General features: G+C 35.5%; 2 protein-coding genes and 1 long non-coding RNA gene across 4 annotated transcripts; all 3 read right to left on the bottom strand.

Moving 5' to 3' along the window:
• Nucleotides 1-10,245: 10,245 nt before the first annotated feature.
• On the bottom strand, nucleotides 10,246-12,019 carry LOC144998217 (uncharacterized). The gene is made up of 4 exons (XR_013660198.1): nucleotides 11,852-12,019; nucleotides 11,584-11,651; nucleotides 10,815-10,879; nucleotides 10,246-10,529 (listed from the first exon to the last, which is right to left on the bottom strand). It is a non-coding gene; the product is annotated as an uncharacterized LOC144998217 (long non-coding RNA).
• Nucleotides 12,020-44,769: 32,750 nt separating this feature from the next.
• Nucleotides 44,770-48,434, bottom strand: AT-HF (HIS HF). The gene is made up of 19 exons (XM_078957753.1): nucleotides 48,206-48,434; nucleotides 48,028-48,110; nucleotides 47,806-47,900; nucleotides 47,632-47,735; nucleotides 47,377-47,546; nucleotides 47,174-47,288; nucleotides 47,034-47,089; nucleotides 46,915-46,953; nucleotides 46,727-46,825; nucleotides 46,505-46,567; nucleotides 46,287-46,349; nucleotides 46,098-46,180; nucleotides 45,918-46,026; nucleotides 45,798-45,851; nucleotides 45,618-45,705; nucleotides 45,508-45,545; nucleotides 45,295-45,400; nucleotides 45,053-45,219; nucleotides 44,770-44,984 (listed from the first exon to the last, which is right to left on the bottom strand). Exons 1-19 carry the CDS (start codon nucleotides 48,363-48,365, stop codon nucleotides 44,925-44,927), a joined length of 1,752 nt encoding a protein of 583 aa, XP_078813879.1. The 5' UTR covers nucleotides 48,366-48,434; the 3' UTR covers nucleotides 44,770-44,924.
• An 8,954-nt stretch (nucleotides 48,435-57,388) lies between these two features.
• LOC144998016 (hydroxyproline-rich glycoprotein family protein) lies at nucleotides 57,389-60,545 on the bottom strand. 2 transcript variants are annotated; one of them, XR_013660059.1, is made up of 6 exons: nucleotides 60,388-60,545; nucleotides 58,400-59,408; nucleotides 58,165-58,314; nucleotides 57,883-58,074; nucleotides 57,616-57,752; nucleotides 57,389-57,518 (listed from the first exon to the last, which is right to left on the bottom strand). XR_013660059.1 is itself a non-coding variant. In XM_078957858.1 (5 exons), exons 2-5 carry the CDS (start codon nucleotides 59,387-59,389, stop codon nucleotides 57,672-57,674), a joined length of 1,413 nt encoding a protein of 470 aa, XP_078813984.1. In that variant the 5' UTR covers nucleotides 59,390-59,408; nucleotides 60,388-60,545; the 3' UTR covers nucleotides 57,389-57,671. The 2 variants fall into 2 exon arrangements, 1 of the variants encoding a protein (XP_078813984.1); XM_078957858.1 differs by having other exon boundaries at nucleotides 57,389-57,752.
• Nucleotides 60,546-72,089: the final 11,544 nt, after the last annotated feature.

Here is a 72,089-nt window from a genome sequence, read left to right as displayed (position 1 = left end):
AGCATAAACGATAGCATTACAAGTCTTTCAACAAATATATACATATACAGACTTGTAAACAAAACAACTTGATGTTCGCCCATCTTAAGCTCTTGCGCCACTTCCTGTAAAATAAATCAACTGAGTGGGTCAGGCTTGGGAGCCTGGTGAACATGTAGGGTTTTCAACCCACAATAAATAATTTAATTAATTATTATCAACCAACAATAACCCAGTTACCCATTCCCGTTATTCTCACTTTATGTCCCTAAAATAACTAACACAAGGGACCTAGTCTAAGAATATTTCATCGGGGCGACTACACATGCTTCGGGGGTTCCTCAGCAATATAAGTCAAATAAGGCAACCATGGGGGGGATGGAATACAGCGAATGAACACCCAAGTTCATTAACACCTACAGGTTATGAGCCTGCTAGCGTTCCACTGGACTGTCTAGAAAAGTCTGTGGTCGTCATCTAAATTCCGCTAGATGACTGGATCAAAACAACATCGAGGCCTCTCATCTGTTTATTACACACCAACTATCTACCCATATTCTACCCAACATATTAGTAGATAAAATATACATTTTTATACGTAGTTTCAAAACCTGTATAACATGCTAAATCAAAACATTTTTCACATAACAGATGAGGCATACACACATAACACGTATTTCATAGAGAATACTTCAGATCTATAAGATAGAAGAGAGTGAATATACACTCACACGTATAACAACCAAATATATACACATAACACGTATTTTATAGGAAATACTTCATAATATTGTGTTGGAATGAAAGTAACTACACACTCACATGATCAGAAGATGATCGGGCAGCACTACGGCTTGCAGAAGAGGTGTTTCTCCGTAGATCTGGAAGATCTTCACAAAACCGGGCTCCTCGCGGGAAGCGTTTCGGCTCGGGAATAACGCTCTTCGGGATTCTCGGGGCTTCGGATCTTGCTTCAGGGCTCGGGAATATTACCGGGGCTTCGGGGTATAAACGGCACGCAAAACGAGGCAAAAATTAGAGAGAGAGAAGAGTTTGAACAAGAGAAAATGGCTGAATTCGAGTTCTATTTATAGGCTGCTGGGTCTGGGATTACGCGGGGCGTACTCAAATTACGCGGGGCGTACTCGGGTTACGCGGGGCGTACTTTGACGTCACTGCATGCGTCGACTGGTGGCACTCGAGTATTGGTCAGACAAGTTGCATCCGACTGAGTACGCGGGGCGTAATTGACTTGTCAATTTTCTAAATTGCGTAACTTTCGCATACGAGCTCCGTTTTCGACGTTCTTTATATCCACGCGAAGGTCAGACCGTACTCTACAACTTTCATTTAGACTCCGTCGGCTAATTTTGACTTTTATTTTTATTATTTATTTTTAGAAGGCCGGGACAGAAAAACTTCGTTATAAATTCATAACTTCTTCGTCTGACGTCCGTTCTCGCCTAACTTTTCATTGCTTCGCTACTAACAACAAGATCTTCGATTCTCATTTAGATTGTTTCAGCTAAAAACCGCTCGATCTCAAATTGAGTATTCGGGCTGCATACTGCCACGTCGAAACTTCAGAAAATCATAACTTCCTCATACGAAGTCAGACTTGGGCGTTCCTTTTATGCACGCTCTCGGTTTAACGAAATCTACGACTTTCATTTAGATCGCTAAGGCTAAATATCGTTCTATCTTAAATTCATATTTTACGTCACTCGGCGTCGTGCCGGTTCTGTCTCGAAACTTCGACAGGTCATAACTTCTTCGTTATAACTCGGATTTTGGCATTCCTTATATCTCCGAAATCCTTGTTTCGACCACTACAACTTTATGCAAAGATATCGGGCGTATCTCACACTTTAATTTTGACGCTTATTTCATTCTTAATTCATTAAATTATAAAAATCAAGAAAATAAACACATAAATCACATAATTCACATAATTCACAAATAATACATTCTTATTATTTCAAGTTGACTTACAAAGGTTAACCTAGACTATTACATTGCTAAAAATGGCAAGCCCAGAAACACAGGCGTTACATTAGTGAACATGAAACTAGGGTTAACTAAAAAATAAGTAATTTAATGTTTGAGCATATGTGTTAACCAACCACAAATGAGTTAATTGAATTAACAAATTTAGTCAACCAATATTACAAGTCTTACTTGATACGAACTGAACACTAGGAAACCTGTTAGTTTAATCAACTGATCATTGCTTGAATTTACTTGTTTGCTAAAGGATTAGTAATAGTGAACATGAACCTAATTGTATTGGAAATCGGTGAGCATGAATAAATAAATCTATTTGTACAATTATGAATTATCCTTGATTTTCAAGATGTAATTTGTCTAAACCAAATTACCTAAAGAGATTTGTGATCTGTCAGTTTATCGAGATTTGCTATTTAGTTGTTTGTTTGAGATTTAATTCCATAAAACCATTCTTTATTGCTTTTGTGTGTTTTTTTGTATAACCTATAATAAAAAATTCTAATATTAATTCACTATTGTTCCCCTTGTGTTCGATGACTAAGGCCCGACTTGGTCCATGACTAAGGCCCAACACCAGAAAATGAAGGGCCCAACACTAGGTAAACTTCTCAAGCCCACTAGTGACCCACTAATGGCCCAATTTGCTACATTGGGTCCAATCCCTTAATGGGCCTCATCCTAAGCCCACAAGATTTTCTTTGGTCCATGTAATATGATTTCTGATGGCCCACTAAGGCCCAAATACCCAAACATGCCCCAAACCACGGCCTAAAACTTATGATTCATACAGACAGAGTACGTGGGGCATACCCCCCCCCCCCATGTATGCTAAGCGTACAGGCAGAATGGTGAGTATGCGGGGTGTACATCACTTTACGCAGGGCGTAAACTCGTTGAACTAAAAGTCCTCATAAGTCCTTAATAGCTTAAGCTCTTAAGCCCAAACTTCAGATCCATCGACCAAACATGCCTAGGATCCATAAAGTCTTAAACTTTATCACTTGGAACATCCATAAAGCTCTCAATCCAAGGTCTTAATCCATTAAGACCTATCTATATCACATATGAGACAACCAAAGCCCTTGGGACCTCATTTTTCTTACGCAAGACCACTCCTAAGGTAAAAAAGGACAGCTAATCTCAACCAACTTGAATCATACATCAAGATGAGGTTTTTGGGACAAGAATGATATCAAAAATTCATAACACCAAGATCCACACAAATTAAATGTCAAGCAAGACTCTTTATACCTCAAAAGGGCTCCAAAAGATGATGCCTTTCCAAATCTACAAGCTCCAGCCTCCCCACTCCTTCCTTGACAACTTCCTCTTTCCTCTTCTTGGCTCTCCTTTGCCAAAACAAGCTTTCCAAGGTCAAACACACCCAACAATGGAGGTGGGACGGCTATCTAGGGTTTTCTGAGGGTAAGAGAGTGTTTATGGACGCTAGGGTTGGAACCATTATGTTCATTTTATAGTTGTTGGCCCTTAAACTAGGGTTTCTGGATGACAGACGTACGTTGGGCGTAATTCTATTACGTTGAGCGTAAGTCGAGGGACTCCGCGTTCATCTGGTCACTCTATGTTGGGCGTAACCCAGCCTACGCTGGGTGTACCCACGCGTTTCCCATGAATGCATGGCCTCTCCTTGCCAACTTCTTCTAAAAAGTTCCATAAATGTCAATAACTTAAAAGTATCATAACTCCTTCATTCTATATCTATTCCCGACGAACTTTATATCCATGTGAAGGTGGCAAGAAGCCTTATGCTTCTATCAACATACACCGGTCCGAAACCTTCTCGAATAAAACCCATTGACCATAAAATACCAAAACGCCCTTACTCTTGATCCCGGGGATCCATGAATCATTATTCTTAGAACGGGGCATTACATTAAGCATGTAGGATATGAGTGAAAAAAGTGATATATAAAAAAAAAAAAAAAAAAAAAAGAGAAATTATCAAAAACTTGAAAGAATTTTGGAGCAATCAAGTATGAAATCCAAAGATCAAAATTCTATAGAAATCAAAAGGTTGAGGATACTAAAAATCAAACAAAAAGGTGGTGAATTCAAAGAAATCAAAGCAGATATCAAAGAAGAGATGAATTCCAAGAGATCCATTGTGGTATCAAAGTGTAATTATTTCTAGAGTTTATGTATGCTTGGTAGTTTAACCAAAAATACCTTGAGATTAAGAAATATTTCTGAGGATTAATTCGGAAGGTTGCAAAAATGAATGTCGTATAAGCTAAGCAGTGAGGGTTCATAAAGATTGTGAGTATTTAGGAGTAAGAAGTTCTTAGGAATTGTAGACACAAATACATGCATTGTGGTCCTGGGATAATGGTTGGGTTGAAATGGATTATTCTATGCGATATTGGTGAGATAACAAAATCAGTTTTGCTTGAGGGCAAGCAAACTGCTAGTGTGGGGTAGTTTGATAACATCTATTTATGCATATATTTATGATGTTTTATTGTTATTTTATACTATGCTTTATGTTATTTATAAGTAAAAGATACTTAATATTCTTTGAAATATTCAATTACAGTTAAAATGGGAGCTAGAATGCAAAAGGAAGAAAATGGAGCTGAAAAGATGCAAAAAAGATATTGGTGGCAGATTGACCCATCTTCAGTGTTTCGGGTATATCTGATGATTCATAAATTTGATTGACGAGATTCAAAATGTTATGAAAACTAGACAAATTTCCTACGACTTATGTGATAGGGGCTTTTTGCTAATTTGACATTTATCATATCCAAAATCGGCCTTGAAGATGAAACATAAAAGCTAGACGGAAATTCCCTCCAAGTTACTTATTCCCCAAGCATCACTTACCTTATTTTTATTTGTTAATCCCTAAGCCACCATTAGTTTCCTTATTCCTATCCAACTCTAATATTCCATATTAATTACATCTCCCCATTCAACTATAGTTACCCCATATCATTCACCCATTTTCAGAATCTATGATATTCCATTTTGACTTGTACGACAAGAAAACTTCATAGCTGCCATTTTGAGGGTCTAGAAGGCGGCCGGAAGGCCATTAAGCTGATATGGAGTGAAGATTTGAAGGATTGGAGAGATGATTCATGTTTGTAATCCTATAGTCTATTAACATGAACATGGTTAGCATTCCATTATGATTCTATATGCAATTACTTTTTGATTTGGGTGTTAGAACCCTTTGCTTTATGTTTATGATTAGATGAAACCTTGATTTATGGATTAATTGCTATTTGGATTGTTTTATTCGTTTTTAATTTATCTTGTTGAGCTTGTTAAAAGATCATTATGTGTTAATGATAATTGTTTTCTGTTAATAATCAAGTTTATTAAGTTGTATGAACATCTTCTTAATTGCTTGAATCAGATAGTTTTGTGAAAACAAGATTGTATGCCTAGTATTAGTGAACATGAAACTAGGGTTAACTAAAAAATAAGTAATTTAATGTTTGAGCATGTATGTTAACCAAACACAAATGAGTTAATTGAATTAACAAATTTAGTCAACCAATATTACAAGTCTTACTTGATACGAACTGAACACTAGGAAACCTGTTAGTTTAATCAACTGATCATTGCTTGAATTTACTTGTTTGCTAAAGGATTAGTAATAGTGAACATGAACCTAATTGTATTGGAAATCGGTGAACATGAATAAATAAATCTATTTGTACAATTATGAATTATCCTTGATTTTCAAGATGTAATTTGTCTAAACCAAAGTACCTAAAGAGATTTGTGATCTGTCAGTTTATCGAGATTTGCTATTTAGTTGTTTGTTTGAGATTTAATTCCATAAAACCATTCTTTATTGCTTTTGTGTGTTTTTTTGTATAACCTATAATAAAAAATTCTAATATTAATTCACTATTGTTCCCCTTGTGTTCGACACCCTTGCTTATCAAAACTATATTATACTCGATCGGGTTCACTGCTTGTAAGGTATGGTTTAGATGCGATAAAATAGGAATTATAACTAAAAAATTAGTGCATTAAAAATACACATCAGACATTCCAACCCGATGGTTGATTGGGCCCATAGTATGCTATTTTATATGTATGTTATTGTTGTGCGGGTATTTTAGGGGCACTCACTAAGCTTCGTGCTTACAGTTGTGGATTTTGTTTCAGGTACTTCAGATGTTTTGGCAAGGCGAAGGCATGACCGCACACATCCTTGGTTTTACAACTAATTGAATCTTAGGAGTCTCTGATTTTAAATCATGTTTTGGAAACAATGGTATGTAAACACTTTTATTAATAAATGGATTTTTTTGAAAAGTTTAAATTTATTGAAATTTTTGGGATGTTATAGTAAGGACCCGCTGGTCATAACTCAATGCATACACAAAATAATATAACATCGTAAGTCACAAAGACAGAATGCATAATAACACATATCTCAGTATAAGCAAATAAGACCCTCCAGTTAATAATACAAATAAGACCCTCCAGTCAATAATACGAATAAGACCCTCCGGTTAATAACAAAAAATAGACCCTCCGGTCACACATAAACTACCACACATGTAAGTGTAATGAGAAGACTCACCTTAGCCGATGGATTGAAAATCCTACACTCGTGTCCGCTGCACAACGACTTCACACAACGAGCCAAACAAGATCATTCTTAGATAACATTTAGGGTTATACCCAAAGCACAAGGTCTAATCTAAACAGGTCCTCTAAGGCCTAAACCCAAATAGGCCCACTCCATAACTCCCTAGGCCCAACAAGGCCCAAAACAGCAAAGCCCAATCTTAAAAACAAGTCCAATTCCAAAGCCCACAACTCCACTGATCAGACGAATACACGACGTTCATGGGCGGAACGCACGTCGTTCGTCACCAGATCGTTTGACGGGGACTCAGGTCGGAACGTCCTGCGTACCCAGGGATTATGCATGTCGTTCCCGGGGAAACTCCAATTCTTGTTCAAATGAATTATTGCATTAAGTTCAGCATCCAACACCTCAGAATAATCCAATAATAAATGAATTAATCCATAAATTCGAAGTCTTTAAGCCTTAGCATGGCTCAAAGGGGCCTAAACATGATCTCAAGCACTCTAACTCCATAAAGAGGTCAATAACTCACATTTAGTCCTTAATTCCTTAAGTCCTTTCACCCAATGCTCAGATCTGGTCCAAAAAGGCATTTTACAACATAAAGTTCTCAACTTTATGCCTTTTCATTGCTAAATGTGCTCAAACCCAAACCCTAACTTTTAACACAAAAACCCAAACTTCATAATCCTTTGCATGGATGGAAGGGATGGACCAAGATCACATTTTTATGACTTGGAAGACTCAAAAACCTCATAAAGGAGTTCTCAAATGGTCTAGAATAGCCCATACTCATAAATACCAAAGCTTTGGGACAAAAAGCACATAAAACCTAAAAATGGATTGATCACACACATGATTCATCAAGATAGAAACTTTATACCTCTAATAGCTTGGAAAGTTGATGAAGTTTCTAGATCTAGAAGCTTTACTCCATTAATAGCTTGATCACCAAGTTCCTTCTTCTTCAAGGGACAAAACATAACAAGTCATAACCCAACTAGATCCACATGAGAAAACCACAAAGATTCAAAATTTATACTTTATGGAGTTAGATCAATATGATTAGGTCTGGGATCCACAATCTCCAAGCGAAGCAATGCTTCCTCAAGAAACTCCTTCTTCCACAATAAGCACCAAAAACCCTTTAGATCACCAAAAAGCTCAAGAATAATTGAAATGGAGGCTAGGGTTTCGTCCTTATGGTTAGAGAGGACGGAGGCTGAAGAATGGAAGAGGTTTGGGTCTATAATGATGCTCATCAAGGGGCCAAACCCTAAAAACAAGTCCTTGAAAGAGCTCAACGAACGCCTAGCATTCCTTGGGGAATGACCAACGTTCCCATCTTGACCCGCGTCACTTTTCCCTTGAACGCCATGCGTTCCCATCTGGTACGCCCCGCGTACCCGGGTTGGTCTAAACCCTCCCAACTTTAAATGGTCATAACTTATTCGTTATATCTCCATTTTTGACATTCTTTATATACACAAAAGGTAAGGAGAAGCCCTACACTTCTATCAGCTTTATTTTTCCTAAAACCCACTTGATGTCAGATCCAAAATTCATGAAAGGCCCGAACCAACACCTTTACCGATACCCTTGGGCTCTAAAGCACAAAACGAACTCTTATTTCACAAAACGTACCTTACCCACATCCAAAAGGGTATAAACCTTTCTACTTTAAAGCATCAAAACAAGATGTTTCAAACAATAATTGTTCTAGAAGGGCATTCGGTAGTGTAGCATGTCGCATGAGAATTTCAACTAAAAAGACGACATTTAATATTGGTGGTTCTTCAACTTGGTCACAAAGCTATGACGCCGATTTTGATATAAACAACCTTAAATTGAAGAACTGTTAACTTATTATGTATTGTAATATTTTTATTAAATCTTATAAGATGTTTTTATGCTTTCATATTTTGATATAAAACAACCTTAAATTTGAAGATGTTTTTATTAAAACAACAAATGAAGCTTAACGGTAAACAAACCTGTTAATCTAAAAAAACACCAAACCCAACTCATGATAATGTTACAAGAATTTTTTAACTAATTATTAAACTCAGAGAACTACAATGGGTACTTCTCTTTCTCGGTTGCTATATAATCATCCCTAATTCTCATTTTATCTTCCAAATGATTTTTTTGCACCCGAAGCTGTATCATCTCCATGTCCTTGCCAACACTCCATTTTCAGTCATTTTGATTGTCTTCTTTGTCTTTTTTATCCATTCTTCATGCACTTTGTTTTTCTTTTTATTGAGGTCTATCCATTCTTGAGCTCGTTTGCATTCCGATGCAATAAGATTACGACATTCACTAAGAAGTTAGGATGACTCTTTATCCTGTTTTTGTTGTTCTTCAGCATTTTTCAATTCTTCAAAATTTTCATCCGACATATATCGTCCCGCTGAAGAGGGTGTAAAACAAGGGTCAACTGGATTACAATAGTAACAATATACTTCGTTGCATGAGCAAATTTCAAACTTTTCGGAGGAACTCATAATAAAGTCGAGATTTTATTTAGTATTTGTAATGAGAAATTGGCGGTATAAGTTGTATTTATACATACTAGTAATCTCCAAATAATAGTCCAAATGCAATCATTTCATAGTCAAAGTTGTAATTCATAGTCAAACTTTGAAATGACTACACATTAATGACAAGTCACTAGTCAAGCTTCGAAATGACAACACATAAATGACATGATAAGTCACTGCAATAACTTGCAAATCATAGTCCAAATGTTACCATTTCGTAGTCCGATTTGTTAAATCCGCTTTTTATTATTATAAATACATGTTTAAGCTCTAGGAAATGAATACCAATATCATCCAAACAAAACCAACTCCCATATTCAGAAATGTCATTGAATGCACCATCTTCTTCGAATGAACTACCTGGTTCCAATTCTGAACGAGCATGGATGTCAAACGATCTGTTGGTTCTAACACGAGTTGGCTTAGTGTTAAGGAGGGTGTAACGTTACTGGCTCCCCCGTATTGTATAGTAAGAGATGAATGGACCCGCATAACAGCTTTATTCAATAATGATATGGGAGAAGGACAAACGAGGTGTTGGTTCTAACACGATGTTGGCTTAGTGTTAAGGAGGGTGTAAATTTAATGGATCCCCCGTATTGCCTAGTAGGTGGTAAATGGACCCGCATAACAGCTTTATTCAACAATGATACGGGAGAAGGAAAACACCGAAAACAATAAGATATTGTCAGTAAATGGATTGATGTAAAGAAAGAAATCACATGGTTCAATCGAGCGTGTAATTATGCGAAAAATTCCAATTTTCTTTATGTAGAGGACGAACAGTTCATGGAAGATGTTAAAGATTTTTACATTTTGGAGCGTGAAGTCAGAGACTTTGAATATGAGGACGTTTGGAAGGTTGTAAAAAATAATCAGTATTTCAAGTAGACGGCTCGATTTCCGTTCAAAATAACCCATGGAATTGTTTTAAGTTTAATGCTTTGTTTGGCAGTAATGTTTTAAGTGTAATGTTTGGTAGTAATGTTTTAAGTTTAATGTTTGGTAGTAATGTTTTAAGTGTAATGTTTGATGGAATTGTTGTTTAATGGTTCATGGAATTGTTGTTAGTAATTTATTGTAATGTATCGTTAAAATTAATTCAACGATTATTTCTAATTAACATTAAACAGAGGAGGTACATCTAATACAGACTTAATACATGAAAATAACCTAGTACAAACATAGAAATACATATTAAATAAATGAGACATATTTCAAAATATTCCAATGGGCTTCAAACTGGAATTCCTACCCGTCACTTAATGATTTGTATTCCTCCTTAGTAGCTTCCAAGATGACCTCATCAGTAGCATTTAACCTGGCGTCGTCAATTTTGGTATACATATCATTGAATAATAGATCTTCAGCTTTCATTTCATACCATTTCGCTAAGATATCTAGTTCATCACGATGGGTTGCTGTAGTCATTCGATTTTCAGCGTTGAAGATATTGGTTAAACGAGTCCAAAACATTGGATCGTTCATGTGACATCCCCAAAAATCACGGCCAGAAAAGACCGATTTTTGTTTATGCTTTATAAAAATCAGAGTACTTATTTTCATAAAAATGTTGCGGAATTTGTTCCCAGAAAAACACGATAAATACGTTGTTAAAACATTTTTGAAGAAACGTATTTTTGTTCATCTTAAAACGTTTGGGATGTCATCGTCAATACAGGAACAAAAGCATAAACAGAACTTACATTTATTTACACTAGTGATCTACATCTCTTTGATCTCTCAGTGTAATGTGACTTCATATGAACACCTGTGATATAAATAAACTGAGTGGGTCAGGTTGGGAAACCTGGTGAGCACATAGGGTTTTCAACCCACAATAATATAATTATTATTTTTAAACATCAAACAATCAACCCAATTACCCATTCCCGTTATCCTCACATTACGTCCCTAAAACATCTAACACAAGGGACCTAGTCAAAGGACTATCATTGGGATGGAGTATATCTGGTGAGCACACAGTTCGAATAAACACACAGTTCAAACAAACACACAGTTCGGTTAAACACACAGTTCGAATAAACACACAGTTCGAACAAACACACAGTTCGGTTAAACACACAATTCGAATAAACACACAGTTCGAACAAACACACAGTTCGGTTAAACACACAGTTCGAATAAACACTTACAGGTTGCGAGCCTGCTAGTGTTCCACTGGACTGTCTAGAATAGTCTGTGGTCGTCATCTATACTCCGCTAGATGACTAGATCATCAAGAACATCTATAACGAGGCATCTCATTATTTCATTTTATCACACAGCAACTATTACATCTACCCAACACATTTTGTAGATATAAAATACATATACAGTTTAAATCATTGAACACATGTATAAAACGTTCATCCAGCATAGATAGCAAGTATACAGATAATATACACACACAGCACGTAATTTATATAAAATACTTCATATCTATGTGTAAGCTGAAAGTAACTATGCACTCACTTGAAAAGGTGGTGATTCCGAACTCAGACAGCGCTTCGCTTCTTAAATAGAATTTTCTTCGACGAAACCTAGTATTATTACCACTAGAGTTTAGTTTATTATTCGCCGAGACTAATTAATAGTCTAGCTATTATTATTATTATATAAGCGTAAAAAAAATACTTATATAACCCATAATAATAGCCCAAGTATTTATTATAAGTTCATAATAACAATACTAATTTTAAATATAAGCTATATTAAAATAAGGTAAGCATAACTTACTTACAAGGGGGTTTTAGCTAGGAGTCGGGCTCTGCAGGGGCAGAACTTCGTCGCTGAATCTTTCTAAGAAAGATTCGTGCAGCGCTTCAGCGCTCACCTTACTATACTAAACTACAGAAAGAGAAGTCGAATCACGAGGGACCGAAATGCTCGGGGGATAAGGAGAGAAAGACTCTTGAATCAAGAGAATGGTGCAAGAAATATGAGAGCCCAAGCCTCTTATTTATAGTAATTGAATTTACAAAAACTACCCTCCATAATTACTTAATAACCTTATAGTTATATAAACAACTAAACACCCCTCTATAATACTATTTTAAATGGATTTAATGATATTTGTACTAAACTAATGTCGAAAGAACTCAACATTAGTCTTATAATGACCGCATTGTCGATACCTTTCTAATGATATATACATATGTATATATATGTGTACGTATACATGTTTTATACTTTATTTTAATACGTAAATATGCTATTATAATTTGTAACTCGTTCATACGAACTCCGTTTTTGACGTTCTTTATATCCGCGCGTAGGTGGAGATGTACTCTACAACTTTCGTTTAGACTCCGTCGGCTAATTTTGACTTTATTTTTAAAGTTATATTTTTAACAGGCCGGGACAGGATTGGTCCGTTAAAATCTCATAACTTCTTTATCCGATGTCCATTTTCGTCTGTCTTTTTATCGTTACGCTACTAATAATGAGATATTCGATTCTTGTTTAGGTTGTGTCGGCTAAAAATCAATCGATCTAAAATTCGAATTTCGGGCTGTACACCGCTAATCCGAAACTTCGAAAAATCATAACTTCTGCATACGAAGTCAGATTTGGGCGTTCTTTTTATCGATGTTCTTAGTTTAACATATTCTACGACTTTCGTTTAGAGCGCTAAGGCTAAATCTCTCTCTATCATAAATTTACTATTTACGTCTTCCGGTGTTGTGCCGGTTTTGCCGTAAAACTTCGGCGGGCCATAACTTCTTCGTTATAACTCGGATTTCGGCGTTCTTTATATGTACGGAAACCTTGTGACATATTCTAAAAATTGGTTAAGACTATTCATTCTAAATAATCTTTTGTCGAAAAGTCATTTTTGACCCCTATTGCCTCTAAATTGACTAGCCCGGATCTGCGGGCGTTACAATTATCTCCCCCTTAGGATGATTACGTCCCGGAATCATCAAAGAAACAAGGATCGTATAATGACTCCATACGTCATCTCTTCATCCTAGGTAATAATTATAACTTCTTTATTCCTTCAAGTCTATCTCTTAGAATCATTGACTGTATGCAGTACTCGATCGTGCACCTGCTCTCTACCTCACGTTAGACTTCAAATTATAACCTATCATCATGTGATGCACGTTTAGACTTAGGTCTCTTAGAGTTAAATTTTAAAATAGACTATGCCTTCCTTCATGTTCTAATGTGATATAATCACACTTTAACATGTAGCGTTTCTGGCTACCAACTTCTTTAACAACGAACGCGATACTTCTATTGATCGCTTTGATTTCAATTGTTTGGTTTAAGTCGGATGCTACATCGAACTTGGTTCCCTGAACCACGCAACATACTCATCGTAGTCGGACTCAATTCGGTACATCCACTAGGGTCGGAAATTAACAATCTTTTTAGTCATTATCGAAACGATGGTAATGACATACTTGAAAAAAAACAGAATCAGTTACTAGCTTCTTAGTAACCTTGTGACTTTCCCTGATCCAAGTGTGAGTCCTGTGCTTCCGGTAGTATAGGCCTCTACTACCATTCACACCTACTCATACTCGTCCCAAGTATTGTCCCGCAGTCTCTCCAAGTCACCATACAAGAAAAAAACAACTTAACACATCAGATAACAAAACAAAGGTTTCATATTATTTCTTGAAACGATTACATAGGTGTTCAAGTTCACCCTAGACTACGCCTCTAATAGGCTACATCATATGATTCTATGGCTACATTATAACTCGATCCTTGGATGTCAAGCCGTCATTCCTGAATCCTCGCATTGTCATCTGCTTCGTCTAGGATCATATGGAATGCTCTTGCCTTCGGTTTTGGCGGAATGTTTGGTTTTTCCGCCTCTTTCTTTTTCGGGCAATCCTTAGCAACATGCCCTTCTTCACGGCATTCATAACACACCCTTTTGCACTCGTTGGCGTAATGTCCGGTCTTCCCACACTTGTAGCAAGTCACTTCTTCGCTACATTTCCCAAAGTGATTCTTTTTGCACTTCTCGCACCATTTCACTTTGTTTCCTCCTCCGCTAGACTCCTTTGAACCAGACTTGATCTTCTTATTGGGCCTTGTAGATTCCTCAAACTTCCTCTTTTCGCCAACCTCAATCTTGTTGGCAGCTCTTCCCTTAATCATATCTTCCACAGACTTGGCAGCCCAGATAGCTGCCTCCAGAGTAGGAGCCTGACGCACTGGCACCGCGTACTCCCATGGAAGTCCCTTTGCGTACTTGTCAATTTTCGTCAGCTCATCCGGAACAAGACGCAAGGCAAACTCCATCTTTTCTGTAAAGTTGTTCGTGTATTCATCGATTGACATGCTTCCCTTCTTCAGGGTTAGAAACTGGTTCTCTAGCTCAAGCAGGTTTTGAGTTGAGCAGTACTTTCGTTTGAATTTCACCAAAAATTCTGCCCATGTCAGTTGCAGGGGCTCATTAGGGCTCAGAGTCTTCCCCAAGGTATTCCACCAACGTACAACACTTCCTCGAAACTGACGCACTGCAAATGTGGTCTGTAGCTTCCCTCTGCAACCGCATGTCATGAAGGCTAACTCCATCTCCGAGATCCAATCCATGACCCCGATCGGATCCTCCTTTCCAGTGAAAGTCGATGGCTTGCAAGTCAGAAAATCCTTGTACTTGCATCCATTCCTCTCGACTTCGTCATCTTGGTTGTTTTGTCGAACTATTGGTGGGTTGACTTGACCAACAGTCCCACTGTAGTTTCCTTCCTCAGTCCGCCCTTCGTTCAACTCGGGCTGTTCGATCTGAATAGTGGCTTCCTCACGATTTTGCTGGAGCAAACGTCTGGTTTCCTCCATTTGACGATCCAACATCGCTTGGATCATCGCTTGCACTCCGGCCATTGTGACTGGCTCAGCGGCGGCTTCTATCACCGGTATTTGCTCAATCACTGGGGGTTGGTTTCTGTTCCCATTTGCATTCATGTTTCCACTACGGGTTCTTGCCATCTTGATCTATACACCGAATAAGGTGAATCTAGATCTTTACTTAGGATTGATGGTTAAATCATCCTTATCACTCCGAAACGTTTATATGCTAGTTCTAATATCGTAGTCGTACGTTTAGAATCCTAAACACATAAGGTTTCCAGATCCGGTCGGCAACAGACCATAGATCCGAACAACTAACAGCATATCAGGCACAAGTATTTAGCACATAAAAGCATTTTAGGCACAATTCCTAAAATAATCTAGTGCTCACACCTCACAATCATCGCTTAGCATTCTAAGTTTAAGTCTAGAAATAAATCCATATCCCTAGTTCGCTTAAACTAATGCTCTGATACCAACTGTGACATCCCCAAAAATCACGGCCAGAAAAGACCGATTTTTGTTTATGCTTTATAAAAATCAGAGTACTTATTTTCATAAAAATGTTGCGGAATTTGTTCCCAGAAAAACACGATAAATACGTTGTTAAAACATTTTCGAAGAAACGTATTTTTGTTCATCTTAAAACGTTTGGGATGTCATCGTCAATACAGGAACAAAAGCATAAACAGAACTTACATTTATTTACACTAGTGATCTACATCTCTTTGATCTCTCGGTGTAATGTGACTTCATATGAACACCTGTGATATAAATAAACTGAGTGGGTCAGGTTGGGAAACCTGGTGAGCACATAGGGTTTTCAACCCACAATAATATAATTATTATTTTTAAACATCAAACAATCAACCCAATTACCCATTCCCGTTATCCTCACATTACGTCCCTAAAACATCTAACACAAGGGACCTAGTCAAAGGACTATCATTGGGATGGAGTATATCTGGTGAGCACACAGTTCGAATAAACACACAGTTCGAACAAACACACAGTTCGGTTAAACACACAGTTCGAATAAACACACAGTTCGAACAAACACACAGTTCGGTTAAACACACAATTCGAATAAACACACAGTTCGAACAAACACACAGTTCGGTTAAACACACAGTTCGAATAAACACTTACAGGTTGCGAGCCTGCTAGTGTTCCACTGGACTGTCTAGAATAGTCTGTGGTCGTCATCTATACTCCGCTAGATGACTAGATCATCAAGAACATCTATAACGAGGCATCTCATTATTTCATTTTATCACACAGCAACTATTACATCTACCCAACACATTTTGTAGATATAAAATACATATACAGTTTAAATCATTGAACACATGTATAAAACGTTCATCCAGCATAGATAGCAAGTATACAGATAATATACACACACAGCACGTAATTTATATAAAATACTTCATATCTATGTGTAAGCTGAAAGTAACTATGCACTCACTTGAAAAGGTGGTGATTCCGAACTCAGACAGCGCTTCGCTTCTTAAATAGAATTTTCTTCGACGAAACCTAGTATTATTACCACTAGAGTTTAGTTTATTATTCGCCGAGACTAATTAATAGTCTAGCTATTATTATTATTATATAAGCGTAAAAAAAATACTTATATAACCCATAATAATAGCCCAAGTATTTATTATAAGTTCATAATAACAATACTAATTTTAAATATAAGCTATATTAAAATAAGGTAAGCATAACTTACTTACAAGGGGGTTTTAGCTAGGAGTCGGGCTCTGCAGGGGCAGAACTTCGTCGCTGAATCTTTCTAAGAAAGATTCGTGCAGCGCTTCAGCGCTCACCTTACTATACTAAACTACAGAAAGAGAAGTCGAATCACGAGGGACCGAAATGCTCGGGGGATAAGGAGAGAAAGACTCTTGAATCAAGAGAATGGTGCAAGAAATATGAGAGCCCAAGCCTCTTATTTATAGTAATTGAATTTACAAAAACTACCCTCCATAATTACTTAATAACCTTATAGTTATATAAACAACTAAACACCCCTCTATAATACTATTTTAAATGGATTTAATGATATTTGTACTAAACTAATGTCGAAAGAACTCAACATTAGTCTTATAATGACCGCATTGTCGATACCTTTCTAATGATATATACATATGTATATATATGTGTACGTATACATGTTTTATACTTTATTTTAATACGTAAATATGCTATTATAATTTGTAACTCGTTCATACGAACTCCGTTTTTGACGTTCTTTATATCCGCGCGTAGGTGGAGACGTACTCTACAACTTTCGTTTAGACTCCGTCGGCTAATTTTGACTTTATTTTTAAAGTTATATTTTTAACAGGCCGGGACAGGATTGGTCCGTTAAAATCTCATAACTTCTTTATCCGATGTCCATTTTCGTCTGTCTTTTTATCGTTACGCTACTAATAATGAGATATTCGATTCTTGTTTAGGTTGTGTCGGCTAAAAATCAATCGATCTAAAATTCGAATTTCGGGCTGTACACCGCTAATCCGAAACTTCGAAAAATCATAACTTCTGCATACGAAGTCAGATTTGGGCGTTCTTTTTATCGATGTTCTTAGTTTAACATATTCTACGACTTTCGTTTAGAGCGCTAAGGCTAAATCTCTCTCTATCATAAATTTACTATTTACGTCTTCCGGTGTTGTGCTGGTTTTGCCGTAAAACTTCGGCGGGCCATAACTTCTTCGTTATAACTCGGATTTCGGCGTTCTTTATATGTACGGAAACCTTGTGACATATTCTAAAACTTGGTTAAGACTATTCATTCTAAATAATCTTTTGTCGAAAAGTCATTTTTGACCCCTATTGCCTCTAAATTGACTAGCCCGGATCTGCGGGCGTTACAGTTCAACTTGCTGGTCTCGTACACATGAATATATGCATGAGTAAGTACCAAGTAATCCTCATTGCTCCATGGTATTGAAGTCATTTTTAGTGTACTAACTGAGAACACAAGAGATTACTGTTCGAGTTGACAAGTCATTGCATCGAATGACACCACAATACACTAGGAAAAGAAAAATGTTTGACATGACAACATTGTTTCAGTTACAATATGGGACCGCTGTAAATAATTGTTCATATCCATTTTAATTGTATCACATTACAATTTTAACTTGCAACTATGGTCTCACTTGTACCACTTCCATGGAGCAACGAAGAGGAAGTCTTTTTGGTTCAATCTTGGATCGTAACTATAGAGGAGGATTTTCCACCAGGTCCGCCAGAAGTTCGCAGTGGATCATTTTGGTCTTGTGTCTGTCATTTATTTCACCATCAAATGGGGCGTATTCAGTATCGAAGAAGAAGAGATGTCAAAGCAAAGTTTATGGATTGGGAAAAAAAAAAGTGAAGCATTTTCAACGTATTTACAACGAGCTGGATAATGAACATGTGAATATGGATGAAGACATTCTCATACAAGTGGATATGGAACTATACCGTTTCGAATCTGATGGTAGGTAGTTTACGCATGAGGATGCATGGAATCTTTTAAAGAATGTCCCTCACTTTTAATATGCATGTTAGTTATGTTGTTTGTTTTTGTTAGTTACGTTGTTTGTTTTTGTACGTGTGTTTTGTGAGTCATTAGTGAATGTCCGTCACTTTTAATGTATGTTGTTTCCTTAATGACGAGTAAAAATGAATTTAGAAAAAACAACCATATTCATTTCATTAAAACATTAACCCATAACTACTACACAAATAACGAATAGATAAAATGCAACCGCGTACATGAATAACTACTACATAATAAGACATAAAAAGCAAACGGGGCACATGAGTAACTACTTATATTTTGGAGGTAACAGGACTACCCTTTCATTTGGTATTTCCCGGTGCACATGTGATGGTATAGGATTCACCGTCTCAGATCCAAATGAAACTCGATACACAACAGCAATCAACTTATAATCAACCATTTCGTGAATGGCTTCAGATGTAAGGCTTCTTAGAGATGTTATAGTGCGCCCACATGGTATACTAATGTTTTTCCATTTCCCACAACTACATACCCTATGTTGAAGTTGTACTTTCATGGTGTCGAAATTGTCATCGACTTCAAATGTATCCCCATACATACGTCTTGCCACCCAATTATAAGACTTGTTCACACGCTTTTGAACCTTATTCTCAACACAAGGGGTCACTCCAACAGACATTCTCCCTGCAATATTTGTTAATTTATAAATAGTAACACAATAAAAAAAAACTATAAGTATAAAGTTACCTGCAATTTCATCCCGTTCATCATATGTCGATTGTATTGACTTAATGATTAACTCAATTATCATTGTTATAGATAACTAATGTGTGGACGTGGATATATTTTTAACAATTTCATAAATATCAATCGATTTAACATTGTAACATACTTTAGGGAAAAATTTGTGTGCCCATTTTTATATTGGTATATTGTCAAGCCAGAAAAGTGGACTCCTAAGGAAGGTGCAGAAAGGTGGATTCCTACATGCACTTTGCAAGCTTTCCAAACACAAGTAAAAATAATGAACACTATATGTATTGCATGACTTCCAAAACAACGTTTCGACTTCGGTATCATTGTGTCCAAAAGAATCTCGTATTTTTGTAGCTCCATCTTTAGGACAATACCCATGATACAAATCTGGGTAGACTCTCTCAACAGCAAAGTATATTTTATCACATAGGTTGCCTATGAAACCAACATCTGTGTTGTCACCTAAACATTCTTTTAACTTCATCATGAACCATTTCCAAGATTCCTTACACTCTAAGGTTCCCAAACCAACTGCTAATAGTAGGGATTCATGGTTTCCGTCCAAACCACCGCAAAGTACATTGTTGTCAGATAGTTGCCAAGTAGGGGTAAATAACCCACATATGTTAATGGTATCACGCACCTAAGGAAGGTACGGATCTGCATAATAAAAACATACTGATATTAGTGCCAAACAAAATGTAAATGAGATACATTACCTACAACTATTAATTAACTCAATAAAATAAACATGTCATACCACGCAACCAAAACCTTCATTTTCGGCCGTAATCATCCTGCCCGCAAACTTCGGTCTAATCCACTCGGTGCGAAAACCAAGGTAGTGTCACATCAACGATTTCCGCCCTATACATATGGGGGGACCGAAAACACCTCATCACTTTTAACATTCCAGCCGAAAACACACTTTTTACTCTCAAGAACACCAACCGAAAACCCCTAATTCTCTCTCAACTATCACTAAAAATCCTTTGTATCTCCTTCGGATCTTGCATAGAACATCAAGTGTTCTTCATTTCACCAAGATCCTCGGCCGAAAACCCTTGAATCTCCATGTTTTCACCAAGATATCCATTGGGACGAAAACCTTCATATGGCCGAAAACTCATTGCAACCTTCCTAAATCGCTTCTAACACTCTTATTTGTAAGTGAAACTTGCAAATTAGTCTACTTTCTTAGCGTCCTTGCGAGTATATTCACTAATTGTATACATATATATACTACGTGAAATGCTTTTAGGATTCATTTTTGCCTCGGGATCTAACTTGGGGAAAACAAACATCCTATATCGAAACTTCAATCGAATCACTCGCGTAAGGCGAGTCATACCCATACAATTTACCTTTTTCAATGTTTTTAGGGGGAGAATACAAGTAAAGCACAATAGAATTGTGTTAACTCTAACATATGAAAACAAACAAACAAAGGATTTCTTATGCTTACAAATATTGTTAAAAATCATTTTCAAACTCTTTTAAACTATTTTAGATTGTTGTTTATAATCAAAATCGTATTCATCTATATATTTATGTATAAGTATGATTTAATGGACTTATGACTAATGCTAAATACCTTAACTCATGTTTCTTGTTTGGTTGTGGGCTTAGGTAGGATCACTAGTTCGACTATCGGTCAAATCATAATTATACATGCTAAATATATACATGAATATTAAGCCTCATTTTCAAGAACATACTTTACTCAATTGCATATGCTGAGCAATTGAGTCTTTTCTCCAAATCATTTACAGTTCAAACAAACATGCTAGTAAACTATAATAGGTATGGTTTAGAGATCAGTCACACTATTTTCTAGATTAGAGAAACAATACATGAATCAATACATACATACTACTACATCTCATTACAAAGTATACTAGTCATTTAAAAGAACAAGAAGGAACTTACATACTATACGTAAACGAATTAACTATAATGTGAAACACTATTTCATGGCATAGCAATATCTTGCTAGGTCATGTTTTGTAACCAGAGTCTCCTGGAGGGAGAGCGTGAGTTTGTGTATAGATCTATACAGGACTGACCATCCCACACCTTGTCGCTAGCTATAATGGGACCTACAAGTCTACCGCTGACAAATGGCATATCATTTTCGATGCCTGAAGAACGTCGTACTTTATACTAGTCAATCAAGCATGGTTATAACCTTAATCACATTAAAACCTTAATTAACCAATTCGGGTTCAAGGCAGTTAATTTAGTAAGGTGTTTTAAAACGATACTACTGTAAATCTTCATTTCCCATTACTTACATTCAGTGATGTTCACATATGAGTAACACATACTATTTTTCTATCAAAGATAGTTTACAAATATGGAAAACATACATTTTATACTATTTCAAGTACAAACATACATCTTATACTATTTCAAGTATAAACATACATTTTAAACTATTACAAGAGAACAAACATACAAAACAATCGGGTCTTGGGTAAAAGACTACTTTACATTTAAGTAGAAAATATAGGATTTTTTAGGAAGTATACTAACATTTTCATGAAACAAATACAAAAAATTGACACTAAAATACTTATGAACTCACCAACTTAAATGTTGATACTCTCTTTCAAAATAACTTGTCTTGCCAGGGAACTAGTGGACAGGTACACCAGCACATGTTTTGAGAAGACCGAGCATGTTCAAGACTCGTCTTTTATTTCTGATCTACATTTTTGGTGCCATACAACTATTCAAAGAGCACACATGTATTAACTATTGTATTACTGCAATGGATGTTGTTGCTTGTTTATTGTTGTGCATTGTTATGATACTGTACACGACGTCCTCTGCCCCCGAATGTTTCCGCCATCTCGGTATGGGGTGTGACAGATTGGTATCAGAGCATTGTTTATAGTGAACTAAGTATATCAACCCATAAAAGATATACAAACATAAATACAATGGGATTAGCACACTCTGACCAAGAGTTATACTTTTTAAATATAACAAATATTTTACTAAAGTATACATACATGCATTCATACGAGGACAATATCATACTAGAACATATCAAAAGTATTATGATTGTTGAATAGCACAAGTAAGCGTGGGGATATATAATCAGATCTGTGATTGACATAGCCTAATAAACTATGTCTATCCGAGAAGTGATTAACATATGCCTAGGAAAGGTTGTGGTGTTGCAACAAATCTAAAAACTTACCAACTCTTACTACAATGAAACACTAGAACATAACATAAACTTATAATACTATATGAGTATTTTGTGGTACTATAATTAACGTATGTGAAAACTATAAGGTCTTTATTAGTAGGTCTATAGTTTCCGAGTGGATACACTAAGCTTATATGTGACTAAGATGTTATAGACTTAGAATCTGTGATCTTTGCTTTACTTCCTGTTCCATGTTTAGTTGTGGTCTTAGAGTTGGATCACTTATTCAAAGGTATTTTCTATCTTGGTTATATATAACTGGTATGCACTATGTAAGTATAGAAGTAACTGGTAACGATCACCTTATAAATATCTTTTAGGAATACATATACTATATGTCTCTTACACCCCTTTTCACGCTTAGATAACATGGATGTATTTCTTCTGTCGGGTGACCCGTACTTTGCCAATCAAGGGAACGGTGGATGGCTCGAAGCTGAACCAGAAGAACATAACCATGTGGTCTCGATAGAAGAAGACCTCTAGGACAGTTCTGAGGAAGATAATGAAGAGGAAGTACAAGAAGACTCTGACTCAGAACCCGAGCTCTATAATCCACCTCAATTTGCCCAAAATCCTAACCCTCCACAAGATTTTCAAGGTCATACGCCTCTGTGGGCAGTGAACTTGGGAAGGTGGAGCCACGAACAGAGACAACCGCCTCCTTATAATGGAGACCAAAGCTTCTACAACCTGAACGAGGGAGGTTCAGCTGACAAAGTCCTCCCTATATTGGTTCGTTGTGTTGCTAGCAATGCTGAATAAGGAAGAGCAACCATCAAGCAAGTCATGGAGATTTGCACTAACTCTGGAGTCAACACAGTTCGCCTCCGCCATCTGACTGATGACCAGGAGTTAACAAGGACTAACGCTGATTCACTACAAAGGGAAATGGATGCTAGCCGATCCGAAGTTAGAGAACTTAGACAGAGCCAAGTGGCTTTAGAAAGGCGTGTGTGGGAAACAGAACACTATTGGGATGGGTCCATGATAGAATCTAGTACTAATCAGAACAACACTTCTCACGAGTAGAGCATACTCTACTCACTCTTTTGGATATAAATTAAGTCTACTTGTAAACTATAGTGTTTTTTTCCTATTTATGTATAAACCTTGAAATTTCATTTTCACTAGGTCTTTATGTTGTCAAGGTTTTTTTTATGTTGGTATACTCTAGACCTATTGCAAGGTCAAATTTTCCCAAACTCTATACATCTATAATACCAATGAAATTGACACGCATCTATTTCTCTTGAAAAAATATCTATCTAAATTCTTTCATCTTTCTAGTGGTAGACCTCTATTGCAAACACTTAAACAATTACATGTTGAATTAGGGTGATTTAGTTCAAGGAGCACTCACATTATACTCATTATTGATATCTTACCATTATCTTCATTTTTATAAACTTATAGTCGAAAGATGCCTCCTCGTAAATCAAACAAACACAGTCCACCAATAACTCCAACTCAACCCCCACCACTTCCTCCACAATTCGATCCTATAGTTTTTCAAGCTACAGTGACTGTAGCTATGACAGCAGCCTTAACTCAGATCAACACTAGCGGTACTAGTGGAGGCGGAACAGGTATTAACTCTACCCAAGGTGATAGTCATATGCACTCTAGGAGTGTTCACACAAAGACTTCACCAACTACAAACCCAAAGCCTTTAATGGGACTGGGGGAATCATTTCTCTATCGTAATGGTTCGAGTAAACGGAGTCTATCTTTTAGATTTGCTCCTGTCCAGAAGGAAGCAAAGTTAAATTTTCTGCCTACACCTTCTCTGACAGGGCCCTCACATGGTGGAATGGCCAAGTCAATCACTTACTCTCATAGTTGCTAACTTAATGGGCTGGGATACACTGAAGGATCTGATGATAGGGGAATACATCCCGAGGGGAGCAGTTCAGAAGCTCGAACAGGAACTTTGGATACTTACTATGAAAGGATCTGACATAGTAGCCTACACAACTACGTTCAGTGATCTAGTGGCTCTATGTCCAGGGATGGTCCCCATGGAGAACAAGAAGATCGAGAGGTACATCTGGGGACTGGTACCTCCATTTCAGGGGAACGTACTATCTTCGAACCCCTCTACATTCGATAGTGCCAAACGATTGAGACAGAGACTCATTGAACATGGAGTCCATTAACAGGTAACAACCCCTATCCCAGAACCAGCCAAAACGATCAACAACAAGAGAAATTTTTGGGACAGAAAGAAGAATCAATCAGCATAGAACTCCGCCAAGAAACAACAGATTGTGCCTGTTCACGCCGCAACAACCCCTATTGTCCCTACACTAGCAAAGCAGTATGTTGGAAGTCTTCCGAAATGCAACAAGTGCAACTTCCATCACAACGAACCATGCCAGGAGATGTAGTGTGCTAACTGCAATAGGAAAGGGCACACGGCCCGTTTCTGTAAGGCTCCAGCAAGACGAATCACCTAGGTCCCTAGTGTTGTAGTAGGACAGGCCTGCTATGGGTGCGGGGAAGTTGCACACTACAAGAGGAACTACCCGAAAGCAGGGAATGTAGGTGGAGTAGGAATAATTTTAGCGATAGGCCATGAAGAGGCCATGGCAGACCCTACGGTGGTCACGGGTATGTTTCTCCTTAATAACTCTCATGTACGCATACTATTTGATAGTGGAGCGGAGAGGAGTTTCAAGAATCAAAAAATTAAACAGCTACTCAAACAACCACCAGGAGCACTAAAAGAAATGTTCACCATAGAAATGGATAACGGAAAGACTGATAGCACTAACGATATATACATAGGATGCACCCTAACTCTAGATAGCTATTCATTTCAAATCAACCTCATGCCTATCTCAATTAAAAGTTTCGACATCATCATCAGCATGGATCGGTTGAGTCTTCATCGTACTGACATCCTGTGTGTTGAAAAATTCGTTTGTCTTAATCTACCGAATAGTGAAACCCTAGTTATCTATGGCGACAAACCAGGCACAAACCTTCGAATCATATCGAGCATTCAAGCCCAGAAGTACTCACGAAAGGAATATCATGCATTCCTTGCTCATGTAGTTGACGTAATTCAAAAGGTGAATGACATAAAGAACATCCTAGAAGTATGCGACTTTCCCGACATTTTCCCGAAGATCTTCCAGGATTACCACCACAACGTCAAGTCGAGTTCAGAATCGACTTAATTCTGGGAGCTACCACTGTAGCCAAATCGCCTTATCGTCTAGCACCAGCTAAGATGTAGGAACTATCCAGTCAACTGAATGAACAACTCAGCAAGGGATTCATCAGACCAAGCTTCTCACCCTGGGGAGTATCGGTCTTGTTCGTGAAGAATAAGGATGGGCCGTTCTGTATGTGCATTGACTATCATGAGCTAAACAAACTGACCATTAAGAATCGATACTCTCTACCTCGTATAGACGACTTGTTCGACCAAATTCAAGGAGCGAGCTACTTTTTAAATATTGACTTATGATCCAGGTATCACCCGTTACGAGTTTTAGAGGAATATGTTCCCATAACAGCCTTCCTAACTCGTTATGGTCACTATGAGTTTGTAGTGATGCCTTTCGGATCAACTAATGCACCCACAGTGTTCATGGACTTAATGAACCAGGTGTTCCGTCCTTACTTAGATAATTTTGTGGTAGTATTCATTGACGACATACTCATCTAATCATACAGTAAGGAGGAAAATATCAACACTTACGACAGATTTTGGAAACACTACGAGCAAAGAAGCTTTACACGAAGTTTTCTAAGTGCGAATTTTGGATTCGAAGATTCGAATTATTGGGTCACGTGGTTAGCGAAGAGGGAATTCACGTGGATCCTTCGAAAATCAAGGCCATTGAGAACTAGTCAGCACCAAGGATGCCTACATAAATTCATCAACTTCTAGGCCTCGCTGGCTACTATCACAAGTTCATTCAAAACTTTTCAAAGATTGTGAAACCACTTACCACCTTGACCCAGAAAGGTATGACCTTCGACTGGGAAGAGAAACAAGAAAAGGCGTTCCAAACTCTGAAGCAAGCCTTGTGCAGCGCACCGATATTGTCCCTCCTAGAAGGGATAGAAGATTTCATAGTATACTGTGATGCATCCAACCAAGGACTTGGATGTGTTCTTATGCAACGGGGAAAGGTTATCACCTATGCCTCAAAACAGCTTAAGACACACGAAGTCAACTACACTACTCATGATCTAGAGTTAAGAGTAGTGGTATTTTCTCTGAATATCTGGAGACACTACCTGTATGGTACGAAAAGCACTATCTTTACAGACCACAAAAGCCTTCAACATATATTCGACCAGAAGGAGCTCACATGAGACAACGATGGTGACTCAAGCTACTAAATGACCACGAATGCGAAATTTGTTATCATCCCAGTAAAGCCAATGTAGTAGTTGACGCCCTAAGTCGGAAAGAGTACACAGGTCGTAGGGTCAAGGCATTGACTATGACAATCCATTCACATCTGTCCACACAAATTAAGGAGGCTCAACAGGAAGCCTTAAAGCCTGAAAATGTGGCAGGTGAAACCTTGAGAGGGATGGATAAGAACTTAGAAGTCAAGGGTGACGGAGTCTTGTACCTCATGGATTGGATCTGGACACCAAAGTTCGGTGGTTTCAGAGACGTTGTCATGAAAGAGGCACAGGGTAATCGATACTCCATTCATCTAGGTTCAGACATGGACCTCAAAAAGTTATATTGGTGGCCCAACATGAAAGCGGATATTGCTACCTTTTAGGCAAGTGTCTTACTTGCGCCAAAGTTAAAGTAGAATATCAAAAACCCTCAGGTTTACTACAACCACCGGAGATACCTGAGTGAAAGTGGGAGCGGATTACAATGGATTTCCTAACCAAGTTACCCAAGGCAATGGGTGGACTTGATACCATTTGGGTGATCGTCGATAGATTAACCAAGTCTGCACACTTCCTACCAGTTAAAGAAACTGACAAGATAGAGAAACTGACCAGAACATACATTAGAGAGAGCGTGTGACTGCATGGTGTGTCCATATCTATTATCTCTGATAGAGACAGTAGATTCACCTCGAGGTTCTTGCAATCACTACAAAAAATTCTGGGAAATAGGTTGGACATGAGTATAGCCTACCACCCACAAATTGATGGACAGAGTTAGAGGACTATACAAATATTAGAAGACATGCTGAGAGCTTGTATGATCGACTTTGTTAAAGCATGGGATATCCATTTACCATTGGTGGAGTTTTCATACAACAACAGCTACCATAGTGGTCTCAAAGTTGCTCCATTCGAAGCCTTCTATGGCCGGAAGTGCAGATCCCATCTGTGTTGGGCTGAGGTGGGTGACACGCAACTAGCTAAAGGAAAAGTTCCTGATAGCACTCTCACTGGCCTAGAAATCATCAGAGAGACAACAAAAAAAATTGTACAAATTTGATAGCGATTGAAAGCCTCTAGAGATCGACAGAAAAGCTACGCTGACAAAAGATGGAAACCCTTGGAATTTCAGGTTAGTGACCTGGTTCTATTGAAGGTCTCACCCTGGAAGGGCATGATACACTTCAGAAAGCATGGTAAACTAAATCCAAGGTACATTGGGACTTTTGAGATTCTCGCTAGAATCGGCCCAATAGCTTACAAACTCTGACTACCTCAAGAACTTAGCAACGTACACCCTACCTTCCACATATCCAACCTTAAGAAGTGTCTATCTGATGAGACTCTTATTATCCCACTCGATGAAATCAAGATCAATGAGAGCCTCAACTTCGTGGAAGAACCAGTAGAAATCATGGATAGGGAAGTCAAGCAAACAAAACAAAGTCGTATCCCGATAGTCAAGTTTCGTTGGAATGAAAAACGGGGACCTTAATTCACTTGGGAGCGTGAGGATAAAATGAAACATACGTATCCACATCTTTTCCCTTAGTCCACGGGTATCTCTTAGACTTAATTTCGGAACAAAATTCCGTTTAACAAAGGGATGATGTGACAACCTATTATTCTCATTATAGTGAAAGTCAACTAAAGTCAAACTTCTTATTTTGATCAATCTTATTAAGTTATATTTGAATTCTATATGTGTTTAAAAACCCTTTTATTAGAAGTGTTGCTCAATTTAGAAGTGAATTGCTTAAACCGAGAACCCTCACATTGCTTAAGACTTCGGACCGATAACGCCCTCCGGACCGCAAACGTTCAAAATTTCCATTTTTGGCTGAGAACTCACTTCTGGCCGCAAACCTACTTTGGGCGGCAAATCTTTGGTTCGCAGTCGGGAACTCGCTTCGGACTGCAAACAAGCGAGACCTAACCTTCGTTTTCGGTCGTAATCATCCTGACCACAAACTTTGGTCTTATCTACTCGGTGCAAAAACCAAGGCAGTGTCCCATCAACGATTTCGGCCCTATACATATGGGGGACCGAAAACACCTCATCATTTCTACTATTCCAGCCGAAAACACACTTTTTACTCTCAAGAACACCAACCAGAAGCCCCTCGTTCTCTCTTAACTATCATCGAAAATCCTTTGTATCTCCTTTGGATATTTCATAGAACATCAAGTGTTCTTCATTTCACCAAGATCCTCGGCCGAAAACCCTTGAATCTCCTTGTTTTCACCAAGATCTCCATTGGGACGAAAACCTTCACCTGGCGAAAAACTCATTGCAACCTTCCTAAATCGCTTCTAACACTCCTATTTGTAAGTGAAAATTACAAAATAGTCTACTTTCTTAGCGTGCTTGCGATTATATTCACTAATTGTATACATATATATTGCGTGAAATGCTTTTAGGATTCGTTTTTGCCTCGGGATCTAACTTGGGGAAAACAAACATCCTATATCGAAACTTCAATCGAATCACTCACATAAGGTGAGTCATACCCCTACAATTTACCTTTTTCAATGTTTTTAGGGGGAAAATACAAGTAAAACATAGTCGAATTCTGCTAACTATTACATATGAAAACAAACAAACAAAGGATTTCTTATGCTTACAAATATTGTTAAAAATCATTTTCAAACTCTTTTAAACTATTTTAGATTGTTGTTTGTTATCAAAATCGTTTTCATTTATATATTTATGTATAAGTATGATTTAACAGACTTAGGACTGTTGCTAAATACCTTGACTCATGTTCCTTGTTTGGTTGTGGGCTTAGGGTATGATCACTAGTCCGACTGTCAGTTAAATCGTAATTATAAATATTAAATATATACATGAATATTAAACCTCCTTTTCAAGATCATACTTAACTCAATTACATATGATGAGCAATTGAGTCTTTTCTCCAAATCATTTACAGTTTAAACAAACATGCTAATAAACTATAATAGGTATAGTTTAGAGATCAGTCACACTATTTTCTAGATCAGAAAAACAATACATGAATCAATACATACATACTACTATATTTCATTACAAAGTATACTAGTCATTTAAAAGAACAAGAAGGAACTTACATACTATACGTAAACAAGTTAACTATAATGTGAAACACTATTTCATGGCATAGCAATATCTTGCTAGTTCATGTTTTGTAACTAGAGTCTCCTGGAGGGAGAGCGTGAGTTTGTTTATAGATCTATACGGTACTGACCATCCCACACCTTGCTGCTAGCTACAGTGGGACCTGCAGATCTACCGGTGACAAATGTTATATCATTTTCGACGTTTGAAGAACGTCGTGTTTTATACTAGTCAATCAAGCATGGTTATAACCTTAATCACATTAAAAACTTAATTAACCAATTCCATTTCAAGGCAGTTAATTTATCAGTAGGGTATTTTAAAACGGTACTACTATAAATCTTCATTTCCCATTACATACATTCAGTGATGTTCACATATGAGTAATACATACTATTTTTCTATCAAAGATAGTTTACAAATATGTACATTTTATACTATTTCAAGTACAAACATACATTTTACACTATTACAAGAGAACAAACATACAAAACAGTCGGGTCTTGGGTAAAAGATTACTTTTCATTTAAGTAGAAAATATATGATTTTCTGGGAAGTATACTAAAATTTTCATGAAACAAATACAAACATTTGACACTAAAATACTTATAAACTCACCAAATTAAATGTTGATACTTTTTTTCAAAATAACTTGTATTCTTAGGGAACCAGTAGACAGGTACACAAGCACAGATTTTGAGAAGACGGAGCATGTTCAAGACGCGTCTTTTATTTTTGCTATACATTTTTGGTGTCATACAACTATTTAAAGAACACACATGTATTAACTATTTTATTAATGCAATGGATGTTGTTGCTTGTTTTACTATTATGCATTGTTATGATACTGTACATGACATCCTCCGCCCCCGAATGTTTCCGCCATCTCGGTTTGGGGGTGTGAAAGATATCTGGTACAGCTAAAAACCCAGAAGATTATTTTACGCTTGCCCATATATGACATCATGATCTTTAGTAAATTAATATTTACACCCTCATATTTATATGACTACTATTCTTTGTGTTTATATCTATATTTACAGGGACCAAAATGCGGGTTTATCAGTTGAATTGATGAAGAGAATGACCAGTCTTCTATGGTGATAGCTAAGGTAGCTAAGTCTAATAAACACTTTCAATCAGAAAAAAAGAAGTTGAAGATAGCTTTGGTTTGTAGTTGGGTGTTATTTTTGGCAATTATTGTTTACAAATTATAAGCTTTTTAAAGTTGTAACGCCCTCCAATCAAAACCATCCTCCAAGTAATGGCAAACAAAAAAATTAGGAGGCATTATTGTATACCGATCACTATCAAATCGTCTCTCCATCAACAATCTAATCCAAATCGTCATATGTTGCGAAAGTTATGATACTTTTGTTATTAATAAATAAATAAAAAGCAATTAGAATAAAAATGAAAATATACTTATCGCTTCATCCAACCATCCGTTGTGTGTATGCCCAAACAACGCACTCCAAATCTCTTTATTTAAATCCAAATTGTAGAAACGGTGCTCCAGTTTATATGCATGAAAAAAATAATTTTGTAACACAGCCTCACCGCCTGCTACATAAATGTTGCAGGCGAAAAACCGAGAAGTCATGAACAACATCGAATGCTTGAGGAGGAGCGAGGATTGTTGACTTGGCATCAACCTTCTTCTTTGGTATTTGCTTTTACTTTGATGTCGTGTGTAACTAAAACAATATTGAAAGTGTAAATCATTATGTTTCAAATAATTCAAATAAAAGGTATAATTATAATAATATAAGCTTTCAAATTAAATGAACACCTCGGTGTACGAAGGACAGCTATACTTTGATGGATTTCGAACCCTGGTCTATCGGGTGTAACTTCATTGCCATAAAAAACATGATCATCAAAATGATTTAAGGTCCCTGTAATTATTACATCTTCCTCTAACACCTAAATTAATAAGATATAATCATTAATAAAAAAAAATGTATGAATCTATTAAGAAACAAAAAAATAAATGTAAGTAGAGCAACCTGTTCAGTTTCATTATCATCAAAAGCAAACACATCATCATCGAATTTATTCGTATTACGTCCCGCTTTGTCTATCCTCTCGTCCAACTCCTACATTAAAATTAAAACATTATAATTATTAACGAAAGACGCCTTAACATTTAACAATTAAAATCGTAAATATATATATATATATATATATATATATATATATATATATATATATATATATATATATATATATATATATATATATAACCTTGTCGTCTTCAATATAACCAAAAACATTTTCATTCGTTTTATTTTTATTCATTGACTCATCTTCAACAACCTACATTTTCAACTATAAAATATTAACAAAATTTTACAAATATATATATCAAATTATATAAAAAATGTAGGTTTAACTAACTGTTCACCAAAATTTGTTTGGAATACTTCAGGTTCCTCAAAGTTGATGTTGTTCTATATGTTTTCGTTGTCCACTTCTTATACAAACACCTCAGTAGGTTCTCGGTTCATAAACGCATGTTGCTCCAGTGCATGTAGTCATTTTAACACATCCTCTAAGCTTGGTTTCTCAGTAGGTCCACCTCTACCGTGAGAGCGACCACTAGAAGACATATTAGACAAAGATACATCTTATCTCCTAAAATGCTCCCGTACTGAGGATGGAACTGAATTCCGTTCATCATATACATACTCTTAAAATTACATATAATAACAAGACGTCGTCTCCTCATCACTCGGTGACATGTTATTTTTTAGTCGTCGTCCATCCTAAAACAATTTAACATATTAAAAATGCATATAAAAGTGTAATAAAGAATTTTTTAAAATTAAAATAATATTTACAAACCTTTGTCATTTCAAAAATCTTGTTCACATCAACCAATTTCAATTTTTTCGTACCACTTCATCGTTTCATCCAAGGCGTGTCTCGGTTTTTTCTTAACGCAAATCCACAAGCACAAACAGCTGGAAGCATCTCATATACCCATATCTACAATTTTCACAATTATAATAATAAAAATTAAAATAACCAACATAGCAATAACATCTTATTTAAAATAATAATAAATATGTATACCCTAAATGGCGCCGTAAATCCTGAAATGGAGTATTTAAAAGTTTGACAATGCTCCGGCAACAAAATTTGTATCTATCTTGTTCCACGTGTCCTCAAGGTCGTCATAGGTAAAATCCCAAAGATAGCTACTCGAAGCAAAACTGCCAAAAAAATATTAATTATAATATATATTAACATTCATAAAATGAAACTTTCAAAGTAAACAAAAAATATCTATTCCATGCATCCAAATTCTCAGCAAAAAAAAAAAAAAAACATTCTAGCGGCACCCAATCATTTATTTCTTTTCCCAACAATCATTCACACAAAACGTATATAAGACATAGTCTAACTACATCCTCATCGGTAGCTTCTAGAAATAAATGATTTAAAATAAAACTTTTCAAGTTACAGATTTTCACCAAACTATTAGTATGATTCGGAAATAGCCGTTCACGCAATAAACATCGTTTTTTACTAGTAGCATTTTTATGAGACTTTTTTGCCAATCATTTTGTGATACACGTCAAAATTAAACCCGGTTATCAAACAAAACTCTTTCGGGCCATAAACTATTTTCGTATCCCCCACTCTAAAATATACCGTTTAATGTCATATGGGGATAAAACGGTGTCCGACCGTATTTGATGAAGAAACATTTTATGGAACAACAATTTGTCAAATTGTAAATGATGGACGTCTTACAGCTAACCAAATACAGTTTGTCTAAAACCATCGCGTCGTGTACCATGTAGCACCTCCAATACTTCCCAAATATTACACGCCGATCCTTTTAAGTTGACAATAGCTTTAACATTAAAAAATTTATAATCAAGCTGAAAAAACAACAAAAAAATTAAAAAACTTAACAACTATTTTCTTTAAAATATCGAGATATTTAATGGAATAAATAAATAATCTAACATTCAAATTACAAACATAAACAATTTATTAAACAACATTCAAACAATAATTTCAATATTTTTCTTGAAAAACAAAAACATATTATAACCAGTTTTCAACTTAACGACAAGTAAAATATCGGGATATTAAACAAACGAAAAGTAAAAATCAAGAACATATTGTATCCATTTTATTTAATGTACAACAACTCAATGCACATTTTACGCAGTTACATTAATACAAACACTAATTAAAAACATATTGTAACCATTTTTCAACATAAATGACAAATAAACAAACGACAAGTAAAAAAACACATATTGTAGGCATTTTACTAAATGTACAACAACCAAATACACATTTTACGCAATTTATATTTGTTCATTCATACAACCACTAACCAAATAGCATCAAAACTTTAAGCCTACTAATAAATAATATTCTATCTATCAAATACAACATAATTACCAAATAACACACAACATAATTTCATTTTTTTTACAAAATCTAATAGAATAAATCATAAATAAAAAAACATACACTAGATAAATGTTGATTAAAACATAAAATGAATTAAGATCTTACCATATTTGCGGGATTGTTGTAAAATTATCCATCTTGTTGAAAAAATCGTCAAAGGAAACGAGAGAGAGAGAGAGAGAGAGTTTCTTCAAGTTAGAAAGTGAAAAACGAAGAAAAAAAACGTTTTTATACAAAAAGGCACACAAAATCGCAGATGGAACAGCTAAATCGCAAATGGACTGACAAAATCGCAGATGATTTCATTCCATCTACGATTTTAAGGGCTAAATTCGTAATTTCGGCTTTTTTGGCTATTTTCCACAAAGAAATTAATATATTAGGTTAAATTTGTAATTTTCTCTTATTATTATTATTATTATTATTATTATTATTATTATTATTATTCCTAGAGGCAACTTATATCAACCATACGATTATCCATATAAATTTTCCTAGAATGAGAGAGAAGATAGATTATTGACATCTGATCATCCCTACAATTTATGTCAAGCATATGATCATCTATATGGATGATCATATATGGTTGACATAAGTTGCAATCTCATATGGTTGATATTAACACATAAAAAATTAATCTTTGGCATAACCAAATATTTTGTGTAAAATCCAACGTTTTTATGGCAAAAACTCTTTTACTTGTACTTGACAAAAATACGTGATAGTAACAGCTCTACCCTGTTGGGACCAAAATACAACTTATGTCAACCATATGATCATCCATGTAAACTTTTCAAATTAGGATCAAAGCTACAAATTTGTGCTAAACAGAGGGACTAAAACTGTAGCTTACTCTATAAACTTTAAACAAGTACTGGTTTTTGGGTTTCATTTAATTGGCCTCAAAAACTCACCATTCATAAACACACAGACACTGTTGATGATGCAGGGAAGCAGGAAGGTCAAACCGAAGACTGCCATGCAAAATGATTTTGTACCTCACTTTTGTCGTTTCTTCTATTAAACTTTTTAACTCACCAAAATAAATAAACTTTAATTTCATATATCTATTTATGTTTTAGTTTCGTTGCTTATGAAATTTCTAATTTTGGGATCATGTAAAAAACGGTCGACGTTTTTTCAATGATTTAAAAAAAAAAGTTATATAAATTATTAATATATGAAATATGAAAATAAAACTATCTATTCGAGTACTAGTTTTAGTATTTATGACGATTTGATTTGTTTTCGTTGGAAATTTTTTGTATTTTTCCACCAAGTGTTGATGTCATTAACAGTTCAAGAAATTAAGCCAACGTTGTGAAAGTTAGTAAACTTTGAAATTTTGTATTTCCAAGACAAAAGGTAGTTGGGATTTTTAATAATGTCAATAATTAACAAGAATGGCTAAATAACTACCTCTATTTGCTAGAAACACAATCTATATTAAAAAAAAAAAAGATATTGCTAAATTAACATATCTTATGAACATTGGGTGTTGTTAATAAAACACCCCTTAGACACCTTATAATCATTTTTATAAAAAATCAACCTATAATCAACTTCTGATAATCATCTTTTTCGGAAAACAATGCAATTTCAACCAATAAAAATATTTCAAACATTAATTAGGATTGTCTAAATGGTAAAATAGGGTGTTTTATTAGCCAACCCCTTAATTAAAAATCAAACGTATAATAAATTATTTATAATTTACTTTTTCAAAAATCAATGTAAATTCAATCAATAAAAAACAGGTATCTTTTTTTTTTTGGAAAGGGTTAAACAATTTTATATAAGAGGGCAACCACTAGCAAGAAACTAAAGAAAACCAACAAAAGAGAGTAGAGTGCAATTTAAAAGTAAAAAAAGACTTAAAGAAAGTTACAAGCAAGCATATGGTGATATGCACCAATCACACCATCTAATAACCCCCAATAAAGGAACACCAGTGCTTGTATATCATCCATTATTTTGGTAATAAGATGTTTTTATACTAATAACCAAAATAAAGACTATCTGTACAATCAAGACACTAAGTCAATTTTTTGTTTTTCTTTAATTCATGTGTCCTTCCTTTTATTTTTATTTTCTTTACTTTTATTTATATTTTCCGTTTCATTTTATACTTGAATATCAATATTTTTTACAGTATATATTTTGTCACGTTGTTTTAGCAATCAATAATAAAATGTTTTATTTGCAATAAGGTATAATTTATCTTGATTTATTATAATAAAATAATATATAGGCATACTTTTCTATGTAATAAGAATAATAAATTAAGAAACCTAAAATAATTTAAAATAACTAGTTAATATATATATATATATATATATATATATATATATAATTAAATATAAATGATTAATTATTTATTTTTAATTAATATAGATTAATAACATATATATTTGTATATTATTTAATAATTAAATATAAATGAATACATAAAAACAAAAATATGATGCAAAAAACAAATTTTGACATGGTTGAAAAGCTATGCCTTCTAGGAGCTTGATTGATAGAATCAATTTGTTTTTGTTTTTGTTTTTGTTTCTTCATTCTTGGTCGTCCACGTGTATTTTTTTGAATTACGGGTTCTTTAATATGTGTTTTACTTGGCTGGAATATATCTAGTAGCTTTCTCATCATGCATTTTTTCACAGCTTCCGATTGCTTATTGTAGGTTTCTTTAAACACTTCAAATTTACCATCACCACATATATATCCTCATTTTCAATAGGAATTGACGGTGAAATTTTAAGCTTTCTCCAGAATACATCTATCGATTCCCAATGGAATACACTTACATGCATTGAAATTTTATTAATATATAAACAATCAATATATAACTTAAATTTAAAAAATAATTGTCAAATGTACCCACCGGAGTTCAAGTATGCTAATAGCATAAAAACAAATGGTAAGCTACAACTATTTTGTACTTTAAAACAACAGTTTGAAGAGTCAACTTGATATACCTATTGAAGTTCCTTTATAAGCATATCGAGAGCTTTAAGTGAAACATTATCCCACAATAAGTCGAAACACGGAAATTTTTGTTCGTGTTTGGACACCATCATGCTCTTTTCAAAACTCTCATTTATCGCAGTGAGTTGAGACTTCACAAACCGATCAATAGCACCAACAAATTTAGCTAAAGAATAATTTTTTTTGTAAGTACTTCTTTAACGCTGAATGTTGGCCCTCAACTCTACTGCTGGTTCGTTGTCCAAAGTTCAAATGTTGATCAATCCAAACAGAGACAAACATTTCTTTATACTTGTTTAACCAAACATCATCCAAATACTATAAAACATCTGGAATTATATAAATGTTATTATGTATAAAAAAACGTTCTAAATTTATAAACAAGTAATTACCAAATTAGAAGAATTGTACCTTCATGTTCTCTTAACATTGACTGCAGTTTTCTGTAGTTTTCGGTGTACGATGTCCATGTTGGAGACTCAACAAGTATACTCCACATAGCACGAAAGGATGTCCACTCAGCTTTCAATGAGATTAGCGTCTTACAATGCTTTCTAATATTTTCGGTAATGTGTCATCGACAAAGTAAGTGTGTTGCATAAGGGAAAACTTGTTGGCATGCATTCACCAATATCAACTCTCTATCCGTCACTATAACGCATGGTTGCATGCACTTTTCTAGTGTCAACCTTAGACATGTTAACACCCATAACTTTCCTCATTTTCGTTAATGATAAAGGCAAAAGCAATGCGAACTATCTAGTTGGTTGAAGTTAGTCCAACAATCTGAATAAAAGGCATAACATATTTGTTTGTTTTGTATGTTACATCAATAATCAAAACGTGTGAAAATGTGAAAATACTTACCAGTGAATGAATGAAAACCAGGTTTTCCAATTCATTTGAAATATTATTTATGGCATGGCATAGGTTGTTTTTTTACAAAAAATAATTTGACTTTTCAAAATGTGATGTATATGGATTGTTTATTTAGCACTACCTATTCAGAGTACTAATTTTAGTTCGTTGACCAGTGTTAATTAAATTTTGTGACAACGACATCTTTTATGCATCAACATTTAATGTTCATGCATGCAATACGAATTAAAACCTCTATAAAAGCATCGTTTTTCATCCCCAAAAACATTGCGTGCAAAAATGTCATCTTTTTCAGCTAAAGTTCTCTATTTTTTGATCACCGGTGCTCTTCTTTCCGCAGTCTCAACCAGGAAGCTAGCGGTGATTCCAGCAACGGAGGTGGAAGAAAATGCTTTATCTGGAAGCTTTGGTATCGGAGCTGGAGCCAACATGGGTCGTGGTGGCCTTCTAGGAGGAGCAATTCCTGGGATGAATACGGGTGTCGCCGGTGGAATCGGTGGTAGTTTCGGACCTGGTGTTGGAATTCCGGGAGGCGGACTTGGTGGCCCCGGCGGCGGATCCGGGGGTCTTGGTCAAGGATTTGGTGGCGGTGGAGTGTTTGGAGGTGGTGGGTCGAATGGTGGTCAGGGTTTCGGAAGTGGAGGTGTAGCTGGTAGCAGTGGTGGTATAGGCGGAGATCAAGGTTTTGGTGGTGGTGGGCTTGGCCGGAGCATTGGACTTGGTGGTGGAATTGGAACAGGTAACACCGGATTGGGTAACGCGGGAATTGGTGCGGGGATTGGTGCCGGTATTGGTGGCGGTGGTCTAGGTGGGATTGGCAGCGGTGGTGTTGGTGGAGGAGGTATGGATGGGCAGCCGTAAGCATGTGTCCGGCGTGTTTTGCAAGCATAGGGATTTTGTGTTTTAATGGATGTTATCAGCTTAATTAAGGAGCTAAATTTGTGATAAATAAGAATTTTTCCATGCATGCGTATGCTGCAGTGATGCAGATCGATGCAGTTTTCATATTATAATTTATTTGGGTAAAATTTAATGCATGCAGCCATCCAGGATACAAAGGCGAACAAATCAAGCCGAGTAATTCTAGCTCGATTAATAAGATTTTATCATTTTATTGAGTTTGATAGAAATAACGAATTGCCTACATTCATCCAAATACCATTTTTATTTATTTACGAAAAATTGGTAATAAAAATATAAAATTTATATATGCCTAAAAGTTACTGATCAGTGATAGAACTAAAGAGGAGCTCAGTTCTAGAACTAGATCAACTAGATGCGGAACCGAAAAATAAAGAACCGAATTTATAGATATAAAGTAACCGGAAACCAATTCAAATTGCGTATGTGGTTCCAAATCGGTTCGACTACAACGATTATTTTGCTCAACGCCCCCAAAGTCCCAAACACTCAAACCATCAAACGAGCGTACGTTAATAACTTTTTTGGTGGTTTAACTGTTTAAGCATCACAATAATATCTTTCTCATTATCATTGATGCTTTTATTTGTGTTAAACACTATGTAAAACTTTGAATCCCTAACAAAAATAAATTCAGTTGAAATTTGTTCGGTTTAACTTGCAAAATAATTTATTTTTTTTGCAATAATTTAGTAGGATGGAGGATATGTTTTCCTCGGTTCCATTTGTTGTATTAGCTCCACGTTTTTTTTAGAAAATGCAAATATCATTAAAGAAAACGCATAGCAAGAAGCTACAACAACCCAAAAGTCAAAAATACAAACAAAAACAGAGCAATGGAACAAGAAAAACAAAACAAAAGAAAAAAATAAACATGATTAAGATGAGAGATGAGTGAAAGGCAATATACTCCACTCGATCCAATTCCCACAACCAAGTCCACCTCTATGCTTGCACCAAACATACGAGAGAGATCATATTGTCTGCAATTTTCGTCGGATGCACTCCAATTCCCTTGAAGATCTTATCATTCCTGATTTGCCATAAATTCCAGATGTTCGAAAATCTGGATCTTCAAATTGATACTCTACTGTTTTCGTAATATTTTCGAAGTGATGATTTCCAAAGATAGCTTTTTCGAAGTCCTTTATTTATTTAAGGTGATATCCTTTTCACAATATTGTTCATAGCTTCGAAAATTTCCCTTTGAAAATCTATGAAAAAATCCTTTAAAACATGTTCGAAAATCATTATACAAATCTTTAATTTGATGAAGTTCCTTCTTCAAAATCTTTTTGCAAAAAGATGTACATTATTCTTTCTTCGAAAACCATAGACTATTTTCAAATTCTCTTATGACTTTTAACTAATCTTAATTTCTTTGGGGGGACAAAAAATCCATGTGTGTGCGCTCTAAGAAATTACAAAAACAAGAAAAATGGAGCCAACGAATCAGACATTCATGTATATGACATGGTGCCTTTTAGGCTCAGGGAATGTTGCCTATAATTGGAGTTAAAGGCCTTGGTGGATTTTGTTGCCAAGATTCATCGCCAATATTGCGTGAGAACTGTTTTTTTGGTAATAAAACGTCCCATATGAAGGATCTAGTAAAAGTAGGATCTAGAAGGATGTAGATAGGATCCCTAGGGAGATATACAACATTAATGTTTTTCTATCTCTTGTTTTGACAATCTTCTAAGTGAAAGTACCAATAAACTTTCACGTGTGGATACTCAAAAAAGAGATAAAAATTCATTACTAGTCTTTTGTTTCACAATAATTGGGTTGTATCGGGTTCATGTCGAGTTTAAATATTAAACGTGTTGAGAGAGCTTGACTATAAATTGTTGTTTAATAACATAGCGTGGTGTGTCGACTCGTTAATTTTTATGTCGAGTTAGATGATAAGTTTTAGGTACATAAATTGCACCATTTTACATATTCATTTCATGTTTATTTATAGCATTGCATTGTATTTTTGTGTAATTTTACAAGTATTTTGTATTTTCGAGACAAATCAAGGATCTATCTACTTTTCACGGTTTTGTGGATGTTTCTAGATGATATGAAGATTGGAGCATGCTTAGGATGTTCGAGGGAGCTCTCATTAAAGTTTCGAAATTTTTGGAGCTAAATTGAATAGTTTGGAAAATCAAAAAATGGACATTAACCAGGTTAAAACACGAACCACGCTTTGGTACTCTCGTTGTTACGTGGAAAAGGTAGGAGTTGTAAATGTGTCATGTCATTGATCAGGTTAAATTGAATAATTTTTACACGAGTTGTTACATGTAATGTAAGGCATGTCATTACATGGGTTGTGTAACATGATCTGGTAGTTATCTTAGATTTGCAACTTACGATTAAAAGGAGATTTCTTGTTATTTTTTTGGGGTCTTCGACCAAGGACTTGGAAGGGGCGATTTTGAAAGATCATATCATCATTTAGCACTTTGGAAACATTTTTTCTTTGATTTTGTAAGTTCGTTTTAAGATTAAATCTTGTTGAATTTGTATTCTAAGTTAGTCATGTGTGGCTAACTTTTCTCATCATTTCCGGTTATAGATCCTTAATTACTAGTTGTTTAGATTGTGATATGTACTAGACTCTATGTTTCTATCATTCTTGTTAGTTAGTAATCTTTGATTTGGTTTTCATTATATTTGATTTGCACTCTTTTCACTTGATAAATGAAATTAGGGTTCATATCATTTTTGTTAGTCAAATTATGAAATTCGTAAATGTTTTGTTATTTGATGTTGGTGACAGTTTGGTTTCAAATGAATCAAAGTGAGTGAAGTCAAAGAATAGATGTTTTTACATTCCCAATCATATGAGGAATATTGAATATTATAGGTATTAATTGCATGGATTTAAAGTCATTAGTAAGATTTAATCCAATAGCATATTTGTATTAAATCAACTAGATGAAGTTTTACTTAAGAATCATGTTTTGAGTAAAATATTTTTGTCAATTTGGATATTAGATATTAGAGCTTATTAATATCTTGATTATCAATCTAGACTGAATATGAATTATTGTCATATTACACCTTACAACATAGTACTTGAATAGAAATCAAAATCATAAAGTCTTTTAAATTCTGAATTGTAATTTTTAATTTATCTATTGATGAAGTTAAACTTGATGTCAACAAAACTCCTCCGTTTTAACAAATAATATTGAGTTGTGTGACAATATGTTTAAACAATAAGTCTCGTATCTCAGTGGTTCAACCCTGTTTATTCTATATTATCTCTTAATATATTGTAGCAGTGACTTGTTCTAAATTGTTATTATTTTATTCCTTTATTGTTGGTTTGACACTCAAACAGTAAGGATATAGACCTTGTAAATTTGTCGTATCATTTTGGGTTAAAACACTACATAAGTGGAAAAGGTAGGAGTTGGAAGGTGTAGGGAGACATCATGAGGAGGAGTGGCCGACCAAAACTTTACAAAGTGACTCAACCGAAGTACTTTTTCTTTTTATATCTCGTTTTGGATTTGGATCTTTCTTATTTATCAAAAAAAGAAACTTGCATATAAATTAAGTCTTATCCAAACCTTAATCATTTAATAAAATGGGTTGAAAACTCTTACTAAAACCAGTTAATTTCATATCGGATTTGTGTTGATTAAGTGTTAGTTTTTGTCACCTCTAATGTTGGGAAGTAATCTTTCACTAAAGAGGTTGTTGAACAAGATATATAATTTCATTTCTAGTTTTTTTGGCGCGTAATAATCCATTATCTAAGAAATATGTTACAGAAGAAATTTGGTTATAAATAAAAGTGTTTTATTATGTAAAATAGGATTTTATGATGGTTGTATTTCCATTAGTTGACTTTGTTTGAAAAGAATAATAACTTATAAATGGAATATTATAAATAAGAACTCCTAGAAAGCATCTTAAATTATTAATTTAACTAATGTGTACATACCACAAATCGAAAGGAATATAAATTGTTTCTTACTGTGATTTTCGTAACAACATTTTTCTAAAAATCTATGAATATATAACTACTTCTTAGACGATGACAATCTGTGTAAAAATTTAGTCTCCAACACATTTTCGTCTAAATTGCCATCGAACCAAGAAGTGGATATAAATTTCCTAAATTGTTGTTATTGTTGTTATATCCCTACTATCTGCCTAAACCCAACCATATTTTACTACTAAGAATTAAGTCAAAAAGCTTGATCTCTAACAACTTAATCATTTAGACTTGTTAATGTCGTTTAAGAATCTGGCATTATAGATCATTATTCAAGCATTGTGGACCACATGTTGTGTGTCATTGGCCTACTAGAGATTCATAGATCTCTTCTAGCAGGAGGATTTTCTTATTTTGATAATCTCTTTGCGAATGAATGTGAATGGTGTTTATTTGTACGCCCCAACACATCTCATTAAGAAGGCTCTTATGTTACATACAGTTGTACACTAATAATGTATTGAATCACAAAAATATACCCTTAAATAGACAGAAGATGTAAAATTAAATGGACTAAATGGAGAGATATTTTGAAATTTTTATAAATTTTCAAACCACCTTTTCACAAAAAGTCTACTTCGTGAATAATAACTAGGTTCAAAATTAATAGAAAATCAAATTTCAAAATTACTTTTAGTTAGGAATAATTTTTTGTTAATCAAGGTGGCACGGATTCAAACATTATAATAAAATTGTTTTCGAAATAATTTCACATCAGAAAATCATATTTAAAAAATCAAAGACTTCAACATATTTATGTCAGAATTCAAAAAATTTGATTTTCAAAGCACCTTTATGTCAGAATTTATTTTTTAAAATGGTCTTTTCGAAGATTATGGTCATATGATGATAATTTCATAAAATATGATTATTACGTGTGGCACCATTTTTTTTGTTCACTCCTCAAGAAAAAAAACTTGTGGTTAAAATAAAACAAATATGAGAGTTTAATCGTGAAGGTACAAAATGGACGCAAGAGGTTTATGGTTTAAATTTGGCATTTCGATAAAATTCTAGTGTTATGCAATTTATCCTATGTGATATGCCATGTAATAAATACAATGAAATACTATTTGTCCTGATTAGTGTTTAATTTTTCAGAATAGGTTAAGAATTCAAACATTGACACGTCAAAGATATTTCTGGTGTTCTAAGTAGGTTCAAGATTCAAATATTAACACACCAAAAATATTACTAGTATTTTACATTCTACAATATACCCCGAAGTAATTCGAGATTATGACGATTTGACATAGTTCTCTGAAATCGTAACCATTATATAAAGTTTGGATGAAACCAGTGGTTGATTTATTTCTAAAAAATAAGTGAAGGAGAAAGAAATACTAAGTAGTAGTTATTTTGTAATGTTACTTCATTGGCTCATTGCAATTAATACTTAATTAGAGAAGCCTAAAATCTGAATTCAAGCTCGATACAGTTAAAGCCTACGTCTATTAGAACTTTCTTTTCAACCTCTGGATCTATACGTAAGAAGTTATCTCAAATTCCCTTTAGATGTTGGACATTTTTTACTTTAGTTTTGATAAATCTTTGGAAGCTATCAAGATTATTTTAACAATCACAATTTCAAACAATATCACAAAGGTACAGGAAGAATGAACAAGGTACAACAAAAGTTACAAAAATATCATACAAAACATAATAAAGAAACCATTGGCCCGCAAAGAAAATAAGTTGCAATATTTATGGTACAGTAAAGGATCCATGATACTGAATTGGAAAGTTTGATATAAATTATTGTTGGCCAGGTGTTGGTTGACACATGGCTCGGCTACATCCTAACTTCAATCCCTTGCTTTAACAAGTGCTCTTTTACCGATTCAATCGGAACCTGAAAACAAATAACAAATGAAAAATATTAATATAGAATATATATTCTGTAAAAGACTAGTGCAATACCTCTTTCCTGTGAAAAATGCCTGCAGCAAGAGCTGCAGAAGCATTTGTCTTTTCAAAAACCTCTGAGAAATGCTGAGCAGTTCCTGCACCACTACTTGCAATCACTGGAATGCTCACAGCATCCGAGATTAGTTTTATCAGATCGATATCAAATCCTTTTCCCTGACCTGAAATTTTTTTATTAAAGAAACTCAAACGTTCAGTTTTTCAAAAAAATAAATAAATAAATATCGAGTAGTTACCATCACAGTCGATACAGTTGAGCAAAATTTCACCAGCTCCCAACTCTTCAACAGCTTTGGCAAGCTCGTATGCTCCAATTGGACGACCCTCTCGTCCACCATTCACCTGTTAATTAATAAATAAAAATAATATATATATATATATTTATTTTTTTGGTAAAAATGAACAAGTATTACTATTTGGTGCATGCAGTTAAAAGTAACAACACTTACAGTGCACTGATACCAGGCATACTCTTCCCCATTTGGGCCTAACAAAACCAAATATTTATATATTCAAAATTATTAACATAAAATATACTGTATAATTTCCTGTTACTCACCCAAGTTTTCTAGTTTAACAGCCTTGAATCCAACCTCATCTTCACTTGTCAAATACTGTCTACGTGGATCAATGCTTACAACCACCGCCTTTACAATTAACATAACATATTTACATGTGTTTCTTTTCTTTGTATATAATAGACTCAGTATTTACTCTTTTTGATTGTCGTATCACCTACCTGATTCCCATAGACTCTGGAAATCTGTTCTAAGCTGCTCTTTCCCGTTTTTACCTAACAAAAACACAAGCACATGAATTATGTAAAATAAAATATAAAGGATGAAAGTTAGTTGCCTACTCCTGTTTTTAGATACTCTTCTGCAGCATAAACAGCATCACTCCCGATAGATATCTTATCTGCACCAGATCTGAAATATTCTGAAGCAACCTCCAAACTAGAATAGTACCTATATATAGTAATAAACAGTTATTAAATTAATTATTAACCTCGTATTTATATAAGCACAGTTAACAGTACCTTCCATTTCCATCAGTGAAATCTCTGATACCACCACCAACTGTAAGTGGTACAAAAACATTCTCCGATGTGTATTTCAATATCTATGAATTACAATTACAATTACAATTAAATAAATATTCTTATATTATTATTATTATTATTACGATAAGGTTAATCTCTTTGTAAGTCAAAAGTCAAAACACATACCTGCAACATTGGCAAATCTCCAAGAGGGAAATCTCGAAAACCGGTAATATTTAAAAAGCTAACCTGCAACGTGTGTGTTAATGTTACTATCTCTTAGAATCCACAAATAATCAAAACTCAGTAATGGAATGGGTCATTCCATTCCATCCAATCAAAAAAAACAGAGCCCAATATGTAATATGTAATATGTAAATATGTAAGAAAGAGACAGTAAGTACCTCATCAGCCCCGTCTAGGTAATATTGTCCAGCAAGTTCAACTGGCTTACCCAGGTTTCTCACCTATACAACATAACAAATACCACTCTAAATTATTCTGCTTACAAAAACATAATATATCTTCAACCCATCTTTCATAAAAATATTATTTTGTTAAATGCTGTTTCCATCTCTACTTATCTATGATTCTTGTATTATTATATAATATCATCATCAAATTACCTCGTTATCTTTTGTCTGCTCTCTCACATCATACTGATCTCCTTTAGTCACAACAAGATCACCATTATCATTTGTTCTCACATCAAGACAAGCAATTACCTGAAACTCATTACAATTGTGCCAACCATTACTTCAAATATCATCAACATTTACTATAACAACAAAAGCATTACAATTCCACAACTCACCCTCTTTGCAAGCTTTGTAGCCTTCCTTTCCAATGGCTTCTGTCTTCACATTAGGGCATTACATTGTTATATATACACATATATATATCAAATTCAATATTCAAAAGCTCAAAGGTAACCTTAGCAATAGAAGAATTGGGTAACAAGAACTTCCGTAATATCGAAAGACCAACATCTGATAATTTTTTTAATGATTAAAAATAAACGTCATAAAAAGTAAAAACCACCCTAAAAATAAAACAATTTATATGGAACTTACCTCCACTTTTTTCCGGGTGAAATTGAACTGCATGCACATTTCCCCTCCTAACAGATGATATGAAGTCAATTCCATAGTTGCAGGTGGATGAAACCCACTCTTTATTTTCTTCAGACTGTTGTGTATAAAACCAGGGTCAGGGGTATAATTGGTATTTGGTGAAGAAACAAAAAAAGCAGGATAAACAAGACAAGGAAACATACGGGTACAGCACGATAAGAATGAACAAAATATACATGGCGGTTTGCAATATCATCTAAAATAACTGAATCTTTTTTGATTTGCAAAGCATTCCAGCCAATATGAGGCACTCTACAACCATTCAAAGAATCAAAACGTCCAACCACCCCAGGAATCAAACCAAGACCTCTCACTGAAAACACCAAACAATAATAAATCATTGATTCAAGACAAATATTCAGTCATTTAATAGAACAGAGTTGCAACCAACTACTCACCTGGCCCGTTTTCTTCACTTGACTCAAAGAGTAGCTGCAGACCAAGACAAATCCCTAAAAATGGGCGATCATTCTCTATGTAAGTGCAGAGTGCTTCAGCCATCCTAAAACAATCAAAATGGATTTTGTTTGTTAATGGATGAAAAAACATTGTAAATATGATGTAAAAGTTACCCGTTGTTGTTTAAGACGTCCATCATTGCAGCAAATGCTCCAACACCAGGAACAATAAGGCGCTTTGCATTCAGAATGTCCTCCGGTGTTTCAACCTGGACAATAATGTATTACAATATATGGCGTTGTTGTTATACACCCAAATTTCATATTCACCATATGAATCGGAATTCGGAAATGCCGTTGTAGAAAATAGACCGAAAGAAGCTCAGAAGAACTTACATCTTTGATATCGAGACCGAGATACCGGATTGCATTTCTGATACTTTGAACATTACCGGCACCATAATCAAGGAGAGTCACGGCTGCACATGCAAGTTAGCAAATAGTATTAAAAATAGAATCGATATGTGCAGAAGTTGACGGAAGACTAATAAAATGGAGAGAGCGTATAGAGAACCAGAATCGTCGCCTCCAACAGCAGAAGCGCGGACAGAGAATTTCGGTGGAGATTTGAAAGTGATGCTATTTCTATGCAATTTAAGCAGCAAACTCCTCCGTGAAACCATTGAACCAGAAATGTTGGTGAACTGCGAAGAACCGAACGTCGCCGCCTCCATTTTTCCCCTTCCAATGCACGGTTGTTACTCAGCTTCTCAGCCCCTGCTTCAATTCAATTCAAGTCAGGAACCTACCTAAAACCGAGCACACACTGGCGGCCCTTTCAAATTTATGGGCCAAGATTTTCTGTACCCGGTATGTTAATCCAATGTGAGAATGTAGTACGATGACCACTTTTGGGCTGAAAATTGTTGTTAAAATTTATGTAATAGTAAATTAGTAATGTATCTACAAAACTATCTTTTATGGTATGTATATATTTTTTTTAGTTTTAGTCCGAACTATAGTTCATAGTTTTTTGGATTGATGGTTCTTTTGAGGTAGTTTGTTTGTGATTTTGGTCATTCGCTAAATTGAAAAGACTAAAATACTCTTTTTATAATTTTTTATGTTTTTTCTATTTAATTTAAAGTTTTATTAATAAAAAATATGGGACCTCTCTCTCTCTCTCTCTCTCTCTCTCTCTCTCTCTCTCTCTCTCTCTCTCTCTCTGAAAATAAGAAACAACCATCGTTGTCGATGTGTGCCATCTCACCGGAGTTCACTTCCGTCAACCTTTGTAGACAAGATCCACACCAAATGACTCCCCTCATTCCTAACATAAAACCTCCAAAGACAACCACCCAAAACCTCCCCGGAAAACAGGTCCGACAGCCACCTCCAACCACCTACCATTGTGCTCAATTGTTCATCACCATTGCTTTTTTCCGAGGGACAGCACCACCATCACTAGTTCGACCACCACCAAGGAAGAGAATAGAAGGGAAAGAACTGACCACCGTCAACAACCAATGTTCGCCATGTTGGACAATTTGTCTAAGCACATAACTATAATTGGTATGTACTTGATCCGATACACTGATACAGCATGGTTCATTTGGGTTGTAACACTCTTGAACAATTTGATAAGATGGATATTTGAGAAATATGTTATTTGTGATTTATTAATATATTATAAGTATAATATATTAATTGAGAAATCATATTATTTAATTAGTATTGATCAATAATTTATTTGGAATTAATTTAGTGATCAAAAGAGACTAATTAAATTAACGGGGACTAATTATGTAAATCAGTGAGAGGTAAGGTTTGGGCTAATGATTCATGGTTAATTTGTAATTGGGCTAAGCTTATGTGAAAGTCCATGAAGTATTAGTCCATATAAGTTATAGATCATAAGCATAAGTGTAAGAATTAGGGTTTGCTTATGACTCTTGGAATTCTACATTATATATGTATTCCTCTAAAGGCAAAACCGTGCACTATGTGTTCTTAGATAATCATAATTGATTTTGAGTCTCCAACTTCTCTCTCAAATTCCTTCTCTTGTTCTTGGTTTGTTATAATACATTTGAGGCATCACACTTGAGGTGCTAGGCTCTTGAAAGACCAATTCCTACAAGCTACAACAAAGATGTAATCTTCTAACTTACTTTTATGATTTATATGTCAAATTGTATGCTAATTGTAGGCTTCAAGCTTTGGAAATTTCTGTTGCGTGTATAACTAGAGAAAACTTAGATCCAAAGTTATTATGGTTGTATGTGCACCATAGAAGTGTTATAGTAGACAAAACTCAACAGTAGTATCAGAGTAATGGGTGTTTTCTGTTATATTGATGCATTATTTAATTGTTCAAAGCAAGATAATTTGTTTTTTTGGAGCCTGCATGATCACCACAACGTGGTCAAAGTTACCACGACGTGGTGACTGTTCAGTGGACGATTTTTTTTAGTTTTTTGGCCAAGTTTTGGATTATAATCATTACCACAAACTGTTTTGACTATTAAAAATTGTTTTTGTGATAAGGTAATGATTTCCATCATCCAAAACTAAAAAAAGATAAATTGTCAAATTTTAAGATAGTTACTAGATTATATGATAAACTAATTATTAGTGTAATTTGATTTGAAATTATCTTACTACAAAAGTTGTATTATGATCAAATTGGTAAAAAATAAAATGGTTGTTTTATTAAGTTTATAATTTGATCTAAATGTTTTAAGGAGTTAAAAATTTTGTCATCAAATTTGGAACTCAAAAGGTTTTTATAAGGAGTTACAAATAAATATTAGTGAAATTGATCTTAATGTTTTTTAAGAGTTTCATAAGTTATGGAACTTAAAAAGTCTCGTCTTCATAAAACAAATTAACTCCTTAAGTTATGAAGTTCAAAAGTTTTTCAAGAATTACCAAACTTGCCATCAAGTTTTAAAAGTTGAAAAGCCTCAATTAAGAAATATTGAATTCATAGAAACCCTAGTAATTTGAAAAGTTTTCAAAAAATGTAACTCGGTTCATAACTTAAAATTAATTAAATAGTTTTAATTTGATTTAGCATCTTGATGTTTTTGAATAGTTCAATTAACTCTTATTGACTTTATTAGTAATTAGTTAAATGTTTAATTAAAAAAGTATTGTAAATATATAATCATATGGTTTAAGTTTAATTAAATTAAGAGTATAATTTATAATAGATTAAACCATCAAGTATATTAAAAGTTTAAAATACACCCTTATACTATATAAAATTAAAAGTCTAATATATTATATATGTATAAGCTAAAAGTCAGTATTACCATTAGTAGGCTTCATTCACGAAGTCGGTCTATAAAGGGTATAAGGTTACTGCCTATAAAATAGTGGTTTAATGGGTGTCCACTCCCACCCCCGCTTACTTGATTGGTGGCGGGTCGTTAGCCAAACGGGTATGATAGGACACAAACATCTATTAAAAGTATAATGAAAATACCAAGTAACTAAACATTTATAAATTCTCATTCTTAGTTACTTAGGAAAAATGCGAATTTGGTGCTAAGCCATTAAATTGCAATTTGCACCTTGCTAAGTCGTTAGTGGAGCATGTGTGGTTAACCGGCACACTAATTTGGGACTATCAAGGGTGGCAATGGGTAGCTTGGTGTTAATCATGGATCAATGGAGCATGTGTGGTTAACCGACACATTGATTAGGTGATATGTAACATCGATAGTACCAAGCTAATTTGCATGGTTATTCACACCTTGTTTGTGATCCTCGACATTCCAATCACAAACTTGAGATGATATAATCGAGATTAAACATGTCATTGAAACGTTCAATGAATCTCAAAGAATCTAGGAATTTCAATTCATCTAAAACCTAATATTCATTTTCGTTTTTCATGGCGGAAATTGGTAAATCATCACTTACCTACCTTCAAATATTTTGCAGTTGGATTATGGCATCCCTCTTCCGAATTGTGAAATATTGTATTGGGTCCTAACCTTAATATTTCATTTTGGGTGTTATATTAGGGACTTAAATCAACTAAACTTGAATTTATCCCTTGTAGATGTCTATTACTAACAACTATGATCATCAATGATTTGGCGCACTGGTAAAGCAAACCTGATTGGAAGATCTACTTCCCAAGTTGCCATAGATATAGGCAATGACATGGATATCCCAGGAATGATTCCTTCTCCTAAAGGAAAGGAATTGGTCATGGTCAGAAGTTTTGATCATAAGATAAAAGCCAGTTCTGAGATAGTTCCGTGTGCAAGTGCCAAATAGTCCACTTGTTTCTACTGCCAAAACGAGGGGCATTGGTTGCGAAGTTGTCGTATCTACCTCAAGGACCACAAATATGGTAAAGTCAAAATGTTTAACTCTGCTTCAGGTAAGTGCACTGTCTAATTCTATTAAGTTCCTATTTATAGATTCTTAATACATGGTCTGGTAAGATTGCATTTTGATGTTTTTTTAGGATTGAAGAAAAGAAAGTAAGCTTAAAGGAAGAGTAAGCAGAGTATGATCACGAAGATATGGATTTCGATCGCATGGTTCGATTATCGGATTTTTAAGCTTCTACAATGCTACTTAGGAGTTATGATAGATTGCTTATAAATATTTAGTAACATAGTTTTCATATGTATTTGCATTGTAAGGACAAGTTTTCCGAAATTTTTTATAAATAAAGAAAAATTTTGATTTTATCTTATTTTATATTTCCTTGCAGTGGCATTTGTCACACCCCAAAACTGGTACGGCGGAAACGTTCTGGGGTGGATGACGTCATATCAAGTATCACAACATGTGCAGTATAGTAATCAAAGTACAACAACCATTGCATTAATAGTAATAGTTTTACATAGTTTACATCTCATGGCAACAACAAAGTAATACAAGAAATAATATAGATGCAGCTCGGTACTAGGCTGCCTCCGCAATTGCTCCCGGGATGTACCTGTCTATCGACGACCTGAGAATACAAGTTATTTTGAAAGCGAGTATCAGCATTTTTATAATGTTGGTGAGTTCATAAGTATTTAGTGTCATTTGTATAAATACACATTTTTATTCAAAATAACTTTATGAAAGTTAGTAGTTTAGAATCTACGGTGTATTAGTGTCCTTTCCAGAAAATCCTATATTTTCTAATTAAAAGAAATCTTCTACCAGGACCTGACGAGTTTATGTTTTAAAGTGAAATTTTCCCCAAAATACAGTATTGACTTTAAAGGAAAAATAAGTAAAACACAAGTAAAAATACTAGGGGAAAATAACATATACTTCTGCAGTAATACTGCTGACTAAAAGCAATTGAAAACATAGACTCCAGGAGTAAGGTTCCATTAGTTGGTGAATTTAAATTTTAATTCATTTAATTCTTCTTCATAATTGGTTATTGGAACTTTAAGTGATTCAAGAATGGATTGTACCTTTTTGATCAAACGATCACAGTCGTTGATCTGCTCACTGACTGGCTTTGCTGCAAAACATTTGTTATTAATCAGATTCGGTTCTTCAATTGTACTTTCGGTTAATGATCCAACAGTGACCATAAAGCACTTCCCAGCCGAACCTCCTTCCTTTGCTACATAAGCCTTTCCATGAGAGGGTTTTCTCACCTCTTCATCTTCAGAGTCGGTTGACCAAACTTATACACCACCAAACTCATCTTCATCAGCATCTTCCTGCACAATTAAAGCATTCATTGTACCTTTTGTTCCGTTAGCTATTTTCTTGTTTTTGATTTCTTCCAGCTTGCGCTTGTAGTACGCCTCATCATCTTCACCATCTCTTTTCTCAGCCATCTTTCTAAGCATGCAATCCTTGGCAAAGTGGTTCTTGCCATGGCAGTAATTGCAGTCATATCTAGAGTCTCCTGCAAGTTTTCTCTCCCTCTTGTCTTCATCCTTTTGAGAAGAGACCTTCGCTTCATCCTTCAACTTTTCAGAGCTATAACTTCCCTGCCAGTTTCGGTTCTTGCTGACCGGAAATTTTCTTCTTGCAAACTTCTTCGGATTGGTGACCATCATAGCATACTCCTCACTTGTAAGGTCACACTCAGACAGATCCGACTCATCTTCTTCTTCTGCAACACCTTTTGCTTTTGAGACAAGAGCCAAAGATCCTACATCAGAAATCACCTTTGCTTCTTTGGTTACAACACTTTCATGGGACTTGAGTATTCCAACCAGTTTCGCTAGCAAGTAAGACTTGAATTGTTCATGCGCTTTTACAGTAGAAACCACAGTCATCCATTCTGGTCTGAGTCCGTTCATGAACGTTACTTTCTGCTCAATCAACTTCCTCTCTATTCCATGATTTTTCATCTTACTTAAGAGATGATTGAATCGATCAAAGGTCTGAATTAGCTTCTCTTCAGGTTTCTGTTCGAAAACTCCAAATTCTGACAGCAACAAGGTTTGAATAGAGTGTTCCATATCTTCATTAGTCGAGTAAAGCTCCTTCAACCTGTGCCAGATTTCTTTAGCCGTCGTGCATGAACTTACCAATCGAAAAGTTTCAGATTGCAAAGCGAATCTTATCATTCTCATGGCCTTCACATTACATAATAGCTTGTCATTTTCATCCTGTGGCATCTTCTGTTCATCAGCAATCAACTTGTTGTATTCCTTTTGCGTCTTGATAGTGTTGTTTGTTCCTGAATGAACAAACGGCCCAAGAGTGATAGCTTCCCATATTAGGTATCCGTTTTCTTCAGATCAAACCACATAGTCTTCAAAGTGATGTGCCCATACTTCGTAGTCTTGAGTGTACAGAATGTGTATCCTGGTTGTAGATCCAATGTTGTTTGAGATGTTGATGGGATTTGTTTGCGAATCTTCGTGAGACATGGTGAGCTTTTAGAATCAAACCTGTAAACTTGAGATTAGGGTTTTATCTAGAACAAAGTTGTCGTCGAAACAAAGAAGACGACTTGTTATTTATACGATAAAAGCGGAAACCCTGACGAATTCTGAATACAGAAGGAATGTGTATTGATCACACAGCCTCCTGCTCTGATACCAATTGTTAGAACATAGTTCTTTCAGGATCGATTGATTCTAAACATGCAAACAAACAAGTACGTAAAGTAAACACAAATATGGCTTGAATACGTCGAATGATTTAATACTTCAAAACCTCAGAAGAGCTCGATTAAGAACTTCGACTGTAGAGGTGTATTAGGGTTACAAAACTCAAGCGTATATATAAAAGAACGTCTTCGCATAATGCATACATGCATGCATATATATAGTCTAACCCTAAGAGATAATCACGGATGGATAGGTCCAATCCGGATATATACAAAATGACCTAAGACGCAACACAATAAGCCCAACAGATTGCTTTGACTTCACCAAGTCCCTCCTACTACACAAGGCCGAAAAGTAGGCGTTCTAGGGTTTGGGACTTAAGGATGTATTTATATGGCTTCACAAGGCCGAAAACACACAAGGATGAGGAAAAGTAGGCGTTCTAGGGTTTCTGAGGTTAAGAGGCTGGTAAGGAGGCTAGGGTTTGGGACTTAAGGATGTATTTATATGGCTTAAACCCTAAAAATTAGGGTTTTGAGTCTGCTCGCGTACGTTGCGCGTACTCCTTGGTACGCCGCGCGTACGCTCATGAACCCCCCACATCCAATGACGCACTACGCCCTGCGTACGCCAAGCTTACGCCCAACGTACATCTTTGGGTAGCCCACTAACGGCCCACTCAATTAAGGCCCAACTCAATAATCCAATCTTAATCTCAAAGTCCGACAATTAATTATAAAGGAATTAAATGATCGTTATCACCTCAAGTCACGGGTGTTACAGATGTGTAAGGTAATTCGAGGCAAAATATATGTTCTTTTAGTTTTCCAATGTGTGTGTGTGTATATATATATATGTATATATATGTGTGTGTGTGTGTGTTTGTCTCTCAAAAAAACTAAAGGTGGCTAGATTTTTTTTATTTTTCTTAGCTTCATAGTTCAACTAACTAGTTAATCTGATTTTGCACAATGCAGATGAGGCATTGTTTGATTGATGTTATAAATATTTTTTGCATCCTTGAGCTTGTTGTGATGTACGTGTAGGTTGTTCATATATGTGAAGCTAGGGAAGGTGAGTGGATGGTTTTTGTATGGGATGGAACTGATGCTCCGCCGGTGATGTCAATGCAAGGTGGTGAAACTCAAACTCAATAATTACGTTTTGTGTTGTGCACATTATCTATAATCTATTAATTAATAAAATAATAGAGTCGTGGTTGGCTAGCTACTGAATTAAAATAAATATTGGATATCTGCAGTCATGTTCCTTTGCAGTTAGAAGCAACTCCTTTATCAAGAGATGTTTTGAGGATGACCGCTGACCCATTCAGTGAGCAGCAGTTGTGTCTTCACACCTTAAAAGCTGTCGGAAGATGTGTTCACTTTAAGAATATAAAATTTGAAGTTCCTTGTGGTTTTTGATGTGGAATTATGCTGCCGGTTTCTAAGTTTAGTTATTTATCTGATGACAATCACCTTGTATTGAAGTACCAAAGGTTGAGTATAATAATTTAAAATTTAGCCTTTTGGACTGAAAATGCATATGCATGTGGAAGGAAGAGATGGAAGAGGGAAATGTATTTTTTTAAAAAAATTACCACTACCAAGCTACTACTGTTTTCCTCTTCAAGATCTTTCTTCCTTTGACTTGCAAGGTTGATTCTACCGCAACCACTATTGGTCAAATTGAATGCCAAATGTTAGGTTGTTTGCTCTCAGATCTTTTCCATTGGATGAAAGAATTTCTCGGCCCTCAACTGGGAATTTAACCCCAATGTTGGTTTATTATTTTTCATCGAAATTGAAATAGAAAAGCTAAAGGGTTGCTTGATAATGCATTCTAGTGGGTTTGACTCGGTTTCGGTCACATGTACATAACCAATGCTCATTGAATCAGACATTCACAAAATTAGATCTGATTCTGTAATGATTATCAAATTGAATCATGTGTTTATGTATGTAATACTATCATTATATAGTATGGAAAGGTAATGAAAAAGATGGTTTCAGTGTTCAGAACCTTAAGGAGTTTGATGGTTGAATAGTATGTGAATGAGAGTCTTGTTGTTTTTCACTGGAAGAGTCGGATGCCTTTAAAGGTAAATTGTTTTGTACGGAGGTTGTTTTTTAATAAAATTATGATGGCATGTAACCTTACAGTTAGAGGGCTCATTCTTCCATGGGTTCTTTACCCTTTCATGCGGATCATTTGAATTTAGATTGCTATATGCAAAAGAGGTTCCGATTTGTTGATTGGCCTCTGGTTAATAAGATGTGTTTGTTGGAATAGACAAGGCTTAGTTCGATAAACTAGATTGAGTGGTCCTGGTTGTATGCTGTAATGTTTTTCTAGTGTCTCACCAGCTTTTTTTAATTATATTCCACCCTTCAAAAAAAGTAATAAAATAAAATAAAGACTTATTTGTTAGTTTCCTTTTATTACCAGGTTAAGTAATAATGTTTTGTGGATAAAGTGTTGAATGCATATAAAGTTTGTCCTTTTTTCTACAAAAAAAAATAAATAAATAAACCGCTTTAATAATACCAAATAACCATTCTACCAAAACAACTTTCTTGACAATATTCATCTATTCTAACAAGACAAGTTTTTGGTTTAACTCGTTAAGTCATTCTATCCAGATTAAGTAAAAAAGAAACGATCATGTATAGTCATCTAAATCAAGTGTTTACCCCATCAAACACATTAAGTGTGGAAAAGAAACAGTCCATTAACTTTTTTTTTAAGTAGTACCAGGAACAAAAATCATGGAGTTACTATCAAATTCAGCATACAAAAAAAGGAGGAATCAAACTCATGAGATGAGACCCTTTGCGGATGCTGTTGAATCAATCAAAGCATGTATTATTATTACAAACTACAAAAAGTATATAACCAAGTAAAAGAAAAAAGCATTGCAGTTGATGGGTGATGTTACCATGGCATTGGCCATAAGTAGTAGTAGTAATGTTTGTCTGTGTCTGTGTGACTGATTCATTTGTAAGTCTGTGAAACCTCGGAAACCAACTTATCCATAAACTGACATTTTTTATCAAATCCCCAACCTGGGTTGCTCTGCAGTGCAAATATATATATATATATATAAATCAAATATGCAGGAATCAACTCAAAACCCTTATTTATCCACACCAAAAAAGCAAGCATAATAGTTGATAAAGCCATAAAGGTAAAAAAAAAGTGAAACCTTGAGAGAGAGAACAGCTCGATCAGTAAATCGCTTGACAGAGGCAGGTGCAGTTGCAGGCAGAGTATTTGCAACTCTCTCAAGCTCCTCCCCTTGTTTTTTAGCAGTCACCCTGTTAGTGTTGGGCCCACTATAGAACTCCACAAGTTCTTTCATTAGAGGCACATTCTTCATCGTCTCTTCCACAACATCCTGAAATAAAAAAATACCACCATTCCACCAAATCACCAATCAGTCAATTACAAACAGAAAAGAAAGACAAAAAAAAAAAACCTCACTTACCTGCCACTCTTTGTTGGTTTGAATATTTTCATAAGCCATTAGGAAGGGCTTCATTTTCTCAAGAGCATCTCGAAGAGGTAAAGGAGGCTTCTCATCAATGTCAGGATTCGAATCAAACTCAGCCATTAAGTATTCTGCTTCACACTCCAACTACAAAATATGTCACCTAATTATGTTACAATATATATATATATATATATATATAACTTTGAGTTGAATGAAAAGGAGTCCATACCAAAAGATTGGTATGCATTGCATCCACATGGGCATCTTCTTCAGGAGAGGGTAACACATTCGCGCTGGCTTCTTCAAATGCTTGAGTCAAAATGTCAAACTTCTCAGGACCAAGATATTTAGCAAGCTTTTCAGCATTCACTTTGTCAAGCTCTGTTTCTTCCTCATCTTCCTCATTCTCATCAAACTCAGACATTCCCCTTCCTCTCCCCCTACCCCTACCCCTACCTCTCCCCCTCCCCCTTCCAGTCCAACCTCCTCGTTGACCTCCCATACCACGACCACCCGCTCCTCTAAACCCTCCACCATCTTCACCGACCACATCACCGCCCCTTGAAAGTATCCCCCTAGCCTTGTTGATCGCCTCCTCTTGACTCATTTTAGGGGAACTTGACCGAGGCTTTACTACTGCTTGTTGTTGTTGTTGTTGTCTGGGTTTGATATGGCGATTTACTTCCTCGCCCTTTTCAGTGCCAACATTTGCTGTTGGTTGGGCGGGCTTTCCACGACCCGCACCGGATAAAACCGACAAAATGCTTGATGGGAGATTAGTCTTAGTCTTCTCTTGGGTTTCTGCTTTTGGAGGTAAAATTACGTCTCCGTCCTTGCGAAAGAATATAGGTCTCTTAGGTTGTGAAGTATCATCAGATTGAGAAGGTGGGACAGGTGTCGTTTGTCCACGACCACGACCAGTGACAGTATTGACACCTGACGCTCCAAAAGAAGAAGATTGAGGTTTGCCCCGACCATGACCATGACCACGACCGAGTGGAGGGGAGAAGGGTTTCTTGTCTTCAGGAGTTGGCGGCTCATTCTTACCAGGAACAGAATCTATGACACCGAACTTGGGGAAATCAGATCCTCGGCCCCGCCCTCTGCCGCCACCATCATTTCCAGCAGATGTACAGAAATCAGATGATGACAGGACAAGGGCTTTTCTGCTCGTGTGTCCGATGACAGGTTGTGAAAGCTTTCCCAAGCTCCGTCTCATGGTTGGCTATATGCAGATCCTAAAACAAGTTTCAAATACACGGATTCAACAATAATTAACCAAAATATCAAGATTCTCACTCTTGATATATGTGTATCTTGTTACAGGCTTCATTAATCTTGTGACTCAGCTATTACCATGTTTTTACATAATAAAATGAACTTAGTACACTTTGTTGGGTATATCATGATGAGCTATCTAATTCTTCTTTAGAACTGTTTTAGTTACAATGGATAAACACCTAAACTTATATTGTGCATTTGCAGTGACTTTCATCTACTTCATTCATGCTTTCTGAATTTATTTATTTACCAGATATTTACCAGTTAGCTCGGATACTTAGATGTTATAAAATGAACATTGCATCTAGAAGCACAAATGATATCTGATTTCAGACAAGATTATCAAACAGCAGATATGAATAATCAATAAGGTTAACATCTGGGTAGAGAGATACAGGTAACGGGGAGGTTACATGTATTAATATGCACTTTAGCTTATTTATTTAACCTGTTAATATGCATAAGGATCGAAATTGCCGCATCTAGCATAAAGCCATTTAGACCACTACATTGCCAATGCAAGACATCAATTTTGAATGAAAAGCACTGAAATTTCGTGTAGAGATAGAATGTTAACGATTTTCGATAATAGGTTTACCAGATAAGCTCTAAAAACTAGAGCGCCACAGCAATTAAAAGCAAAATGATGAAAATACCGTGTCTAAAGATGTATACTTTCATTGGGGCATTTCATCGAACACTTGGTGCTCGTAACATATAAAGGAGGTAAACTCATCAAATGAATCGAGTTGTAGTAAAAGAAATCGATTAACATCATACGTTCATCATCAAACAAGGGTTTATTCTAGGGTTCGGATTCTACTCTATGAACCCCACTGCAGTTTTACATGTAACAGTGTGGTAGTGTTTACGGGGTTTACAATAAAACTCATCAAAAACAACAAAAGCACAACGAAATCAAATAATGCAGCATACCGGAAGCAGAAGTTGACGCCTCAAAATCTTTTCGCTTGAAGTCTCAGATGTCGATCGATTGTTGTAGGGAACGGAAAGTGTCCTCCGGACTGGAAGACTTGTTACGATTTTCAAAGGGTAAATCTTGCCTTATATTTTCAGAATCGAAGGTTTTAGGTTGAATTTTGTATATGAGAACATTTTAATTTTTCTTTTTTACAATATTTTAGATCAATTTATTACGATTTTCAAAGTTTTAAATATTTCAAATATTTAAAACTTTTATATAGATAAAAAAATATCAAAAGAAACCAAGATATTAACTATTGTAATAACTAGGTTAAAACCCGTGGAATCCACGGGTGTTGATTTTGAATTGAATTTAAAAATTAATTATTTAATAAAATAATATTTCATTAATTTTGATAACTTATGAATTATAATTTTTTTATAATATAATTTGTATATTTGTTCATATTGTGTACCAGTGAATTTAATTAAAGATATTAAAGTTAAAATGAGTCGGGCCAGATCCAAAGCTAAAAATGGGTCGGAGTCGGATCCAAGATAACCATACGAACTGTAACTCGTAACGTGTGTTGTATATGCAGAAAGAAATCGGGTGAAGAAAGCAATACTATCCCAACAACTCTCTTTCTCCTTCTACCACTGCAACCCTAAAGTCATTACCTGATGTGAATCACGCGTCATCATCCTCATTTCCAACTTAGGGCTTATTCCATTTCCATTTGTTCTGTCCCCAATTTGAACGAATTTTGAGTACGTCGTGCACGTGCTCCTGTAGTCGAGAAGAAGAAGAGAGAAGGTAGGCCCAATAAGCGATCAGAGCATTTGGTGGGTAATCACGTTAAAACTCGAGCGACATAAGCTAGGGAAGCGGCGGCGGTTAGTGTTGAGCCGAAGCAACAAAAGAAGTTGAGGTTGCCGACTAAGAAGAAGAAAGAGGGTTTAGCAAAATAGTCGGTGGTTGTCATTTCTTAAGCAGAGGAGGATAAAAAGCAAACAGAGGAAACTGGAGAAGAGGCATTCAAAGTAGCAATGGCGGATGTAAGCGGTGGCTAAAGCGCTAACAGGGTTACAGGTCAGGAAGAATAAGGGAATACCGCCCCATTTCATGAAAGGGTATCTTGTCTATTGCTCATTTGATTTTTGTAATGCTTCTTTACTTATAAAATGCATTGATTTTCAGGTTCAAGTAGGTGGATCACCTCAATATAAAGTCGAAAGAAAATTAGGGAAAGGTGGATTTGGTCAGGTATTTGTTTGTCGTCGTGTATCTGGTGGAACTGATCGCATATCAGGTCTTGGTGCTACAGAGGTAATGTTCTTGCATCAAACAATCAAGCTTACATTTTATATAAAATCTGATTTCTGCAATTCATCTTCTTTAATTTTGGTTGTGACGTGTGACAGGTAGCTCTTAAGTTTGAGCATAGAAACAACGAAGGCTGCAGTTATGGTCCTCCATACGACTGGCAAGTTTAAAAGTATGTGCACATTATGTTTTTGTGATTAGTAAACAGATTAAAATTGTTCTTTTTTGAATTTAAAGAAGTGGATTTGTTTTTTCTTGGTGAAACAATACTATGGGTGGGAGTCATGGAGTGCCTAAAGTTCATTATAAAGGAAAACAAATAGATTACTATGTTATGGTATATGCTAATACTTGATGAGTTTTTAGTTTATTTAAATGAATAACTATACTAATATTTCTTTTTCTCTGTTTACATTATAGGTCATGGACATGTTGGGGCCTAGTTTGTGGGATGTTTGGAATTCTTATGGACAAACGTGAGTTCTCCATAAACCTATGAACATCAAATGATAAAAAATGCTAAATTAATTAAAGTAAATTATAACATAGATTAGTATGTTGTTGTTTTGAAAATTTTTTAAACATATACGTAACCAAGATATACTTTTATAGAATGTTAACTGTGTAGATGTAAAATTAGAGAATCATCCTTGAATTTAAAAAATCATAAGATGTTTCTAAAAACATTCCACTTTTACAAATTATAACAAAGATTATTACATAGTACATTGCTATAAAACATAGAATACCAATAAATTGTTAAAATGTTAATTTTTTAAAATAATATTCGATTTTCTCAAATTATAGTTATTTACATTTGAAAGTACATTGAAGTTATTGTTATATAAGTCATACAATCTAATAAAATGGATTTAATGGTCATTAATTTTTTTTTTAAATTAATTTTTTTTACAAAATAAAGAAATGTAATTTTTAAAGTACATTAGTATAAGAGTTACAATTCTATGAAATTGTAAATAAAAAAAATTAAAAGAAAACTAATTACTATGAAATTGTAGAATATACCTTTTCATCTACGAAAATCATTTCAATTGAATGGAAATTGTTAGGATTTGTGTTGTTTTTAAGGGTCCATAACTTTAATATTTTTACCTTGATAGTAAAATCAAGATTGACAGGTCAATTTTTTTTAGAAAAGTAAATTTTGTAGCTATTATATGGGGAATATTTTTATAATTTGTATTAGACATAACATATATTTATAAAAAAAGGTTTTAAAAAGAAAATGTAAAGTACATTGCCAATAAATACAACACAATTATAAACATACAAAAATAAAAGTAAGGGCAAAATGGTCATTTCAATTAAATACTAACATCAATGAATTGTGAAATTCTATAAAGTTAATTAAACATAGTATTTGATACATAAATGATTATGGTCTATCAAAAATTATTTATACCAAATATGATATCCATACTAATATATGCAGTTATAATTTAACACATGCGAATAAATATGAATACCGAATGTCCGGCCTACTTGACTATCTTTATACAAAATTAAAGATTAGAGCAATGTAAATTGAAAGTACAATGCTGTAATTAGGTCCACAGTAACCGCAAAACAAAGAAAACTTAAAAACCAAATAAACAAAACATACTGGAATTGTTAAAGTTTTGGATATGAATCCGACTATTTTTTTTTTACAAACATATCACTTATTTATATCATCGTTATTATAGCAATGTAAATTAAAAGTACAGTGATATAAATAGGTTCACAGTAACAACAAAATATTACAACCTTTTTGTCCTTTATTTAATTTTGGGTACATTTAAATCATTTTTTAGATGAACTTAATTATGAAAAATAAGACTCACGGCTATTAGGTTCCTATGAATAATAAATAAACTTGTAATTACAAATAAGTAAATTTCATGTTTTGAAGGGTATCAACCTATTAGACGTAAGTTGTTAAAGCTTTGGATCTGAATCCGAATATTTTTTTTAACAAAGACATATGTTATTGTTAATCATTTTTTCATGTTGTCATCGTGTTAATAACTGAAGAGGTAGAAGAAGATGATGATTAAGAAGAATAAGAAAAAGAAGAAGAAGATTACTCATAATGTTAAATGTTAAATTAATACTACAAATAAATTTGTAAACACTAACCTGATTTTTGTTTATGGAAGCGTTGCAGAATTAAGAGGGAGGAAAACGATTTTGCAGTAAATTAACCTGGTACCGAAAAGAAGGATTGAAGAAAAACTCAAGAAGAATAACATTTTGAAAGAATTTTATGGAGCAAAATCCTGAAAACTAAATAAGCGTATAAATGATATAATTATATATATTTCGGAATTTGATAAATAGGGGCAGATTTTTTGGGATTTAATCACTGCAATTTATTTAATTTCTAATCACAATTAACAAACTACCATATTAAATCGGGTTTTTCAAATTTCAAATTTGAAGAACCGATTTTTCATATTATTTTGAAATCTTTTATTAATTTTAATTGATTGGTTGCATATTTTGAATGCAGGTTTTTCCGGATTTTTGGGGATTTATTGCAATTGCAACTCGATCTTTTGATTTCAGTATCTTAAAGGACATTTACTTAATAGGGTTTCATAAAAAAAGTGGGAAAACTTATTGGTTGGGGTCTAAGAGACTGACACGTGGCATGATTGTACTTATTTATTATAATAGGGGATTATAAATTAATTTCTTAAACAAAATAAATATAATAGTGATATTATGATATGATATTGTATTTTCAAAATTTGAAAATTTGATTTATTACAAAATGATAATAATAATAATAAAAATCATAGAAATATATCGCAAGTTAAAAAGACATTCTAAAAAACTAACACGTATCATTATTAGGTTTCATTTATTAGAGGAGGTAGATATATAGTATTTTTTTTGCATATCCTCTTTTTCAATTAATATCTTTTGGTATCTTAATTTTTTGGTTTTGTAAGTTTCCATGTGATAGTTCATTATAAAATGCATGAACCTTACGACTCTAAAAAATATATATGTAAAACCAATAGAAATACATAACAAAAAAATACTTTAAGATAGCTTTTTTTTTTTGACTTTATAAAAATTAAAATCACACACACATGCTCGCGCGCGCACACACACACACATATATATATATATATATATATATATATATATATAGAGAGAGAGAGAGAGAATAGTTAGGTTCATATATAAATCACAATTATTATATGAATGTAAGATTAAATATGGTTCAATCATTTAAAAAAATGCATTATAATAATTTAATTAATTAAATTAATTATTATCCAAATTAAATATCTATAATTTAGGCAACTAATCAATATTTTCAATTCAAAATCTATTATTTTAGGTCGCCTAACCCATAATTATTACAATATTATAATCGATATCAATCCCTACTTTCACCGTTATAGAACCTCATCAACATGTGACTCATTCCTTTGAAGTTATCATTCATATTCTTTTTTTTAACAACTATGGTATCATCCATATTAAAGGCTATCAATATCATAAACAAAGATTGAGATTTCACATGCTACATTTGTGTTAAAAAATAGGTTACATGTCTACTTAATACTAATTCATTAAAAAAATGTAACGCCTCGACTCTCAGGTATTAATTTTACAGCTTTATTTTTTCATATTGAAAGGTCTACTCAATGAGTTGGATGCCCTAACTCGTCGAGTAGGAATGTTTATGGCCACGTGTTTAAATGACCAACTCGACGAGTCGGAGGACACGACTCGACGAGTTGGAGCTGAAGGATGAAACCTTAATTTTAAGGGATTTGCACCCTATTTAAAGGATCCTTTGCCTCCTTAGCCTCCCCTTACAGCCCCTTGTGAGTCCATAAACCATAATTCGCGTCTGTGCTCCATTCTTGTGTGATTTTCAAGCTTGGAAGGTGAATTGCAAGGGGAAGACTTAAAGTATAAGGGGAGTAGTGCAAGAGGAGCTAGTGAATCTGACTTTTTTTGCTTCTTGACATCAGTTTGAAGGTAACAACTCGTTACCTTGACCTTTCTTCTAGATCTCATTATATTGAAGATTAGGGCTTTTCTAGCATATATATTAGCCATTTTTGGGCATGGGCTAGGATATGAAGTTGCAACTTCAGATCTGAGCTTACCTTGGTCTCTATAGCTATTAAGTCTCCAGCTTTAGCAAGTATGAACCTTCCCTTTTGAGTTAAATCCAATTATAAGCTTGGATTTTACATTCTAAGCCTTTAGAGCCTTGGATACACATAAAGTTTGCAACTTTACGTGATAAACATGCCTTGGGAAGCTTGATCTGCAATATGGAGCTTTGGAGTGGCTTAAAAATCGTCTAGATTGAGAAAGGACTGAAGGGACTCGACGAGTTGCATGGCCAACTCGGTGAGTCCAATGAAGGTTGTCGTGCAAGGATTTCTGCATGGACTTGGCGAGTCTGCTAGGGTTTCCCGACATTTGGACATGCATGAACTCGACGAGTTCCAAGGAAACTCGAAGAGTTAATTCTCAAGTTAAAGAAGGACTCGACGAGTCGGTGAACTGCACTGGATGAGTCAGGTCAACATGGACTGTTGACCTTGACCATTAACTTGGACTTTAACCAAGGGTTGACTAGTTGACTTCGGGGTATTTTGGTAAATTGGAAATTTATGGAAATGGTCTTATGGTAAATATATGTAACACCCGGACTCCCAAGCATATTATTTACTTATTTATTTTTTAGATCTATTGAGCAACTCGACGAGTTGGTGCCTCAACTCGTTGAGTAGCAACCGATTGACCGTGTAGGTCTAAAAACCGACTCGACGAGTCGGAGAGCTGAGTCGCCGAGTAGGCGCTGCGAGATGAAACCCTAAATCCTCAGGTTTGGGCCTATTTAAGGAACTTATGTCCTCATTTCTGCCTCACCAGTTGCCCAACTCACCTATGTGAAACCCTAATCGGCCATTGAGCTAAGAGAGAGTGTGTGAGCTAATATTGAGTATTTTGGTGGATCTTTTGGAAGGAAATGAGTGAGATACTAGTAAGGAACAAGGAGAGGATGTGGGATCTAGCATTTCTTTCACTTGGAGCTTCTGTGGAAGGTAAAAAGCTTGCACCTTTCTCATCTTATTAGTTGGATCTCTTGAGTATGGAAGTTAGGGCTTTTACCACCTTTTGTTGGGACAATGAGTGCATGGGGTCTATTAGAAGGTCTAGACTTCAGATCTGAACCTTGTGAGGTCCAGAGAGTCCAAAGATTCCAACTTTATTCAAACATATAAGAGTTATTGTGCTTAAATACCCTTGTTAGAGTTGTATTGGCATTTTGGAGCAAACTGTGTCATACATGAACATAAAGGTCGAAACTTTACGTCACAATCGAGCCTTGGGAGCCTAGATCTAGGGTTTAGAGTGGTAGATCTGCCTTAAAACGTCTGAATGAGAAGCTGACTTAAGTGACTCGCCGAGTCAATAAGCTGACTAGACGAGTCGGATAGGGTTATCCCTGATGAGACTGGACATGGGTAACTCGGCGAGTTGACGAGATAACTCAACGATTGGATATTCGCGATATTTCAAAAGAAACAAGGGGACTCAACGAGTCACATAGATGCACTCGGCGATTCATGTCAACATAGACTTTTGACTTGAGTGTTGACTTCTGTTGACTTTAGGGATTGGTCAAGACATGGATTATGGGGACAATGGAGGTATTTTACCCATTCCAAGAGTTAGAGAGAGAGAGAGAGAGAGAGAGAGTAACCTTTGGTTTATTTTGAGTTGTGAATAAAGTGTTAATTAGAGATAATTATCATATGTGTTAGGCGGAGGCTAATTCATGATTTGTGCACGAGGTTATTACATGCTTGCTTACGAGGTGTGTCTTCGCATTATACTTTACCTAGAGTGGTAATCTTCGTGTGACTGGATGGTCTTATGTTCTGACTTGAGTTATGTGATATTATGCATTTTGTATGTGTGATATATATGTTATATTCTGTGTTTACTAAGATGGGACTGGAGGGTCCAAACTGAGTTGTGGTACAGGAGGGTTTCCACCGAGACAGGACTTGTAACATCCGGAATTTCAGGTATTATATTTATTTCTTTTTATTTTGAGTTTTGAGGAAGAACTCGGCGAGTTGGTGCGTAGACTCGCCGAGTAGAGACACGATTTCTCATCCGGATTAATGACCGGACTCGACGAGTCGCATTGGTGGACTCGGCGAGTCAGCATTGTTTAATGAAACCCTAATTTCTCGGGTTTGGGGCATATTTAAAGGGCCTTATGGCCGTCATTTGTGCTCACCAGCCCCCAGAACGAAACCCTAGTGCACTTGAGCGTGTGGAGTGAGAGAAGGAGCCATTATCAACCTTGGAGGTGTTGGATTCAAGTGGGGAAGAATTGTAACATCCGGAATTTCAGGTATTATATTTATTTCTTTTTATTTTGAGTTTTGAGGAAGAACTCAGCGAGTTGGTGCGTAGACTCGCTGAGTAGAGATGCGATTTCTCATCCGGATTAATGACCGGACTCGACGAGTCGCATTGGTGGACTCGGCGAGTCAGCATTGTTTAATGAAACCCTAATTTCTCGGGTTTGGGGCATATTTAAAGGGCCTTATGGCCGTCATTTGTGCTCACCAGCCCCCAGAACGAAACCCTAGTGCACTTGAGCGTGTGGAGTGAGAGAAGGAGCCATTATCAACCTTGGAGGTGTTGTCTAGCAAGGGAAAGGAAATTTTAGCCAAGAGGAAGCAAGAGGAACAACTTCCTGAAGATTTGAGGTCCAGAACATCACATTTGAGGTACCATTTTCGAACCCTTTTCTGTTGCGGTGATGTTCATGTTGATTGAGGGTTTATTGAGCCCTTTTGTGGCTAGATCTAGTGCCCATTTGGTCCCTTAAGCGAGTTAGGTTCTGGATCTGGACCCTTAGAGGTCCAGAGTGTCCCTTTGTCCAAGATTTTTGTGAATCCATGGAGGTTCTGGTTTGGGATCTTTGTGTTTGAGGTCAAAACACCATTTATGAGTCATTAGGTGTGATATGAGCGCTAAGACATGAACTTTACGTGATAAATAAGCTTGGAAGGACTGGATCTATGAGTTATTGGAACAGATCTGACCTCAGAAGGTCGTTTGGGGTTGTGCATGGAATGCACTCGCCGAGTCTATTGGCAGACTCGACGAGTTGGTGCGGGCTGTTCATAGATTTCGAACCAGGGGTTGAGTAACCGAGTTGGGTGAGTGACTCGGTGAGTCGGGAGGGACTCAGAGGAAATGGGGTCCTCGTAGGGACTCGGCGAGTTGGGGTTGACCATTGACCATTGACCAGAGTTGACCGGTGTTGACTTGATAGAGTTAGTCAACCTTAATTAGGAAAGTGTTAATTAGAGATGTATTGTGTTATAGGAGGACTATAGCTAGGGAGATCGAGCACTAGTGATTTCAGGGATTTATGAGTTACCGAGATACGCGAGTTGAGTCTTCTCACTATACTTTACCTTGAGTAGGTAAATAGAGTTATGTGATACAGTGCTTTATATATATGTTTATTGTACTGCATTCATCTATTTGATTTATGCTGTGCATGCTTGTAGAGTTAGAACCTGAGGGTTCACAGAGTTAGGGTGCACGGACCTACAGAGTTATAGCCTCGAGTGGCTAATATGTGTTATATGTGGTATTTTGGGGAACTCACTAAGCTTTGTGCTTACAGGGTTTTGTGTTATGTGTTTCAGGTACTAGTGAGGATCGCGGGAAGGCGTCGGCTTGATCAGTACACACACAGGATTTTTATGATACGAGATCTTGGGATATTGTTATATGTTATATAGTGAGTTTCAAACAGTGATGTTTTTATGATTTACAAATGAATTATGTTTTTATAAATGCGAAAAATTGTTTTGGAAATTTACAGTGTTACAGGACTGGAGGGTCCAAACCGAGTTGTGAGACCGTAGGGTTCTCACTGAGACACATGAACGAAGGGTCCACACCGAGAAGCATGGGACCGGAGGGTCCATGGTGAGTTATAGCATCGTGCTCAGATCAAAGTGTACTTCCTCATTACCACCTTTCGCTGACTAGAGAGTACTACAGCTTCCCGTAGCATCACAACAACCTCTGACTAGTGAGTATTGCGGCTTCCCATAGCATCACAACAACCTTTGACTAGTGAGTACTACGGCTTCTCGTAGCATCACAACAACCTCTGGCTAGTGAGTACTACGGCTTCCTGTAACATCCCAAAATAAAACCCAAAAAATTTTGTTTAATCATTACTAAAATCATTAGATCAATACCATAAAATAAAAACCCATACGTCAATATCTCAAAACCATAACAAAGTATCACGAGAAAACTGTATCAAGACTGTATCAAATCATATCTATGAAAAGCTAAATCAACTCGCAGGACAAAAGTTGAAGTTGTGGTGTGTGCAATGCCATCATCCCGAGCTCTTCCCTTTACTTGCGGAAGTACCTGAAACAAAAACTGAAACTGTAAGCACGAAGCTTAGTGAGCTCCCCCAAACTACCACGTACCATACAATAACATATAAAACACATATTGGGCCTTGCCCACTACATCGGACCGAAGTCCGGAAACTGCATTGGACCGAAGTCCGTAACTAACCAGGGCCTTGCCCTCTGCATCGGACCGAAGTCTGGAAACTGCATCAAACCGAAGTTCGGAACTGACTGGGACCTTGTCCCATGCATCAGACCGAAGTCCGGAACTAACTGCATCAGACCGAAACCCAGAACTGACTGGGACCTTATCCCCTGCATCGGACCGAAGTCCGGAAACTGACTGAGTATAACATAACATAGCATAAACATATCAACTAGCATAAGCTCATATACTGCATACTGCATCGGATCGAATTCCGGAACACATAACACATAACATGTTTGAATCACAAAGATATCAAGCAATCTAACTACTGCATCGGACCGAGGTCCGGAACTACTTCTAACTAAACGGATCAGCATTGTGGCCGTAGACCCGTTCCTACTGGAAGGAAAACTCACTTCGTAGTTTGGCTGCTAAATGAACTACTCTGGAATATGTCTGTTGCTGCTCAGGTATCTCCCCGGCTACAAATTCCATAAGTACACTCAATCAAATATTGATAACTATACTGAGGGTAAAATGACTATTTTACCCCTGGTAAAAGTCAACCTCTTGGTCAAAGTCAACATACAGTTGACCTGACTCGTCGAGTTGGGCCACCAACTCATCGAGTCCTTACTCTTATTTCTCAATTTTGCTCGCTACTACTCGTCAAGTTTGGCGTAGACTCGATGAGTTCCTCTTTGATACTAACACTTAGTCAATCTGCATCCGACTCGCTGAGTTGTATGAACAACTCGTCGAGTTCTATTTCAACATATGAACACTCCGACTGTGACTCGCCGAGTCTGTTCTTGAGATATGAAGATTGCCTTGGACTCGCCGAGTCAGGGCATTGACTCGCCGAGTCCCTCCATGAATGAGTCCGATCTCCAACTCACTGGTTCCACTTATAACTCATTGGTTCCACTCGGCATAATACATGAAAGGGGGAACACTCGGGAACTCGCAAATCAACTCGTCGAGTCTGAAGAACGACTCGTCGAGTCGGTTGCATGCAACTTCTAAACAGTTGATTCTGCTCAAAACCAATGCATACAACTTATAGATCTAGGTTCTTAAGGCTTGGTTACCGCGTAAAGTTTCCAACTTTACATGTACATATGCATGAAAAGGAATTTAAAGGCTCAAAAGGCACTTAAAAGAGTAGATCTAAGGCTTTCATGCAAAATGGCTACATAAGGTGTTAGATCTAAGTTTTTGGAACTGAAACATGGCTAGATCTGAAGGCTATTCAACCCAATGCGATCTCTCTATTATAATCAAGCTAAGAAATGGATAAAATGGCCTAAATGTGATTTATAATGGAGAATCAATCATAGAAACATAAGGAATCCGATTAGTACCTCAATAAACTCTGTAGTGGGTGCAAGATCTTGGATCTCATTCTACTCCTTTGGATCTAGCTTCCTTCTTCTCTTCAAAACTTCAAGATTCACACAAGAAATGCTCAAAATGCTCAAGGAATGGTTAGGGTTTGCTAAATGATGCTCTGAGGGTGAAGGAGGCGAGTTTGGGGCTCATAACATGGTTTAAATAGGATGTAAAACCCGTGGATCTAGGGTTTCTTCCAGACTGGTGGACTCACCGAGTCCTGAATATGGACTCGTCGAGTCTCCTACTTACATGTGCTCGAAAACCCATCCCTACTCGACAAGTCGGGCTACTGACTCGTAGAGTCCCTCCTGAAAACTCGAAAAGATAAACATTTAAATAATATACCAGAATTGGGCGTTACACTTCTCGTATCATCACAACAAAC

The sequence above is a fragment of the Lactuca saligna genome, chromosome 5, assembly GCF_052625555.1.
Source record: "Lactuca saligna cultivar CGN05327 chromosome 5, ASM5262555v1, whole genome shotgun sequence".
Lineage (NCBI taxonomy): Eukaryota > Viridiplantae > Streptophyta > Magnoliopsida > Asterales > Asteraceae > Lactuca > Lactuca saligna.
This window is presented reverse-complemented; position numbering and strand designations above follow the sequence as displayed.

Coding starts and splice junctions, on each gene's coding strand:
- LOC144998016 (XM_078957858.1), bottom strand. CDS start 59,389: ATGAGACGGAGCTTGGGAAAGCTTTCACAACCTGTCATCGGACACACG. Junction 58,315..58,399: donor CAATGCATACCAATCTTTTG/GTATGGACTCCT, acceptor CATATTTTGTAG/TTGGAGTGTGAAGCAGAATA. Junction 58,075..58,164: donor AAACCAACAAAGAGTGGCAG/GTAAGTGAGGTT, acceptor TTTTTATTTCAG/GATGTTGTGGAAGAGACGAT.
- AT-HF (XM_078957753.1), bottom strand. CDS start 48,365: ATGGAGGCGGCGACGTTCGGTTCTTCGCAGTTCACCAACATTTCTGGT. Junction 47,736..47,805: donor GACGTCTTAAACAACAACGG/GTAACTTTTACA, acceptor TGATTGTTTTAG/GATGGCTGAAGCACTCTGCA. Junction 46,181..46,286: donor GAGATTTGCCAATGTTGCAG/GTATGTGTTTTG, acceptor TGTAATTCATAG/ATATTGAAATACACATCGGA.